At 42.7% G+C, this 61,136-nt stretch overlaps 3 protein-coding genes across 3 annotated transcripts; 2 read left to right on the top strand and 1 right to left on the bottom strand.

The window, feature by feature from the left end:
• The first annotated feature begins 3,035 nt into the window (after positions 1–3,035).
• LOC138358820 (flagellar attachment zone protein 1-like) lies at positions 3,036–9,864 on the top strand. The gene is made up of 3 exons (XM_069316997.1): positions 3,036–3,071; positions 4,539–5,207; positions 9,688–9,864. Exons 1-3 carry the CDS (start codon positions 3,036–3,038, stop codon positions 9,862–9,864), a joined length of 882 nt encoding a protein of 293 aa, XP_069173098.1.
• Positions 9,865–24,589: 14,725 nt separating this feature from the next.
• On the bottom strand, positions 24,590–34,282 carry LOC138358819 (autotransporter adhesin BpaC-like). Its single transcript, XM_069316996.1, has 2 exons — positions 34,254–34,282; positions 24,590–24,995 (listed from the first exon to the last, which is right to left on the bottom strand). Exons 1-2 carry the CDS (start codon positions 34,280–34,282, stop codon positions 24,590–24,592), a joined length of 435 nt encoding a protein of 144 aa, XP_069173097.1.
• Positions 34,283–50,055: 15,773 nt separating this feature from the next.
• Positions 50,056–51,030, top strand: LOC138358818 (uncharacterized). Its single transcript, XM_069316995.1, has one exon. The coding sequence runs from the start codon at positions 50,056–50,058 to the stop codon at positions 51,028–51,030; it is 975 nt and encodes a 324-aa protein (XP_069173096.1).
• Positions 51,031–61,136: the final 10,106 nt, after the last annotated feature.

Raw genomic sequence — 61,136 nt, 5'->3', positions numbered from 1 at the left:
CGCCGGCGAGAAACAATGGACAGAGTTTCTTTCACCCTGATGCCCATGTTACCTAGCAGTAAATAGGTACCTGGGAGTTAGTCAGCTGTCATGGGCTGCTTCCTGGGGGGTGGAGGCCTGGTCGAGGACCGGGCCGCGGGGACACTAAGCCCCGAAATCATCTCAAGAAGAAGAGAGTGATGGATTTAAGGCCTATCAATGACATGAGTTGTTATGGTCACCTCAAGAGCTTAATGATCAATCAGAAATTATACTTTAGTCCTGAACATAATTCAAGACTAAAGAAAAACTGTGATGTTCACCATCACAACTGTGTATAAGTATAGAAAGTGTATAAGTATACACTTTCGGTGTATACTGTTGCATTCTTTGATATTTTATTAATTTACAGTCACTGCTCAAAAATTAGTAACGTATTAAAAGCAAGAACGATCTGGTCATAAGTGGCAACGTCGCACCAGTGCGTATACGGCAGCGTTCCAGCATAGAATTAGGTCGTATACGGCAGCGTTCCAGCATAGAATTAGGTTGTATACGGCTACGTTCCAGCATAGAATTAGGTCGTATGCGGCTGCGTTCCAGCATAGAATTAGGTCGTATACGGCTACGTTCCAGCATAGAATTAGGTCGTATACGGCTACGTTCCAGCATAGAATTAGGTCGTATACGGCAGCGTTCCAGCATAGAATTAGGTCGTATACGGCTACGTTCCAGCATAGAATTAGGTCGTATACGGCTGCGTTCCAGCATAGAATTAGGTCGTATACGGCTACGTTCCAGCATAGAATTAGGTCGTATACGGCTGCGTTCCAGCATAGAATTAGGTCGTATACGGCTGCGTTCCAGCATAGAATTAGGTCGTATACGGCTACGTTCCAGCATAGAATTAGGTCGTATACGGCTACGTTCCAGCATAGAATTAGGTCGTATACGGCTGCGTTCCAGCATAGAATTAGGTCGTATACGGCTGCGTTCCAGCATAGAATTAGGGCGTATACGGCTACGTTCCAGCATAGAATGAGGGCGTAATTTTAGCACAAAATTAAACATACTTTTGTGAAGCAAATCATATTTTCCGCAACAGCAGCCCTCCTGGCCTGAGACGTCCTTGACTTCCAGTTGGCTGGTGCAGCCCTTCACAGCCAGCTGCTGACACTCCTGCGACAGTCCTCTCCTTCCCATATTTGGAGGACGACCTCGTGTGGAATGTTGTCCTCGAGTTGCTGGTCCACTCGCTCTCCTCCCAGTTATGGGTTGTGCAACTTTCGTCTATATTTTAGATCTTTTTGTTCGGATTTTTATCCACACACTAGAAAATGAAGGGACGAGACGTTTCGGTCCGTCCTGGATCATTCTCAAGTCTCAAGTCACACAATCGACTTGAGAATGGTTCAGGACGGACCGAAACGTCGTCGTCCCTTCATTTTCTAGTGTGTGGATTGGTCATCGCCTGCAAAATATTCCATGTTTTGTTGTCCATTCACCTGTTTCTCTCTCTCTCTCTCTCTCTCTCTCTCTCTCTCTCTCTCTCTCTCTCTCTCTCTCTCTCTCTCTCTCTTTCTCTCTCTCTCTCTCTCTCTCTCTCTCTCTCTCTCTCTCTCTCTCTCTCTCTCTCTCTCTCTCTCTCTCTCTTCAGCGGAAGCGGCATTCAGTGGAATGCAAATTACTTTCTTGAAGCAGCGAGCGAGTAATCTAAAAGGCAGATACATAGGGGAAAGTCACGTAAGCACTCCATCGGGATTCTCAAAAACATTTTGTATTGCAATAAAATTTTCTTTAGGTACAAGATTGTTTGATACACTGATATTTGAGTGTTGGTATTGGCCTTAAGTCCTATCTCCCTCGTGAGGGATTATAAAGGCCTACAACAAAAGCTGACTGACCAACCAGCGGATACCCGCCAAACACACACCGAAACTACGACGTTGGTACAACGTTCGAACAAGTTTTAACACTTCCTAACCAGTTATAACAAGCCAATATAGCAAGTTGTAACAACGTTCTAATACGTCATAAACACGTTAAGCCAAGATGTAACAAGCTTTATTACAAGTTGTAACAAGCGGAAAATAGAGACAGTTTTGGTTTGTGTTTCCAGGGTATATTTTAGCTCTGAACTCATTTCGGGAATACTGTAAGATCTCTGCGTATATACAACGAGAATCCGGGGTACACCTCTAGGTGTGTATATCCCTGTTGGATTATTTGGTTTCAGTAGGATTACCAATATTGTGTCTATATTAATACTACAAGCTAAAGGTTGTTATTCTATATTACGTCCTGTTGGCCAGGTAAGTCCACTGCGGGCTCACCATAGTCCGTGCTATTTGCCCCGCTCCTGTGCCAGGTAAGTTACGGGCTCACCATAGCCCGTGCTACTTGGAACTTGTTCCGTGTAGCTGAATCTATAACAACAACAACAACAACAAACGTCCTGTTTCAAATCTGGACCAAGAAATTTATATACTCTAAGAATTTGTTCTATACTTGTATATTTTATTCTATTGTTAGGTTACATTCACGTATATACAGTATGAGGCTGAGGCCTCTGTTGGCCAATATTTTCAAATGGTCAGTCGACCTAATTTTTCGAATATCTATTTAGATATGTTTTAAATGTGAATCACTATAGAATGAATGATCACTGATGGATTGATCTTCGTTGAAATGATGCAGCTAGGTTGACGTTATTGGTTGAGCTCAGGACCAAATGTGTTCTGCTGAGGCAGCCCGGCCTTCTAGGGTTTCCCAACGTCAAGAAAATGTCGTACTAAAGTGTCCTCTCCTAACCTACCAGAGGGCCCAAAACAGAAAACGGGACAGTATGTTATTTTCGCGAGCCGCTTCCATTTCCTAGTACGACAATGTTTGGTCTTAGAGTATATCAAAATTCGACGTTCTATTAGGAGAACAGGTTGGCCAGGACCAAGACCGTTAAAATAAATATTAAATTTTATCACCATTGCTGTCGAACAAATTCTAGATGAGCTTGAGCTCAGTAAGCTTCCTTCGTTGCAATGCTTGCAAGGATTAGCATGCGGTTCATTGTCATTAAAGAATCAGCTTTCACGGTTAGGATATTCACTTGACCACTGAGACCGTGTACTTGTTCCATTGGCTGATTCATGTTGTCTGGTAATTAACGTATAAATTGTCTCAGCAGGAAAGGTAACCTGGTATCGTCTGCCCGAGGCAGATATTGTTGTAAGGTGTGATTAATCAACTTCATGGCAGCACTATTTTGTCTCTAGCGCATGTTAAAATGTAGACATCAGTATAGTCTAGGTCTTCATAGCTGGTTAGCCAGTAAGTTATTGTGTTGTCTTAATAACCTAACAGAGGTCGGCAGGCGTTGAGACCACAACCAAATCAGTACTACAGTACACTTGTACTAAATGAATAGCTTTCAGACTAGTTCATTGAGTATTATGCTGCAAGTTTATTTCCGTAAGTAGCATACTGAGCTTTTGAAGCAAGGTGCTTTGCCAGAGGTCCACCTGACCAGAGAGCACTCCCATTGTTCACAACACACTTGGTCTTGGATACGTGGATACACTTTCGAATGAGGAGAGATAGAGGTGTGGTGGACATCATCACATTTTACAACGTCTGCTGACAATTTCGACACAAAACTTGAAACGAGTTGTGAAGGTTGTCTATCAGACTTTTATCTCCCCAGTCTTTTCTGATGGCTGATATAAATATTCTATCATGTTAGTTTGACTGACTTCAAATGAACATTCTTGTCCGTCTTTAACCAGGAGGCCTTGAGACTTTGCAGTTCCTTAGTAAAATAAAAAATAGTTTTACGGTTTGTCCAACCCAATAGTTCACATTTCTACTTTCTAAATTCGTTGTACGTCGGTATATATACTATGGTCCTCATTGTTAAGTTGACCAGACCACACACTAGAAGGTGAAGGGACGACGACGACGTTTCGGTCCGTCCTGGACCATTCTCAAGTCGATTGTGACGACTTGAGAATGGTCAAGACAATCGACTTGAGAATGGTCCAGGACGGACCGAAACGTCGTCGTCCCCTTCACCTTCTAGTGTTGTCTGGTCAACATACTTCAGCCCCGTTATTGTGAATCCTCGCCTCCTCATTGTCACTACAAGTACTACCACAACAGGACGATGGCTTGGTTAAATATGAAGAGAATTTATACTTGTTTATATTCTTGCTTCATTTTCAACATTTTTCCATGTGTATTTGTCCACATTCATACTCACATCAGCACCAGTATGTATACATGTCTGTATCAGAAAATACACACACTAGAACCGGCACGTACACACAGACAAGCATGTATACTATTCTCAGTCGCACACGCAAATAATCACACTTATTGTCCGTCTTAAATAAGAAGAGTTGTACATGAAAAGTTGTACATGTACTCTTTAATAAGAAGAGTTGTACATACAGACACATGTACGTATGTGCACATGTACATAGACACGTATGCGCATATGTGTACACGTGCGTGGCATGTGCACACATTCACCCTTATGTAAGCACGTACTAAATACCTATCAGTCTCAGAACGTTTCAGATGATTGTATTTGTCGCTTTCTTCTCAAGGCCGCAGTTAACGTCAAGGCCGCAGTTAACCTCAAGGCCGCAGTTCACCTCAAGGCCGCAGTTCACCTCAAGGCCGCAGTTCACCTCAAGGCCGCAGTTCACCTCAAGGCTGCAGTTCACCTCAAGGCCGCAGTTAACCTCAAGGCCGCAGTAAACCTCAAGGCCGCAGTAAACCTCAAGGCCGCAGTTAACGTCAAGGCCGCAGTTAACGTCAAGGCCGCAGTTAACCTCAAGGCCGCAGTTAACCTCAAGGCCGCAGTAAACCTCAAGGCCGCAGTAAACCTCAAGGCCGCAGTAAACCTCAAGGCCGCAGTTAACGTCAAGGCCGCAGTTAACCTCAAGGCCGCAGTTAACCTCAAGGCCGCAGTAAACCTCAAGGCCGCAGTTAACCTCAAGGCCGCAGTTAACCTCAAGGCCGCAGTTAACCTCAAGGCCGCAGTTAACGTCAAGGCCGCAGTTAACCTCAAGGCCGCAGTTAACCTCAAGGCCGCAGTTAACCTCAAGGCCGCAGTTAACCTCAAGGCCGCAGTTAACCTCAAGGCCGCAGTAAACCTCAAGGCCGCAGTTAACCTCAAGGCCGCAGTTAACGTCAAGGCCGCAGTTAACCTCAAGGCCGCAGTTAACGTCAGTTACCTTATTCGTACCTTAACACAGCTTTTAATGTGTGTTTATATTGTCACAAATACTCCATCAATCACTGCTCTCAGAGACGGACTGTAAACATGACTACTAGTAATCTGAGGTTATCTTGAGATGATTTCGGGGCTTAGTGTTCCCGCGGCCCGGTCCTCGACCAGGCCTCCACCCCCCATCCCCTTCCCCCCAAGAGCAGCCCGTAGCAGCTGTCTTACTCCCAGGTGCCTATTTATTACTAGGTAACAGGGGCATCAGGGTGAAAGAAAAATTTTGCCCATTTGTCTCCGCCTGCACCGGGGATCGAACCCGGAACGTCAGGACTATGAATCCGAAGCGCTGTTCACCCATATGTCAGGCGCCCCTAATGACTGTTGAAAATGCCAGTCAACTCATATTTACCGACATCTGTTATACGTGTTTGTTATTTCACCAGTTACCCCTGTTATCTGGCTGAATATGGACTCACCAGTTAAGGGAGACGATATCAACAGAATAGCTGCTTACGGACTTCCAACGTGAAAGCCAAATTTGATTTCAAGTCACATATGAACCATTCTTCTTCTTTTTTTCACCTCTGTCTTGGCCCGCATACAAATGCGTCCCGGCGTGATACAGAACGTACCGATGATGGTTAAATATATTTCGACTGAGGACTTGTCACTCGACTGGAAGTTGTGTTACAGACAACAAGGTGTGGAGTTTTTAAGACATAAATTGATCTCTGTAGTTCCAGACCTTGAAGTCTAGCACGCACACACACACACACACACACACACACACACACACACACACACACACACACACACACACACACACACACACACACACACACTCACTCACACACACACACGTTAAGCTCAAATATGCCATTGTCATAACAAATTTATTTTAATGTTTATTTGAAAACATGCTTGTGCTGTACTCAAATGTCTTTGGCAACAGTATTTGTTTAGAAATATTCTGATGGATTAACTCTTACATAAAGTCATCAACGATGACAAAATGAAGCAGTTTGCTTACTTGGTGCACTGTGGTCATTAATCTTTAAACAAAACTGCAAACAATGATAAATATAGAAGTTTACTCTATTCAGAGAGAGAGTTATCAACCTCGGGAGGGTTACTTTATGGCCGCTACAATAACTTAGTGACCAACCACCAAATATAATTTTGTTCCAAACATAATTAAGTACTAAAGTTAGCTCTCAGTGTGTATATATATATATGTATATATATATATATATATATATATATATATATATATATATATATATATATATATATATATATATATACGCGGAGAAGCAAAGACAGCCCGCTCTGAATCTCTCTCTCTCTCTCCCTCTCTCCCTCCCTCTCCCTCCCTCCCTCTCTCTCTCCCTCCCTCCCTCCCTCCCTCTCTGTCCCTTCCTCCCTCCCTCTCTGTCCCTCCCTCCCTCTCTGTCCCTCCCTCCCTCCCTCCCTCCTTCTATGTCCCTCCCTCTCTCTCCCTACCGCCCCTCCCTCTCTCCCCCTCCCAACCGCCCCTCCCTCCCTCTCCCCTTCTCTCTCTCTCTTTCTCCTTCCCTCCCTACCTCTCCTTCTCTACTTCCCTCCCTCCCTCTCCCTTCTCTCTCTATGTATTTTAACCCCACACCCCCTTAAGTATGCCATTCAGTATCAAAAGTATTCCCCTAGTTGTGCTTGCGGGGGTTGAGCTCTGCTCTTTCGGCCCGCCTTTCAACTGTCAATCAATCAACTGCTACTACTTTTTTTTTATTTAAAGTATATCTTATATGTTGATGATCACTAATCAAGAAGTGCTAAATAATATACCGGGTACTTTTCTGACACTCAGTTCTACTACAGCTTCTTGTGATATTCCTTTCTCCAAAGAATCACAATCGACTTGAGAATGGTCCAGGACGGACTGAAACGTCGTCGTCCCTTCACCTTCTAGTGTGTGGTCTGGTCAACAATCAACTTTCTCCGAAAACTGAATCAGAAACAGGTAAAGTTGTGGGTTGTTAGAGGGTGAAGAGAGAGAGGGGGGGGGAAGCATTTTGTGAGGAAGGCGGAGATAATGAGGGTAGGTCACTGCTGGTCCAGTTTCTCAAGGTACTGAATAACTTATTTTATTATGGAGACTGATGTCCTCCTCGATTTTTGGTTGTAATATATTCGACTTATTTTTACTTTAGTGATCCAGCCCGTCCTCTTAAAGGTTTCTCAACGTCAAAGATACGGCCAATTTAAAGTTTCCTCTTCTAACCTACCAGAGGACCCAAAACAGAAAACGGGACAGTACGTCACTTTCGCCAGCCGCTTCCATTTTCTAGTACGACAATGTTTGGCCTTATGTAACGCATACGATCGAAATGCGACGGTCTTTGTAAGAGGACAGGTGGAGTGATTTCCCTCGTGAAGTTTCGCTATGAACACCTCCATCAGAATGTTATCTCTGAGGACGGCAATCCTATCAACCTGCGGCTCTTGTTGTCATCAGAGTAAAAGTCGTGTTCTGTCCTTTATTTACATGTCCAGTAAGAATGCTCGTGAGATGGTGATGCTTCTGGCGTGACTTGGGGTCGCATCGGCTGTCCCTCACCTGCGCTTGCCCCATCCCTCACCATGTGAGGTGCTATGTCTCACTACCTATGAGTGGCGCTTTTCTGTCCAGTAGAGACAGGGATTAATCATTCTGGTTCTCTCAGGACCAGGAAGGAGAACAAGATCTCAGCCTCTCACGAGATAGACATTCTTATGCTTAAGCGTGAGCCTCACGCTTTATTATCATATTTAAGTACATCTGCATTTATGTACTTGCCCACGATTATCTTGAGGTTACCTTGAGATGATTTCGGGGCTTAGCGTCCTCGCGGCCCGGTCGTCGACCAGGCCTCCTGGTCGACGGGTCCTATATGATGGGTCACACATTGTGTCAAGAGCTATGAAATGCTAAGAATGTAGTGTGTAAGATCATGACCGAGTTCTTGTTCAGAGTTTACAAGTGGAATCTTCTGGGTTGGGAGATTCGTCCCTTGTAGCCACCTGCCACAGGTAAGTGTGTCGCACTGTCTGGTGGGCGTCTTGCGCTGCACATATACATAGAACAAATCCACAAATTCCGTGTTGAAGGTTCGAACCTACAAACGGAATGTTCATTTGATATATATCACGCTATTGTGATTTCTGTGTACATATACATAGATTTATGACCTAACGAATCATAACTTTTTACAGTAATGCATTCAGTCATTTGAGAATTTGTGATCTATTTCCTCTCAGTCCTTAATGTTTGGAGTTTGGAGCAATGTTTGCAGCAATATTGTCTTAATAACTGGGATAGGGGATACCTAGGTCTCACTCAACTTCATTCTTGTTATATGCTAATTTGGCTGCAATGTCCGTGTCTTTATGGTGGGATATATTTATGTGAAATGGTATCCATACAAAAAGAGATTTTAAACCCTTTATTCTGTGTATCGACCAAGTTATTTATAATTACTATTATGAGGGTTTTGTAGAAGTTTTCAAATGCGTGAAGAGCAGACTTTCAATCACAAAATATTATTCCTCCTTCTGTGTGTTTTAGCATACTAGTAGCTAACTGTAATGCAGCTAGTGCGGTAATTGTAGAGTTCAGACAGCTATTTAGCCAGACAAGATCTCATTACAAATATTATTTTATAAACGTACATGCTACTGCTCTTGACCAGACCACACACTAGAAAGTGAAGGGACGACGACGTTTTGGTCCGTCCTGGACAATTCTCAAGTCGATTGTGGCCACTATCACAATCGACTTGAAAATGGTCCAGGACGGACCGAAAAGTTGTCGTCCCTTCACTTTCTAGTGTGTGGTTTGGTCAACATATTTCAGCCACGTTATTGTGACTCCTCGTCTGCGTACATGCTGCTGCTGTTGAGAACTGGACGGAGCCATCGGTGTAGACACATTGCTCGTGAGACCTCAGGTTATCTCTTACTTAAGGCCACATATATTAGAACGGACTGAGAAGTGAAGGCCAAGTTAAGAGTATCAACCAGCAAGGATGTCACCTGCCGTCAGGATTACAACAGTAATGGTTCAGAAGATAAGCTGTGGAAGAGTGAGAATAGGTGTTAACATGAAGATTCGTGTTAAGACACACTAGGTGGGGATAGGAATAGGAGTGTTAAACTACATAATTTGTTGCAGTCGCAGTTGCAAGAGGGCAAGTGGCCAGACCATAGTGAAACCGGTCATCGCCTCCGCTAACCGTCTCACGGCACCCAATCGCAAGTATGTGCTTCTCGTCCCTTAAATGAAGTTCGTTTCCATGTAAAACTGATTAGTGTAAATAGATTGCTTAACGCAACAAGACTTTACTTAAACCGTGATTTATCTTTATTTGCTAACTTTTTATTATACTATTTGCTGCCACTTTCCACTGTAAGTACGAATAAATTAAATATCGAATCTGTTATCAATCGAATCCCTCTTCCAGGTCGATTCTGGAAACAAGACCAAGCGACAGCAGAACACTGATCACTGTGTACCGCCAGACAAGCCCTCAAGCCGAGTAGAGCATAAAGAGATTCAAGGCTTCATACTTAAAAGATTTTCCATGGCTCAGGCACAGTTAAGTTTGATATCACTAGCAGAAGTGATCCGACACGAGTAGTTCCCATACTGGATCTTAATAACATCATGAAAATGCCTTTCAACACAAAAGGCTCAACACATATATATATATATATATATATATATATATATATATATATATATATATATATATATATATATATATATATATATATCTTTCCATAGAAACCATCAATGTCCCTTCTATCAAGGCACTAACTCTTACCCATCTCTTCCCCCTCCCCCTTCACTGAGAAGGGTCGTAGATTAGAATGCAATACACATACAACTTAACATTCATTGAATGTACTATTATCTCCGAATTACCCTTACGACTGTTGGGTTAACAGTCAGAGATACAGTGAGTTATGTGTTGAGGCAGGAGCCTGGTGTTGGATGTGTTGAGGCAGGAGCCTGGTGCTGGATGTGTTGAGACAGGAGCCTGGTGTTGGATGTGTTGAGGCAGGAGCCTGGTGCTGGATGTGTTGAGACAGGAGCCTGGTGCTGGATGTGTTGAGACAGGAGCCTGGTGCTGGATGTGTTGAGGCAGGAGCCTGGTGCTGGATGTGTTGAGGCAGGAGCCTGGTGTTGGATGTGTTGAGGCAGGAGCCTGGTGCTGGATGTGTTGAGGCAGGAGCCTGGTGCTGGATGTGTTGAGGCAGGAGCCTGGTCCTGGATGTGTTGAGACAGGAGCCTGGTGCTGGATGTGTTGAGGCAGGAGCCTGGTCCTGGATGTGTTGAGACAGGAGCCTGGTGTTGGATGTGTTGAGGCAGGAGCCTGGTGTTGGATGTGTTGAGGCAGGAGCCTGGTGCTGGATGTGTTGAGGCAGGAGCCTGGTGCTGGATGTGTTGAGGCAGGAGCCTGGTGCTGGATGTGTTGAGGCAGGAGCCTGGTCCTGGATGTGTTGAGACAGGAGCCTGGTGTTGGATGTGTTGAGGCAGGAGCCTGGTCCTGGATGTGTTGAGACAGGAGCCTGGTGTTGGATGTGTTGAGGCAGGAGCCTGGTGTTGGATGTGTTGAGGCAGGAGCCTGGTCCTGGATGTGTTGAGGCAGGAGCCTGGTCCTGGATGTGTTGAGGCAGGAGCCTGGTGCTGGATGTGTTGAGGCAGGAGCCTGGTGTTGGATGTGTTGAGGCAGGAGCCTGGTCCTGGATGTGTTGAGGCAGGAGCCTGGTGCTGGATGTGTTGAGACAGGAGCCTGGTCCTGGATGTGTTGAGACAGGAGCCTGGTGCTGGATGTGTTGAGACAGGAGCCTGGTCCTGGATGTGTTGAGACAGGAGCCTGGTCCTGGATGTGTTGAGACAGGAGCCTGGTCCTGGATGTGTTGAGACAGGAGCCTGGTGCTGGATGTGTTGAGGCAGGAGCCTGGTGCTGGATGTGTTGAGGCAGGAGCCTGGTGTTGGATGTGTTGAGGCAGGAGCCTGGTGCTGGATGTGTTGAGGCAGGAGCCTGGTGCTGGATGTAACACTAGTCCCATGAACCTCGGCCCTGGATAAGTTGCAAGTTAGTTGAGTGAATATATAGTCGGATATGTAGAGGAATTATTTAAAGATACAAGAGCCCGGTGCCATAAAAAATTAATTATAATAATGATTCTGCTGCATAATCACGTCCATATTTTGAATGAATTTGCATTTATTTTGTTTCAGAGAGAGAGAGAGAGAGAGAGAGAGAGAGAGAGAGAGAGAGAGAGAGAGAGAGAGAGAGAGAGAGAGAGAGAGAGAGAGAGAGAGAGAGAGAAACAGAGTGTCCTTGCGTCAGTCATTTTGATATATATATATATATATATATATATATATATATATATATATATATATATATATATATATATATATATATATATATATAACAAGGGGTACCGGACGGTGCCAGGTCTGTCTATCTGTCTCTCCACCCTCCAAGGGAATCATTATAAGAAATGAACAAATAAAATTCATTGCAGATGAACAAATCAAATACATTGTAGATGTGCATATTGCAGTTAATTACAGGCAAAGTATGATAGAACTGTGTTGGCAATTTTGTAGACTGTAAAATTTTTAAAACATTACAAAAAAGAAACTGTAATAATTGTGGGTCCATTTAATATGATATTCCAGGATCCATCGTGTCACTGTGACATAGGATACTCTTCTTTTATGGTAATCCCAACCCACCCATGTTGGGCATGTACCCAATAGCAATTACTGGGAAAAACTGGGTAAAGCTACCCCCCCCCATCACCATACGCCTTGCCTCTAACTTCGGATAGACATTTCCATTTATATGGATATATTTTCATTAGAATCTTACTCTTTATCTGAAGATAAATGTATGTGAAACAAAAATTACTTTTTTTTTAATCATTTCTCATCTGCAGTTTAACAAAAGCTATTCTATATTACAGTATTCCCTCCACTATTCACAATGTTGCTGTTGTTGTAGATTCGCTACCTGGAACAAATAGTTCCAAGTAGCACGGGCTATGGTGAGCCCGTACACTATTCACAATGTTGTTAAAAATTCGCTACCTGGAACAAAAAGTTGCAAGCAGCACGGGCTATGGTGAGCCCATAGAGGACTTGTACTCTCTCACTATTCACAATATATCTCTCCTTTAATATTATTGTGAGCCCGTAGTGGACCTGTACTCTCTCACTATTCACAATATATCTCTCCTTTAATATTATTGTGAGCCCGTAGTGGACCTGTACTCTCTCACTATTCACAATATATCTCTCCATTAATATTATTGTGAGCCCGTAGTGGACCTGTACTCTCTCACTATTCACAATATATCTCTCCTTTAATATTATTGTGAGCCCGTAGTGGACCTGTACTCTCTCACTATTCACAATATATCTCTCCATTAATATTATTGTGAGCCCGTAGTGGACCTGTACTCTCTCACTATTCACAATATATCTCTCCTTTAATATTATTGTGAGCCCGTAGTGGACCTGTACTCTCTCACTATTCACAATATATCTCTCCTTTAATATTATTGTGAGCCCGTAGTGGACCTGTACTCTCTCACTATTCACAATATATCTCTCCTTTAATATTATTGTGAGCCCGTAGTGGACCTGTACTCTCTCACTATTCACAATATATCTCTCCTTTAATATTATTGTGAGCCCGTAGTGGACCTGTACTCTCTCACTATTCACAATATATCTCTCCATTAATATATCTCTCTACTGAACACTTCGGGGTAAATCACTTTCTCTCACTTAGAATGGACAACTCCATCGATTTGCACTTAGCTTTCGGCGCGAGTCAGCTCACGAGGGCTCGGGACGCCTGTAAAGGCTCCAATACCCACCTTCGCATTCTGCAAGAGCCGGACCATCTTGTACACACACACACGAGGCAGGACTCCCTCGCTGTCTTCCTCGTCATTCACCCGTTGGCCTTTGATAGTGCTGACTGAATTTCCACCGTTAATTTAAGTAATGTATTGGTTTAGTCTACCCTGGCAGACGTGCCAATGAAAGGATTATTTTTCAGACGCAAGACATAACGAATGGCCTTGCTTTCTTTATCTGCCGACTTGAGAAGAACATGGTTCATGGATCATCTATAATATATATATATATATATATATATATATATATATATATATATATATATATATATATATATATAGTTAAAGTGTTTTTTAAGGCTTCACTCTTTCAGAATACAGCAGTATGCGTATATCGGTGAGGATGCTGTGGAGGCATAAGGCAGTTAGAGACGCTATGCCCCCTCCCCCACCCCCTCCCTGTGGTCGCCATGGCAACATCTCGCGCACACCCATATTTAGCAGGGATGGGAGTGGCCTGGCTGCCTGTTCAGCGTGCCTGCTCGCTGCTGCCTTGCGAAGTTGTGGCCTTCATGCCCGATTGTGATCTGCGTCAGGATGTAAAGGTCAAAGAAGCTCCGCTTTAATTGGGAACCAAAAATAAATGCAATTTGCTGCCACTTTAACCTGCGCAGGCTGAGCGTGGCTGGTGGTTTCCCAGAGAACAAGTGTGAACCGAGAACCAGTGAGCGAGCTTCATCACTCTACATATAGAAATACCTACACGAGTGTGCACAAAAGGGCCCAAAAGGACACTTTGGGCCCACAATCGGCTTGAGAATGGTCCAAGGACGAACCGAAACGTCGTCGTCCCTTCACCTTCTAGTGTGTGGTCTGGTCAAACTACTTCAGCCACGTTATTTTGACTCATCACCTGCACTTTGGGCCCTTTTCTATCACCGCTAAATAGCCATTAGTTTATACGTGCCGACCTCCATGTCAACTCCTTCAGTTGCACAGTTAAAATTTTCACGCCAAGTGATAACCAGGTTGTGACTCATACGTCAGGCTGCGAGCAACCGCGTCCAACAGCCTGGTTGATCAGTCCGGCAACCAGGAGGCCTGGTCGACGACCGGGCCGCGGGGACGCTAAGCCCCGGAAGCACCTCAAGGTCAAGGTGGAGCGTGAAAATGATATGGAGACGGTGAACTTGTGAGGTCAAGTATAGTGTCGTATGGTGGGACGCGAGCCGCTCAGAAGCCAAGTTCAAGATCATCACTAAGCTGAGAGGATCCGGGTCATCACTTGGAGCTTCATAAATACTAATTATCCCTGAGAATTATTGACCGCTTGGACGCCAAACTGGACGTGATGAGATGTTCATTTAATATTTGTATTTTATTTCATTTTCAGTAAAGCAGTAAATAGGTAAATATTTGACAAGGATTAGAGGAGAAATGTATTTAAAAGAGAAATGCTATTTATTATAGTTCATCTCTACGTTATGGTATGTTCAGAATATTGCTTTTGTAACATATCTTCACATATGTTAATATTGATGAGAAAAACTGGTGCTAGAAGTCTTATTAATTCATCAGTAATTATAGTAATCTGACTATCGCCGCTCTCCTTCTCTCCCCTATTATATCCTCCCCCACTTCCCATATCCCCTCTCTACTCCCACTGTTTCCCCTCTTCATGCCCCATCGTCCATACCTCTCTCTCCACATATTTCTTTCTCTACCCTTTCCCTCTCCCACCTCTTCAGTGCTATATAGTCGTAATGGTTTGGCGCTTTCCCCTGATAATTCCATCTCCCACTCCTTTTTACATTATCATAATATCATTATAAAATTTCACACATAGTTAATCAACAAATAATCCATGACGTCTAGAGGGAAACACCACATCATCAAAGCTTTCGGAGGGTTTATGGGTAACTATTGTAATCAGATTACTTTTTAATTTTGGAGTGATCAGTGTGTAGTTTCCGATAGGGCCCAAAAAATAAGAGCTCTTAGATACATAGAGAAAAAATGTGAATAAATTGTGAAACAGTTAATTTTTTCCTCTATGTATCTAAGAGCTCTTTGGATTGGTAATCAAGAATTCTTGGATAAAGAGTTTAAGAATATTTATTCTATTGGTCTCAAGCTTTCTTATCATCTGAGTTTTTTTTAAGTTTGGACGTGACGGTACGGTACGTGACCGTAGCAAAGCACGTCGTACATATTATAATAATATATGCAGTGAAAAAATTCGCCCCAAAAATGTGTTTACCATATTTTTCAGGGTTCGAAAATATTTTTCTGGGTTCGAAAATATTGTCAAGGTCTTGAAACTTTTTGATATACATGCATTGTTTAATTACGAAAATATTGTTGAAAAACTATTAGTTAGAAACAGTCCTCATAGTGATAATTGTGTCATTTACAAAATACCTCGTAAAGACTGTAATAGGTTCTATGTTGGGCAAACTTCCAAAGATTTAAAATTTAGAATTTCGCAACATAAATACTCTGTAAGACACGACCAATTGTCTAATGATTTGTTTGTTCATTTGTCAGAAAGTTCTCACCAAATTGATTGGAAGATGGCTTCTTCAATAACTAATTGTAAAATATTTTCAATAGGAACATAATTGAATCTGTTTTAATACAGATTATTAAATCATGTAATTTGAACATTAGCAGTGGTTTGTATAATTTAGATCCATTTTTGATGGATTAGTTAAAGGGCGATTTATGTAGGATTATTGACACTAATACCTTATTAAAATCCCCTTTTCTCATTAAAGACATTGTACCTCACCTCATCTCTTTCCTGCTTATGTATCCATCCCACTAAATTGTAAATCCATCCTTCTGAAGATATAATATTAAATACGAAAGTACTTAAGGAAATTCCTGTCTTAATCCTTCCTTCGTGGTCTGACATTCATATCATCCTCCTGAAGATATATTATTAAATACGAAAGTACGTAAGAAAATTCTAGTTTCAGTCCTTCCTTCGTGATAGCCTACTCTGCTGGGGATGTGATAGCTTGCTCTACTGGGGATATGATAGCTTACTCTACTGGGGAAGTTATAACGTACTCTACTGGGGATGTGATAACCTACTCTACTTGGGATGTGATATCCTACTCTACTGGGGATATGATATCTACTCTACTGGAGATATGGTAACCTACTCTGCTGGGGATGTGATATCCTACTCTACTGGGGATGTGATATCCTACTCTACTGGAAATATGATATCCTGCTCTACTGTGGGATATGATAGCCTGCTCATCCTACCCTTTGTCTCCCATGAGGCCCGCCTCTGTTGCTCCTCCTCACTGTTCAACAGGGAGGGACAAACTGGGATATGTATATGTTAAAAATAGTTACCAGATATTGTTTGATATCTATGTGTACGAATTGTCTCCACAGGCAAGGTACTGGATGCATTCTTCCCAATTTCTAAACGGTTTAGCTAGGCACTTTCTCCTGTCATTTTCTTCCAGGCAATTAGTTCTTGCCAACGCTGTCTGCCGTGTGTCTGAGAGGGGCATTATCTGATCACAGGATCTGGCTACAACTTGTATTGACTTTCCTTGAGCATCAGGATGTATCATTAATTCGTTCTAAATGCTCGTATTGTCTAAGCATTTTGGAAAGGGTTTAATTAGACGCTCAGTCAGGCATGAAATTGGGATTTTCGAAAAAAAAAGGTCCACTTGGAAATTGCCTCATAGCTAAATGATTTTCGTTAAATATCACAATAGCTGTGCCGATATGAATGCATGCAAGATCAATTTTGAACTTTCATATGCGATCTGCGGGTTAGTGCAAGTTCCCGTGCAGAAGCTTTACACACTTAATGCACTTATGTAAATGCGCAGTAATGATCAATCATGCAAAATAGTTTTTTTTATTGTAGAGAAGTATTGTATACGCCTTAATGTGTGTCCAACGTTTCGCTGGACAGTTAACTCGCATTGAGATGACTTTAACTGCAGGAGAGTTAGAGACGTATTGCGTCTGTAACTATCCTGTAACACCGTCCACAGAGCCTCCTGCTCTTGCAACTGTTCCTGCCACCCCCCCCCCCCACTGATCTTGCAACGCAACCTCGAACATCAGCTCCTGCAACAACAACTATAGAATCCAAGTATCCTGCAACTTCAACTTGTGCACCACCAGTCACCCAAACATCTGCAGCTGCAGTACGTGATATTTCTGACAGTAACGACCTCTCCACATCGTCTAATGACGAAATACCATTAAATATCATTGCTGTGTCCACCACATCAACCGACTCGACAGTACAAGCTCAAACAACCACATCTCAAGGCCAAGGAACACACGCCCTTGGGGTCTAGGCCTTCAGGCGCAAATGCACCAAGGAATTCAAAGATCCGCAGAAAATACACGACTAATCAGCCGATGCTTTGAGATACCGGCGAGAGAAAGAACTTGCTCCATCTCGTGTGAAACGTTGACGGGTAAAGCAGAAGTGATCTGACCGGACTGTGATACTAACATTGGGACCTTGTAGACCCTCCACACATCCAACTTACCCAGACAGTGACAGTGATGCAGCAGCTGCAGAACCAGAAGGCAAGCAAAGAAGTCGAAGCGAGTAAGTAAAGTAAGTAAAGTAAATTATATTCAGGAAAGTACATATATAGTTGATTTACAAAACATAATGTTGGATTTATAGATAGAGCTAGTACATACACTACCTAAAGCCACTAGTACGCATAGCGTTTCGGGCAAGATAAAGTAATTATCAAAAGAAGGCATCAAGCAAGCTATGTAGCAAGAAGAAGTCAAAGAAAACGACAAGGAAAAGTAACAACTGAGAATGAAGACACCAAATGAAGAAAGAAGATTCGAACAAGAATGAAGAAAGATTTACGCACCACCGCACCCCCTACAAGAAAGACCGCGCCTCTTGGCTCAGCCTGTCATCAGCCCGGTAGATGAGTCAAGTCCTGCCAGGGGCCAGATTCACGAAGCAGTTACGCAAGTACTTACGAACGTGTATATCTTTCCTCGATCATTGACGGCTTTGGTTAAATTCATTAAACAATTTACAAGCATGAAAACTTGCCAATCAACTGTTATTATTGTTATAAACAGCCTCCTGGTGCTTCGGAGCTCATTAACTGTTTAATAATTGTAAACAAAGCCGCCAAAGACTGAGAAAAGATGTACAGGTTCGTAAATGCTTGCGTAACTAATTCGTGAATCTGGTACCTGATATCCTTATCACCATTGTGGCACGTTGGCATCCCTTTCTTCCCATCTATATGATACAGCCCGTAAAACTATGTAACTCCCAGGCGTTTCGCAAGGTGTTTCAAAGCCACCACATTAACATCTATAGACTGGTAGCACTAATATAATACATCAAAATCTTTAGAAAAGCTCTAAGCAAGAAGCTCACGCCTTCACTAAAGGCGTATCCCCAACTTAACAACAGACAGCTTTTAATATACATTATTTTAATACAAGTTATATAACACACAGAGATCACACTAACGTGATGCATCAAATGAACAAATCCACAAGGGTAGTGTCTGGGAAGCTCCCGGACGCAGGTTCGAATCCTCGTCACGGCCCTTGTGGATTTGTTCAGATATATATATACCCTGGAAACACAAACCGAAACTGTCTCTATTTTCCGCTTGTTACAACTTGTAATAAAGTTGTTACGTCTTGGCTTAACGTGTTTATGACGTATTAGAACGTTGTTACAACTTGCTATATTGGTTGTTATAACTGGTTAGGAGGTGTTAAAACTTGTTCGAACGTTGTACCAACGTCGTAGTTTCGGTGTGTGTTTGGCGGATAACCTTCTATACAAACAGCTGAACTGTTACACCACGATAGCTTCCTGACTTTTGGGTACATATTCACTACAAGGCGAACATAAATACCAGGAGAGAAAGGAAACGTGCCCAAACGTATCTGTCCTTCCGGGGGAATGAACCCCCCCCCCCAGACCTTTTGGTTACCAACCTACTATAGCTGCATATCCTCACACTCTAGCGACAGAAACTGATGAACGTAAAGTGGCATCAGGGTCTAAAATCAAGACCATAAAGTCATGAACTGAGAAAACTTGCTCCAAGCACCTAGTGCTTGCTGGCAAAAACTGGAAAGAGAGAAGAGGCATGGACCGGAGGTTTGGGAGTGTCCCGAGGGAGGGAGGGACGGTAGGAGGGAAGGTAGGAGAGAGGGACGGTAGGAGGGAAGGTAGGAGGAAGGGACGGTAGGAGGGAGGGAGGGGAATTCTGAGGTCGGGTCAGTAAAGAGCCAGGCGGCAAGGGCCGTGAGGAGCAACCATAAGCAGAGTGGGTATTAACCTCTCACCTCTCACCCCTCACCTCTCTACGGGGCACCTGAAGCCTTTGTTAGCTTTTTTTTTATATATTTAGTCAGTCCACTTGCTACCACACCTTATGGAAAGCTTTCCCGCCAACCCAATATATTGATTTACTTTGTATTTGTCAGTCTCAAGTGACTGTGGTGTTGCGTAACTGAGAATATCAAGTGGAAAGTTACCTGGTTGATACCTGGTTGATGCCTGGTTGATGGGGTTCTGGGAGTTCTTCTACTCCCCAAGCCCGGCCCGAGGCCAGGCTCGACTTGTGAGAGTTTGGTCCACCAGGCTGTTGCTTGGAGCGGCCCGCAGGCCCACATACCCACCACAGCCCGGTTGGTCCGGCACTCCTTGGAGGAATAAATCTAGTTTCCTCTTGAAAATGTCCACGGTTGTTCCGGCAAGTTTGTGTTGTGATAAGTTGCAAGTTTGTGTGTGATAAGTTGCAAGTTTGTGTTGTGATAATTAATTATCTTTCCACAGTAATTCTGTTTATTCAGACGTGTTGTGGGTGATCAATTGTTTTTTACGTACAAGATTCTTAATCGTTCTTATAAGTCTTGTCGATTTGCATGTGTGTCTTGTCGACTTATTTGTGCCTTGAGAACATGTGTCTTGTCAACTTCTATGTGTTTTGTATACTTTTATTTGTCATGTCTACTTTTATTTGTAGATTTCAGTTCGTTAAAATCATTGCCTTGACATAATTTTCACATACATATATCCCGTACCTATAATTGCCAGAACGCATTACTTGGCCTAGTATGCAAGGCCTGATCGATTTGCCTAACAGGCAGAGTGGTTTTCGTTATTTTAAAATATTTCTTTTCAAGTTGGTTTATTTGATTTCATTTGCAGATCTTTAAGACTATAAGATTTAAGATTTTAAGACTTGTACACCTCTTTAACTTCCGGCTGCGCTGGATCATTCAGGTCACCGGCTTCTTATAACTACGAAAGCTTTTAGAGGATTCAACATATGTTGGGACAATCGACTTGAGAATGGTCCAGGACGGACCGGAACGTCGTCGTCCCTTCAATTTCTAGTGTGTGGTCTGGTCAACATACTTCAGCCACGTTATTGTGACTCATCGCCTGCTGTTGGGATCCAAATATCATCTCATCCAGCACTCATGCCAGTTTGTTTATACAGCACTCGTAATATATTTTGAGAGAAATCTAACAAACAACCCTTCCTCCGAATAGACAGTACATTCGTTTTAATACTAAATGTAATAAGTACATTCCTGACTATCAGGCATAGTACATAAATACACTTAATCGCCAGCATCGCACCAAAATATTGTGAATATTAGAATTTACCTGAAAAGCAGTATAGAAAACCACGACCTAACCTAACCTTGGGAGTGTACTCACCTAATTGTGCTTGCGGGGGTTGAGCTTAGTCTCTTTGGTCCCGCCTCTCAACTGTCAATCAACTGGTGTACAGATTCCTGAGCCTACTGGGCTCTATCATATCTATATTTGAAACTGTGTATGGAGTCAGCCTCCACCACATCACTGCCTAGTGCATTCCATTTATTAACTACCCTGACACTGAAAAATTCTTTCTAACGTCTCTGTGGCTCATCTGGGTACTAAGTTTCCACCTGTGTCCCCTTGTTCGTGTCCCACCCGTGCTGAAGTTTGTCTTTGTCCACCCTGTCAATTCCCCTGAGAATTTTGTAGGTGGTTATCATGTCTCCGCTTACTCTTCTGTTTTCCAGGGACGTGAGGTTCAGCTCCTTTAGCCTTTCCTCGTAGCTCATACCTCTCAGTTCCGGGACGAGCCCGGTATAGGAGAACAAGCAAGTAAATAGCATTTATTGCTTCTTAATTACAATTATTACTTAACCTATGTCTATATTGATATTACAATTTTATAAAACTAATAAAACAAAACTAAAGTCTTTCAATAAATCATAAAGTAACTCAGGATATTTTCAAATTTTGTATAAAATCTCTGGGTGTGTGCATGGCTGAGTGTGTGGGTAGCTGGGTGTGTGAAGTGGAGACTGGTACCAATTTGTGCATTTGTGTGTGTGTGTAAACCTGTACCAACATGTTAGTGTTGATACCGGTAACAATATATGGGTGTGGGGTGCAAATTAGGACCAATATGTGGTTGTGGAGTGCAAACTGGCACCAATGTGTGGGTGTTGAATGCAAACTGACGCCAATATTGCAGTATAAAAACTGGCTCGCTATCGCAAAATTCTCTCTCCGTCGCAAAAGAAAACGAGTTTCTTCTTCTAAAAATAGAAATAATACACCATTCGCAAAACTATATATACAGAGTCCATTCAATTACTATCTCAGCAGCGGAATAATCAACCATATCTCTGATGTCTTAAAAGTTACATTTGGTAACTTCTATAACTCGCTGGTATGTTATGGAGTGTCGGTTCGTCTGTCGGCAGATAATATTATTAGTGTTGTTGTCGGTGTACTTCAGTTTGTCGTAGTCCCCCCGAGAGACGGGCTACCACGAGATGTAGCCCGTCCTTTGGGGGGGACTGTCCCTAATTTATTACTAGGTGAATGGAGGTATCAGGTGAGAGAGAAGTGCTCAACCGTTTCTGTTCTGCCTGAGTCCCTCGGTTGTGAGTGGAGGTTGTAGGCCGCTGCGTCAGTTAATGGTAAAAATTGTTGTAGTCACTCAGTTGAAGATTAAGGCGAAGAATTCATGCTTGATGTGAAGCTTTTAACACCCTGCTTCAGCTTCAAACTGCTTCAAACAGTGAAGCAAACAGCTTCACTGTTTGACGTCTATTACGTTAGAGTTTTGCTTTCTCAGTCACCGAAACCACCCACCTGTCACTGTTAACACCACCACTCACCGTCACTGTTAACACCACCACCCACTGTCATTGTTAACACCACCTGGTCACTGTTAAACACCAACTAACACCCACTGCACTGTTAACACCACCACCCACCGTCACTGTTAACACCACCACTCACCGTCACTGTTAACACCACCACCACCCACTGTCACTGTTAACACCACCACTCACCGTCACTGTTAACACCACCCACCGTCACTGTTAACACCACCCACCGTCACTGTTAACACCACCCACCGTCACTGTTAACACCACCCACCGTCACTGTTAACACCGCCACCCACCGTCACTGTTAACACCACCACCCACCGTCACTGTTAACACCACCACCACCGTCACTGTTAACACCACCACCCACCGTCACTGTTAACACCACCCACCGTCACTGTTAACACCGCCACCCACCGTCACTGTTAACACCACCACCCACCGTCACTGTTAACACCACCACCCACCGTCACTGTTAACACCACCACCCACCGTCACTGTTAACATCACCACCCACCTGTCACTGTTAACACCACCACCCACCGTCACTGTTAACACCACCACCCACCGTCACTGTTAACACCACCACTCACGTCCCTCAAACATTATTTAGAGTAAAGACTGACTTTTCCGCTCCTCCTTTGTTACTGAACCCAGACTGAATCCCGCCCCCTCTTTCACACCAACAGGCTAGTGAGAAACTTCTCTGCCGAATACCACATTAGGGGGTGATAAGACCTATCTCCTCTCCCCCCTCCCCCCCCGCTCCCCCCATCACCCAAACACCACTGAGGCAAGACTGGTCCTCTGCCTCACCCCCTTCAACAACTCTGGGAAGTTTTGAGTTGATTCAGTTATGAACTCCGTCCTGTAGGGGACATAAAGGTTTCAGTCTGACAATGGCTTCAGGCGCTGGACTCAATTTACCTTTGAGGTGAACAAGTTGGTTAAGAAATGTAATCTGCCTGCCATGCAGCCTGTAGCCATCCAGTGGAGGGGAGAAGTAGTGAGCTTTGACTACAGGCAATCGTGGAAACAGTTAAGTGATAGCATAATGGCATTTCTTGGGCATATGTAATAACGCCATCTCGAAATTTCTGTTCACACTGCATCATATACTGATGCTGGGTGTGAGGGAATAGCTTTGCAGACATACTTTACAGACAGCCGGTGGCTGAGCGGACAGAACACTGGACGCGTGATCCTGTGGTCCCGGGTTCGGTCCCGAGTTTGATCCCGGGCACCGGAGAAATAATGGGCAGTTTCTTTCACGCTGATGCTCCTGTTACCTCGCAGTAATTAGGTACCTGGGAGTTAGTCAGCTATCACGGGCTGCTTCCTGGGGGTGGAGACCTGGTCGAGGACCGGGCCGCGGGAACACTAAGCCCCGAAATCATCTCAAGATAGGTCTAGATCGACAGGTAATGCAGATTCCACAGCCACGAAGCAGTTACGCAAGCACTTACGAACCTCAACATCATTTCTCTATCTTTGGCGGCTTTGTTTACAATTATTAAACAGTTAATGAGCTCCGAAACACCAGGAGGCTGTTTATAACAATAACAACAGTTGATTGGCAAGTTTTCATGCTTGTAAAAAGCTTATTAAATATAACCAAAGCCGTCAAATATTGAGGAAAGATGTACACGTTCGTAAGTACTTGCGTAACTACTTCGTGAATCTGGCCACTGCAGGAGATACTTAAAGCCGATCTAAAGCCGAAAAGAAGTATCATATAGGAGCCAAGAGCGAGAGCTCTTGGCTCATATATGATATCCTATAGATATATGATATCCTATATGATATACGATATCTCTCCAAAAAATTAGAGAACCAAGATATGTCTTGTCACTCTCTGCCTTAAAAAAAAATTGAAAGTTACACCATTTGTACCAAGGAAAAAAAATGAAAAAACACAGTTCTCAATATCTAGCTGTTATGGCCGCTAGGCAAGTTGATTTGACTGTTATAACAAAATATAATTTACACCATAGGTATATAATTTAATAATAATTAATCTGACATGTGTGTTTACCGCATCAAAAGTAATGCACAAGAAACCACTACAAGTCACAGTAGCAAGTTAGTTTCAGAGCAGTTCACGGGTTGATTATAAACAGCAAAACGCAGGGCTACCAGAGCCAGATGCAGGGCTACCCGAGCAGGATTATGAGAGCCAGATACAGATGAAGGGCTACCTGAGCAGGATTAGGAGAGCCAGATAGAGGATTACCAGAGCCAGATGCAGGGCTACCAGAGCCAGATGCAGGGCTACCAGAGCCAGATGAAGAGCTACCAGAGCAGGATTAGGAGAGCCAGATAGAGGATTACCAGAGCCAGATGCAGGGCTACCTGAGCAAGATTACGAGAGCCAGATAGAGGATTACCAGAGTCAGATGCAGGGCTACCAGAGCCAGATACAGGAGTATCCGAGCCAGATGCAGGGCTACCAGAGCCAGATGCAGGGCTACCAGAGCCAGATGCAGGGCTACCAGAGCCAGATGAAGGGCTACCAGAGCCAGATGAAGGGCTACCAGAGCTAGATGCAGGGCTACCAGAGCCAGATGCAGGGCTACCAGAGCCAGATGAAGGGCTACCATAGCCAGATGCAGGGCTACCAGAGCCAGATGAAGGGCTACCAGAGCCAGATGCAGGGCTACCAGAGCCAGATGCAGGGCTACCAGAGCCAGATGAAGGGCTACCAGAGCAGGATTAGGAGAGCCAGATAGAGGATTACCAGAGCCAGATGCAGGGCTACCAGAGCCAGATGCAGGGCTACCAGAGCCAGATGAAGGGCTACCAGAGCAGGATTAGGAGAGCCAGATAGAGGATTACCAGAGCCAGATGCAGGGCTACCAGAGCCAGATGAAGGGCTACCAGAGCCAGATGCAGGGCTACCAGAGCCAGATGCAGGGCTACCAGAGCCAGATACAGGAGTATGCGAGCCAGATGCAGGTCTACCAAACAAGACTTCTAGAGAAAAACTCAAAAGAAAGGAAAACGCGTAATATCAAAACTTAAACTCATTATTTGACCAAAATTACAACTTATGTATTGAAATATTCTCTCTTAAACACAAATAAAAAAAATCCATATATTATTTAAAGCTGCCAAGTGGAGGGATATTATAGAAGGCAACGAGTATCATTAGAGTTGGGTTAGACGTTAATACAGCACTGTGAGTGAGGGCTGAGGCTACGTTATTAGTAGTTAGCTCGGCGTTCCACTCTACTTAAACTGTCATGATTTTCTATTATCACAACGATACGTTACTGAATAAGTTTTTTAAAAATGTATATTGTGTATTATTCAAGGGGGCTACTTTAACTTGACTTTTGATATATCTGGGTTTTTATATTTCGTTTTGGAGGATAAGAAAACGGGAGGTAATTTATTAGTAAGTGATTTGTTCAGAACTTTATTGTTGGTGTGATGTTGGTCCTATCCACTACGAGAGGGCAATTAAGGCCTTATAACAATAGCTTACCGACCAATAAGCAAGAACACTTTTGTTTTAAATTTAGGATTAAAGTTAACTCTGAGTGGATATACACCAATGAAGCTGGGGGAGTAGAGGGAGTGGGTGCTCACTTCTCGGTGCGTAAAGCGTCCCGACTATTATTAGGGATCATGTATATATATGCAAATGCACAGGTGCACTATTTTATTCTAATGTATGCCAGACGGGTTTTAAAAACATGTACTGCACACGCCCCGGCCGCTGGCTTTAAGTTGGTAATCTTGAATTACTGAGAAATGAATAATATTTCCAGAATACAAGTAACATTATACACAAAGCCGGTGGAGGACCTGGTGGCTGAGTGAGCAGAGCTCAGGATTCGTAGTCCTATGACCCGAGGATCGATCTCCGGCGATGGCGGAAACAAATGGGCAGAGTTTCTTTCACCCTGATGCCCGTGTTACCTAACAGTAAATAGGTACCTGGGAGTTAGACAGCTGTTACGGGCTGCTTCCTCGAAGGTGTGTGTGAAAAAAAAAAAGTTCATTAACAGTTGAGAGGCGGGCCGAAAGAGCCAGAGCTCAACCCCGCAAGCACAACTAGGTCAATACAAAACTATTCGCCACAGATATTAAAACCTAACAAATCTTATCCAACCTAATGTAACCCAAACTAACTGAACTAACCGCACGACTAACTTAAACTAATACATCGTAGCCTAACAAAACTTAACCTAATACATCGTAGCCAAACAAAACTTAAACTAACACATCATAGCCTAACAAAACTTAAACTAACACATCATAGCCTAACAAAACTTAAACTAACACATCATAGCCTAACAAAACTTAAACTAATACATCGTAGCCTAACAAAACTTAACCTAATACATCGTAGCCTAACAAAACTTAAACTAACACATCATAGCCTAACAAAACTTAAACTAACACATCATAGCCTAACAAAACTTAAACTAACACATCATAGCCTAACAAAACTTAAACTAATACATCGTAGCCTAACAAAACTTAAACTAACACATCGTAGCCTAACAAAACTTAAACTAACACATCGTAGCCTAACAAAACTTAAACTAACACATCATAGCCTAACAAAACTTAAACTAATACATCGTAGCCTAACAAAACTTAAACTAATACATCGTAGCCTAACAATATTTACGGCTTTAATAACCTGAAAACAAACTTCCTCGTAAGGTGCACGGTTTAACTACGCCCTTACTTTATGGCAAGGAAGCTGTGTACAGCGCTGGCATACTTTAATAAGCTCGTTTCTGTGTTACCTGATTTGTTAATAACATATTTTTATATGAAAGTATTGGAAGTGTATGTGTGGGTGTGGGGGGGGGGGAGGTTGTCATGAAGAGGACGCTATATTAAGAGACAAATTTAAAAACACCATAACAAAAAATTCGTCCGTTGAAGGAGTTGATCTTCAATTAATTACAATTAATGTAGCGTGATTTTCAACGTAGTGACGTCGAAATTACAGTGGATCGGTGAAATTAAAAACACGTCAATACTGACGTTTCGTCGTGTTACTGAGCATCTCTATTTATAGATTAAGAGGTTGCCTAGGTTAATACGCTTCTTGGTAAAAGTTAAAAGTACTTCGAACTTGGAAGTATTAGCTCGAAGCAAGGGGAAGCTCCTACCCCTTTGGTTTACCCTTTATTTAGGAATACCGAGGCAGCAGCCGTTGCTAGCGCCATAGTTATCTTGAGGTTATCTTGAGATGATTTCGGGGCTTTATAGTGTCCCCGCGGCCCGGTCCTCGACCTCCACCCCCAGGAAGCAGCCCGTGACAGCTGACTAACACCTAGGTACCTATTTTACTGCTAGGTAACAGGAGCATAGGGCGAAAGAAACGCTGCCCATTGTTTCTCGCCGGGGTCTGGGATCGAACCCAGGACCACAGGATCGCAAGTCCAGCGTGCTGTCCGCTCGGCCGACCGGTTCAACACACGGACGAGTGTAAACTCCTCTTAATCACAAAATGGCTCTTCCAAGAGTCATTTTATAGGAGCTAATAGTCTCATCGGAGACGTAGAAGAAAATTGAGAATGTAAACTCCTTTCAATAGGAACATAATTGAATCTGCTTTAATACAGATTACAAAATCATGTAATTTGAACATTAGCAGTGGTTTATATAATTTAGATACATTTTTGATAGATCAGTTAGAGGGCGATCTGAGTAGGATCACTGACACACATTTGTCTCACTAATTCATTGTTAATATTCTCTATCTTATGCTATAATTATCCATGTATGGGCCTATTGGCACATAGGATGCTGCTCCTATTCATACCCACCTAATCCCAGTCATAAATTTTTATCAGTGTACCTCACTTCACTTCACCTCTCTCCTGCCTATTTATGTTCAAATCTTTTTACTAGTTACTCGCCCTTTTGAAGATGTATTATTAAATACGAAAGTACTTAAGGAAATTCCTGTTTCAATTCTTCCTCCGTGGTCTGACACTCACATTTTTTATCACGTTAATTTTCGTGATTTACACACACACACATTATATATATATATATATATATATATATATATATATATATATATATATATATATATATATATATATATATATATATATATATTATATAAACTACATTTATGAATAGTACCTAGAAACATTCTCCTAGTCATAAGCCCTTCTCAATATTATAATAAAGTAAAAACCTAGTATTATCACCCAATGTTTTTAAATCAATTAAATATGATTCACATTAACTTTTAAACCCGAAAATATATATTATTAAAGAAAAATTTAACAGCTGCTTATAACAGTGTTTTACCAATTTTCACCAGTAATTAATTTTTCAATAACTGACTCTCTAATTCTCTTCAAGGATCACTAATAAATAAATACCAAGACAATAACCGAGCATGTAATCAAAGCCACAACGAGATTACAATCAATATTACTGGCAATGAATGTCTCTTCATTGTGATAGGACTCGCTTACAAAAAGCTCAGATCACTTGCATCAAAGCACTCTCTCTTCCCTGGAACAAAAGGGCTCCTTTGACTGACGACAGAAGGAAGCATTACTTGCTTCTAATTGTAGAACTCTTTGGCCCACCCAAGTCACCTGTCTCAAGGGGGGTTGGATAGCGATGGGAGAGGTTAAGGAGGGATAAGGAGGGGGTTAGTGATAATGGGGGTTAGTGTTTAGCTAGCGGAGGTCGTTATTCTTACAGGTGTTCAGTAACTTCATGTTTACTGAAAAGAGGGGATAATGTCTCATAGGAAAGTGGTTATCTGAGTGAAGGGAGGAAAGGAAGGTTAAGAGAGTGGGACGTGGATGGCTATCTTGAGGTTATCTTGAAATGATTTCGGGGCTTTTTTTTTTTTAGTGTTCCCGCGGCCCGGTCCTCGACCAGGCCTCCACCCCCAGGAAGCAGCCCGTGACAGCTGACTAACTCCCAGGTACCTATTTTACTGCTAGGAGAGCTAGAACAGAGAGGCTCTATTATATGGGTATAATATAGTATAAAACGAACACCTTACCAGAAAACATCGTGGTGAAGAGCCCTATATAGAGAGTTCAGTGATACACAACAAAATCCATTCATACATAAATTAGTAAAGACGGATAGAGATAATGGTTGCTATTGTTGATTATGTAGCGACGACGATCGAGGGATCGGATGAGCCCAGAGATAATGGTAATTAGAGATGAAAAAGGTGTAATAACCAGACTGAATGGCGTTGTGGAACGGTATTTAGGAGAGCAAAGTCAAAAGGTCTCGTTTGAAAAGGGGGTATAGACACGTTTTCTACGCTGCAAGTTCTTTTTGTTTAAGAATATATATATATATATATATATATATATATATATATATATATATATATATATATATATATATATATATATATATATATATATATATATATATATATATGATTGCTTCTTAGATGATTTACAGAACAACAAAGCCATGTCACTAATTAACTGAAGCATATATGATCCTAAGTATATCATGCCAGGGTAGCTAGTGGTATATATATAGGCTGCCAGCTACTCCATGGCAGGCAAATATATACCGGCAGCTCTTGCTCCACCCCTGGCATGTACCGGCAGCTTTACCTCTACCTTTGGCAGTCAGTTATATACTAACAGCACTCCTACATCCTCGTGGTAGTCAGGTATATACCGGAAGAACTTCCCTACCCCCCGTGGGAGCCAGGTATATATATATACCTACAGCTCTTCCTCTTACAATCTGAACTTACCAACTGATGTCGAGTCTTCTACCTGATCCCACCAGAGTAGAACACATACAGTAGATGAATTGTGATAGGAACATCTACCTCCTCTATCAATTAAGCCGTCACTCCATTACAATAACTACTAGTGGTCAGATAATGCGCCGAGGATGGTGGTTGGGTCGTTAGAGAGCTTAACGATACCTCTTGTCTGGTCATCATACAGGTAGATTTACGTTACGACAAATCTTAAATGACACTTGATATTTGGCTATTGAGTCGAGTAAGTTTTTTATCTCGTAACATGTGATTTAGTCGAGGGTTTGAGGGTGGCGGGAACCACAATTATATCCGGCTGTGACATGGAGGGCGGCCAACTGGTTATATACCTGGGAGGACTGGTGCTCCCAGGGTGGGCTTGGGGGGGTGGCAGGGTGGGCTTGGGGGGTGGCAGGGTGGTCTAGGGTGGCAGGGAGGTCTAGGAGGGCAGGGAGAGAGAGAGGGCAGAGAAGTGAAGGGTTGGCAGGGGCCCCTGATATTTTTATAATTTCACTAAAAGGAGAACCTGACGATGTCCGGGTCTCTGTCTGCCTCTGAAAATGTAATACTACGAAAAGATGAAAAACTGGGGGGGTCACTGTCAGAACCGATATTTCTTAAAAGGGAGGCAATGGGCCGACCCCGACGTCATAAGCGTGTCACATACCCATCCCAGCCTCCTAAAATTATAGTATCTATAGCAACTATTTGGTCACAAGTACCAGTGTACGGTGATAGACCACCCAAAAAAAATTACGCATTGTAATATTGAATTTGGGCAAATGGGAAACCTTTTTAGTGTGTACAACTAACTGTATATGTCGGGATCGAGCTCTAGCTCCTACGGACCAGCCTCTAACCATTATGTCACGACTATTAACCGTGTGTACTCAGCTGTTTAAAAGAGGTTAGCACCTGCCCCATAGCTAGTCTTCATAAACAATAGCTAAGTCTCCTTATATAATTTATATATACTCTTTAATCCAGAATAAATTTCACCTCCTCTATATTTCCTTCAATCCTGTTCCATCTGTTTACAACTCTCTGAGAAACTGTTCTTCAAGACGCCTCTGTGTCTCGCTTGCTTTTCCAGTTTCTTCCTCTGTTCCCTCGTTTTAATATTTCTCTGTTTGGCGTCACTTCATTGTCCGTTTGTCGCTGAAACATCCTTCCTGCCGCCTTAGCCTGTGTCTTCAACTTGTGAACTGGTCTCTAGTTTGTGCTCAAGGCTTTCTGGCGGACAAATTGCATGAGCACTTTTATCCCATCTCTGTCCAGTCTGATTTTCATCGTCCTGGAAATTAATTCCCTTAGCTTCAGTGAGGAAGAATTTTCTCACTGAAAATTCGTTATGTAACGCGGATGTTCGTTACAAAGGTTTTTCTCTGTAGGTGTTCTGTTGTTCTGGTGTATGTTATACATATGTTGGAGGACACTAGCCATACATACGTGGGGGGGGGGGACACCAGTCATACATATATGGGGTGACACCAAGTATACATATGTGGGACTACACCAGCGTGCAGTGTCGTATCTTTCGATTGATTGATGAAGATTAAGCCACCCAAGAGGTGGCACGGGCATGAATAGCCCGTAAGTGGTGGCCCTTTTGAGTCCATTACCAGTATCAATAGCTGATACTGGAGATCTATGGAGGTGCGACTGCACCCTGCGTGACGGGAGATGTCTCCCGTGTGTATCTTTCGTCTGTGTTTCCATTTTATATGCCAACGCTGGCTGTGTGCTAGCTATGTAGCAGTTGTACGGTTGTAGGGAGCCGGTCGGCCGAGCGGACAGCACACTGGACTTGTGATCCTGTGGTCCTGGGTTCCATCCCAGGCGCCGGCGAGAAACCATGGGCAGAGTTTCTTTCACCCTATGCCCCTGTTACCTAGCAGTAAAATAGGTACCTGGGTGTTAGTCAGCTGTCACGGGCTGCTTCCTGGGGGTGGATGCCTGGTCGAGGACCGGGCCGCGGGACACTAAAAGCCCCGAAATCATCTCAAGATAACCTCAAGATTCCCAGTGCAATGTGTACACTCGCAAGTGGTCAGTACAGAGCTTCAGTTCCTTCTTTTGGTATCAACATTAAGATTTAACCATTTTTATGACCTTTTTTGCGACTAATTCCTTGGTAAATTCAGTATACTTCAGTGTCGCTTGATACGGATCTGTGGGTTGTTTCAAGCGACGGATAGACACGTGTAAATGAGTTTGGATGAATATAAATACGTGCCTCAGGTAGGCCAAGTTTCCCTTATTCTTAAGCTCTTGTGTCTCGTACACTACATCATGAAGAAATGGGTTACGATTTTCATGGCAAAGTGTATTTCCAGTTGTATTTTTCAGGATGTATTGCCAATCAACAAAACAGCTAGACACAAGATGCTAAAATTGTATTTTGTATATGTTGTAGGGTTCTGCCAACTTTACTTCTCAACTAGTGAGCGTGGCTACCACTCGCAGGAAGCGCTGGGTAATGCTTGGTAACGAGCCTCTTAACTAGTGAGCGTGGCTACCACTCGCAGGAAGCGCTGGGTAATGCTTGGTAACGAGCCTCTTAACTAGTGAGCGTGGCTACCACTCGCAGGAAGCGCTGGGTAATGCTTGGTAACGAGCCTCTTAACTAGTGAGCGTGGCTACCACTCGCAGGAAGCGCTGGGTAATGCTTCGTAACGAGCCTCTTAACTAGTGAGCGTGGCTACCACTCGCAGGAAGCGCTGGGTAATGCTTGGTAACGAGCCTCTTAACTAGTGAGCGTGGCTACCACTCGCAGGAAGCGCTGGGTAATGCTTCGTAACGAGCCTCTTAACTAGTGAGCGTGGCTACCACACGCAGGAAGCGCTGGGTAATGCTTGGTAACGAGCCTCTTAACTAGTGAGCGTGGCTACCACTCGCAGGAAGCGCTGGGTAATGCTTGGTAATGAGCCTCTCAACTAGTGAGCGTGGCTACCACACGCAGGAAGCGCTGGGTAATGCTTGGTAACGAGCATATCTTATGAGGGTAGGAATAGCCTAAGCTACTAAATCCTTTTAGCAACCCGTTCTCACACTTTCGTATAGTCAATGTTCACTTATTAAATACGTGCATAGGTGACATACTAAACATACTAGTTTACCTTGAAAAGCTTCATAGAAAACACCGACCTTTCCTAACCTTCTAAGTATTTTATGAAGTTTATGACTGTTTTCTATGAAGCTTTTCAAGGTAAACTAGTATGTTTAGTATGTCACATATGCACGTATTTAATAAGTCAATATTGACTGTAAGAAAGTGCGAGAACGGGTTGCTTTTAGAGATGTACTTCCTTTTCTCAATAAACTTACTGGAACTTGAACGAGCATCTTAACTAGTGAGCGTGGCTACCACACGCAGGAAGCGCTGGGTAATGCTTGGTAACGAGCCTCTTAACTAGTGAGCGTGGCTACCACACGCAGGAAGCGCTGGGTAATGCTTGGTAATGAGCCTCTCAACTAGTGAGCGTGGCTACCACACGCAGGAAGCGCTGGGTAATGCTTGGTAACGAGCCTCTTAACTAGTGAGCGTGGCTACCACACAAAGGAAATACAAGGCAATACCTCAGAAAGAATAAAATATTCTTGCAGAATAACGTTTTCCTTTTAGGATCAGCGTCTCTTGACCCAACAACTAAGTCATCCATTGAGAATTATGCTGGGGCAACTAATGTATTAATGGGTACCTATGTGAGTAATGGCAACAATTAGTCAGGCAAGAAGTAATAATAAGACCAACTTACGGTGTATAATGGAGCATAATTTACAAAGCATCAACTGCTCTTGTTCTCTCGCCAGAGCTCATTAACGGTTCCTCGTAAATTAGGCTGCACAAATAATTACCCTTCGAACCTACGCAGCTAAGTTGGTCTCAGCTTCCACTGGAGGTTAATTTCTCCTCCGTCACCTTTGTTAACAAGAACAAATTTTTTGTACCTCGAAAGCATTTTTTAAATTTAAGGTTTCACCAAAAAATTGCTGTCCATTAAACACGTTGTCTATGACATTAGGCTTTTGTGGACGCCGAGTTCCGGTTGGATTTTTATTATAATTTTTGGGGAATCGAAAATCCTGTTTCAGCTGAATTTTTTTCTTCAGCTTCAAGCCGACAAACACCTTTGACCTGCCGCACCCCTGATTTACATCCCTTCACCTTCGCGCCTTTTCAGCTCAACTTCCTCCACCTTCTCAGCTCACCTTCCACCTTCAAAGCTCATCTTCACCATCTCAACTCACCTTCCACTTCCCATACAAGCTCGCTACACCCCACAATCGCCCCACTGTTCTCCGACATTTTTACACCGAAGGAAGAAGCAAAGCAAAAACCGCTCGACTATTGTGTAACGATAATAGAGATCGTGTCAGATTTTCACACGTCAACGCCATAATCACTCACTGTGTCGGCTCCTAAAGCCACCGGATCGGACAACTCTATTGACATGGTAATTTTTGGGTTGTTGAGCAGCTCTGCGTACAGGAGCTGCTAACAGGGTAATCACAAAAAATTATAATGGATGTCTATTATATGGTGCTTTTGGCACTAATGACGAAGGGTCAGCGTATAAATGAACTCTGGTTGCCCCTATTTAGATAGTTGCTGAGCCAGCTTGTTTTAAAGTGGAAATTAAGTCAAATTGCCTAAAGATGAGGATGGATACCGACGTGCTCATCCATAAAGAATATCCTGTTTTGGGGGAGTTAAGACATTCTCTCGTGTCAGCATATGCAATTTTTATTTAAGCAGCACTGAGAGAGGTGGTCCGGATAACCCACGTGTAAACTTTTTTTCTGGAAAGATGAGTACAGGAGTAGACGACTTCTGATTCTTGTTAATGTAGATAAGAATCAGAAGTCGTCTACTCCTGTACTCATCTTTGCAGAAAAAACATTTACTAAACAAAAAATCTACCACTTACGGGCTATTCATGCCCGTGCCACCTCTTGGGTGGCTTAATCTTCATTAATCAATCAATCGATTCTTGTTAGTAGGCTTGAAGCGTTCAGTCGATTCTTGTTAGTAGGCTTGAAGCGTTCAGTCGATTCTTGTTAGCAGGCTTGAAGCGTTCAGTCGATTCTTGTTAGTAGGCTTGAAGCGTTCAATCGATTCTTGTTAGTAGGCTTGAAGCGTTCAATCGATTCTTGTTAGCAGGCTTGAAGCGTTCAGTCGATTCTTGTTAGTAGGCTTGAAGCGTTCAGTCGATTCTTGTTAGTAGGCTTAAAGCTTTCAGTCGATTCTTGTTAGCAGGCTTGAAGCGTTCAGTCGATTCTTGTTAGTAGGCTTAAAGCTTTCAGTCGATTCTTGTTAGTAGGCTTGAAGCGTTCAGTCGATTCTTGTTAGCAGGCTTGAAGCGTTCAGTCGATTCTTGTTAGCAGGCTTGAAGCGTTCCTTCCCAAAGCTTGTTTAAGCTTTACCTTACTCGATTTCCCTGGAACACGAACCGCCAATCGATTTACAACTAGGTCATTAATTACATGATACCCAGTCAATTATCCTGTTGTGGCATGGGAACTGTTGATGGTGATTACCTGCTGACGATTTCGCGAGTTTTAATCCCGCAGTCTGGCCTGTGGTCAGCCTTCAGTGGTGACCGCCTGTCTGTTAGAATGTTGTATCTTCGTAACCTATGGCCAACACAACCATCACAGCCAGGCTGATCTGGTAACTCCAGCAGAATCTTGTCGGTGTTTTATCTTAAAATCTTCCACTGTTGTTTCAGCAACACTTCTTATATTTGCTAGCAGGAGGCTGAAGTGTCGTGGGAGTCTTGTGTTTACACTGTGTTTTCTGATACTGCTCATCGCACCCAGAGTTATCATTGGATATTTTTTCCAGTATTTTCCATGTGTATATTATGAGAGATTTCTCGTACCGTCGTTCCAAGAAGTACAAACGACGAAGAAGTACGACTCAAAACAAACTTGTTTTGGGTCGGTTCCAGCCATTAAAATGTTTCAGTGATTCTAATCATGCAGATAAGGATCTTTACACACTTTCAAGCTCTGCTATGGCATGGGATGTGAGGACAATATTATATTCCATGCGAAATAACACCATTACTTTGATGAGTACCAGCCTTGATAAGGCATCACTTGTTTTGAAGGTTCTCATTATCCACCCAGTCAGTTTCCTGGATGTTGTAATGTTATATTTATTGTGATCTCTAAGCATTAGGTCTTCTGACATTCCAAAGTCTTTGACTCGATCACTCCTTTCTATGACTAACAATCTGTCCATGTAAACTGTACTCCTTTTAAGGTTCTCAGTTTTTTCTGTACCGAAGCAATGAGAATTTGACACCGTCGAATGACATTGTTTTCCGCTGCGTATTACAAGACAATGTTATAATCAGTTTGTAATAGTGTATGCATATTTTTATGTAGTTATTTTTTTAATTATTTTGTCAGAAAAGGATGACACGAAACTGGATTGCATTACTATGTGTTCTACTAGGATGAGGAAGAGCAACAATGCGACTGACCTACCTTGTGGAACTGAGCTTTGCCCTGTACTGAGGCTTTTGTTTGGTCTGGTGCCTCTCTTGGCAAGCTATTCCTTAGAAAATCTAAAAGCCACATTCTTACTTTACCTGTATTTCCTTAGCTTTCATTTTACAGGTTATTATTCCATGATCAAATTTGTCAAATGATTTTGTTAAATCTGTATATAGAATATCTGCATTTTGGTTTGTTATAAAGTGTCGGTAATTTTGTCATAATGATCAAAATATTCCTGTTCTGAAAAACAATGTTGTCCTGGATTTTGTAACTCATTCTTCTCCATATAAATGTACATTGATTTTTTTATTGTTGTCCGTCGGAGGCGGCTAGATTATTGTGCACCCAATACTAATCCTGTGAGCGGTAGCGCAAAAAGGATTACAGAGGGCACAAAAGGTCTTTATCAGACCTCAACGGAGATTATTACATAATACATTGGCTTCTTATCCCCCTATCCAAAACATTAATGATAAGTGATTCACTGCCATCGGTCTGGAGTTTTCTGAACATTCAGAACGTTTATCTCACTGTGTTGAAATGTATCACAACAAAGATGTTCAATTTTTAACATGATAAATGTGACCAATTGCTCAAAACATTCTACCAATAGACTACTCCCAAGATTATATTTCAAACTAACAATACCTGAAAATTTTTATGCTCAACGATTCTATTTCGAATTGTCTAAATGTAACATAGTAATTACTAATAAATTCAATCTTTCAATCTCGTTACTCTTGATATAACAACCAGACAAAAATGATTACAAAAGATTCCAACAGGAAAAGTTTAAACTTACGGTGGAACAAAGAAAGCGAGGATATGATGACAAGTATTTTCCCTAAATGTTTTTAATGAATATTTGGTGTTACCGGGAATTATATCACTTGAAAAATGGTTTCATATGGTTATTTTTTTCCACTAGAGAACACATATTTCATGTCATTACTGAGATCATCTGAGATTCGAACCCAGGTCATAAAATTTCCCACCTGTTGTTTTACCAACCAGACCAGGGTGCTTACGTTTAGCTAAATCTTAGACGTACCTAACTATTCCCAATTGAAATGTTATTATAAATTACATATTAGAAGAAAATTTGCTTCGTAGAAATAGTTTGTCTATAATTTTCAAGTAATTATTTCCTATTATGTCTGTGAAAATATTAAAGTATTTTTTTTTAAATCAAGAGTGTCATGCCTTTTGATAAATCTTAAACGATTATATAAAATCTCCTCTTGTTCTTCTATCAAGAATGAATAAATTAAAACACTTAAACGGGTTTCGAAATCAAGTCTTGGTATAATTTTTATTGATCACCTAAATGGCCCTAAACAGTTCTTAAATATAATAACAGAACCTCAAAGAAATAAAAAAAACTACTAGATTAAACTAGAAAAAACTAAACTAAAAAAAACTATTAAAAAAAAAAAATTTTGGGGGTTCTAAAAAACAACGCAGTAATGAAACAAACAAAGTGAAATATCATTCTTGAATGGAAAATTTAAAGATTGAGTGAAGCCTAATAACATAACTGTGAAAATTCGCCTTGAAATGATAGAGTTGCTATACTTTTCTACGTTCGAAAATACTCAAGGCCTCGAAACTCGTTGATTTACATACAGTGTTTAATATGAAAATACCATTGGAAAATTAATGGTTAGAAACAGCCCTCATAGTGATATGTGTGTCATTTGCAAAATGCTTTGCAAAGGTTGTGATGCATGCTATGTAGGCCAAACATAAAAAAAATGTGAATTTTTGATTCACATGTATTGGAAAGTCACATGTACTGGCAAATGCGACTTCTGTAGTTTCCTCTTTTCTTGTGCTCGTTGACCAATATTATAAAGTAGTGTTTTTCACCTCATGTTATCTTCCAATCATGTACTGCATTGCATAATTTGTACTTTTGAATTACGTGTTGATTTACACGAAAGCGCCAAGGTAGTTTATTGATTCACAAGGCTCATTCGGATGCTACATATCATCTTCTTCGAGGCTGAGGGTCCCTACAAACACAACCAGAGGTGGTACCCCCTATATATATATATATATATATATATATATATATATATATATGTCGTACCTAGTAGCCAGAACTCACTTTTTGGCCTACTATTCAAGGCCCGATTTGCCTAATAAGCCAAGTTTTCCTGAATTAATATATTTTTTCTAATTTTTTTCTTATGAAATGATAAAGCTACCCATTTCATTATGTATGAGGTCAATTTTTTTTTATTGGAGTTAAAATTAACGTAGATATATGACCGAACCTAACCAACCCTACCTAACCTAACCTAACCTATCTTTATAGGTTAGGTTTGGTTAGGTAGCCGAAAAAGTTAGGTTAGGTTAGGTTAGGTAGGTTAGGTAGTCGAAAAACAATTAATTCATGAAAACTTGGCTTATTAGGCAAATCGGGCCTTGCATAGTAGGCTGAGAAGTGCGTTCTGGCTACTAGGTACGACATATATATATATATATATATATATATATATATATATATATATATTATATATATATATATATATATATATATATATATATATATATATATATATTATATATATATATATATTATATATATATATATATATATTTTCTGAAGGATATACATACATATATATCCTTCAGATTCTAAATTACTTGATTATTATAAACCATTTACGAAGTCCCCACGAACATATGCCATGTATTCCAGAGAGATCAATGATTACAACACAAAAATATATGAAGGTCGCATAAAAATACTCTGGCCTAGTAAGATACTGTACGAAGCATAAGATCACGGTGCAATTAGTCTGTCTGCAAGAGTACTCTCTCCCTCGTTTATAGAGGCACTAATTCCACAGGCGCCAGAGACCGAGGGCAGAGGCTGCTACATTTTGCTAAGGTTTGAAATTGAAATTGAAATAAGTTTATTGATGTAAAATACACACAAAGGGATGAGGTAGCTCAAGCTATTCTCACCCCGTTCAGTACATCGTGTTAATACATACATATACACACATCACAAACAATAAACATATGATAAGAGAATGAGACGAGGAGGGTTCGCGGCAAGTACTCAAATTCCAGACACTAAACCCGCGAGCCTATCGTTAACGCTCTAGAGTCCTCCTACTCAATGATAAATTACAAGATTGTCAAATTAGTCTGACCGGTCATGTGCTCTCGTTAGTATAGATTATGAGCCTGTCGTGGTAGAAAAAGTTAGAGAGAGAGCAAGAGGCAGCTGGATCCAACAAGAAGCGGAAAGGTAATATTGATAGCCTAGCGGTCGCCGGCGATGAGAGGGCGCCGGTGCATATTATTCACTAACAAGACGAGTTTTTCCCCCATCGTTCTCAATGTCTAACGAGACTGTGGTTGTCTTGTGTTAGGGATCTCTCCTAAGGCAACGATCTCCTGCTCTTATGACTTACTGATAATATAGGTTATTAAATCAAAATGTTAAGACGATTAAGGGGATTGTATACTTGGACAAAACAATTAGGCAACATCGTGTCTATTTTTTAATTTGTGTAAGGAGGTCTGCCTCTACTGCTGCATCTTTTTGTTAAATATAGTTCTTCACATAAGTTTGCCTCCTGTACCCTCTCCTTGTTCCTCAAATGTTAAATAATATGAGTGGTTTGATGATTCTTTGTATTTTGTAATGTGGGATCATGTCTCTCTTGTCTCACATTTATACGTTTTTAATTTCTCCCGTTATACGTCTTCTTTTTCTTCGTTCCTACACTGACGTGAGGTTTAATCCTTTAAGTCTTTTCTCGTTCCTTGATTTTTCTTATCTCTGGGACCAACCAGGTTACATTCCTCCGAACTTTCTCCAGCTTTGTTATGTGCTTGGCAAGATGGGGGCTCAAAGCTGGTGCTGCATATTCTAGAATAGCTTACAGCATGAATGACTCCTTATACAGATCGCTGAAGGCCGTCGCAACGTTTACCTGCCTTGCATATGCAGTTACTCGACCAATTAGTGCCCCGGGTGATAGGATTCTTAGGGTGTACACCACCCAGGTCTCCTTTTGTGTGATTCCGGGAGTCTTTCACTTCTCAAATATTGCCGTGTGTCAGTCTTTTTCCATAGATTCATTATCTTGCATTTGCTGAAAGTCAATTCAAACACTTGAGACAATTATTGTAGTTTGTCATTCTGGTTATGTTCATTATTTTTGTTTATCTTCGATAGATATATTTTATCTACCCCCATCTGGTAAATCGTCGTTCATCTATGTTTACCTGAAGGCCACTATCTCAAGTGGTATTGATGAGGACAGGTAAGCCGGCGCGGGACCATTGTTAATGATCCCTCTATAACCCCTCTGCTTCGCGAGATACTTTTTACTGGTAAGTTGCTTAGTTTCTTCATTTTTACCACCAACGTTACGTGTCATAGCGAGCTTCATCACCCTATACAAGAAGAGCGGTTCGTAAGATAATATTTAACATTGGTGAACACGTGCCTGAATTTCGTTACTAACGCTCTTTCTATTCAGTTGTTCTTCTCTTTCCAATTACCTGTTCCCGCGCCTTACATGGTATGTATGCGATGCACACCAGACCTGTAGCTTACTGCCTCTTGGCTCAAGTGTTTTGTTTATTGACACTACGTTGGCTGACTTCCAGTTATCTAATGGCTCTCCTATTTCCAGGGTCTTGTTAATATGCACAAGTTACCAAAACTGGGTTTTGCCACCACTTAACACTAAATAGTGAGATGTAACTGGTTCCACTGTGTTGCGTTACACTTTATCAGGTTCTTCATTACTTCAATGGTGATTTCAGTGTTCAAGTTCAGATTGATTTCCCAAGTCCAAGTCATCATTGTCCAGGTAGTTCTTATGCTTGTGTATACTTTCCTAATACTGCCTCGCAGGTTGAACTTCGACACTCTAGTTCCGCCTTTCAACTGCGTGCACGTGTGTATATACAATCACGTTATATATATATAAACAAAGGAAGGGAGTACCACCTCTGGCTGTAAGAAGGGGGACCCAAAGCCTCGGAGGAAACCACACATAACGCATTAGAGGGAATGTTTAGATCCCCTCCAATACAGTTTGTGTGCTTTTCTCCTACCACCCCCTTCCTTTTTTTGTGCTTTATTATGTATTGATGGTTACAAGATATACATGGGTTGATACAAAAATAATATAAAAAGTGCTTAAAGGTTATGGATCTTTAGAAAAACACAACAATGGGAAACATTGATGAATGTCACAGACGGGTTCGATCATTGTTGCAAGTCAAACACTTATTCGAATTCCTCTGAAGTTGGACTAGTGCCCAAGACGCAACAGGCATTCCCCCTCTGAATCGCAACACTGAGGCGCTGGAACAAGAAACTTTTTGCTCTCTGATCTTTTGTAGCGCTGATCAATTTGTCCCCCAATTCCTTCAGGAACTTCAATGCACATTTTCCCCACGAACCGAAGGTCTCCGAGCCGATCGGAACAAAGCTGTAGCAGTGTGCTAGACCTCTGTATTTAATTATTTTCAGTGAGTTCCTGAAAGAAGCAGCACCACCGCTTTCACGTGTGCTGTAGTGGAGGTAGGTACTGGCCAGTGTGGCAGCGCACGTATAGTCCCACACCACTTGCTTACCATCCTTCCAAGGAAGCAAGGTGACCCCATCTGGGCGCTTCTGAGGGTCGTTAGGTCTGAATAAGTGTGGTTCTCTTTGTGCTGGGCAGCGGGCTGTGGCGAGGCTCCTCCTTCAACTGCGGGAAGGTTATTAGCGGCGACGCTAATAGCCTTCCCGCAATTGACATGTCTTTTTGAAGCCTAATACAAAACCAACATCCCGTTAAGCTAAAGGGATGACGATAGCCAGTTGTTTTAGATTTAGCTTCTCAGAACGAAGTATCCATGTAGCACGGGCTATGGTGAGCCCGATAACCAGAACCACTGACCTATATATAGGTCAATGGTACCTGGTGGTCAATTGAGTAAGGCGATACACTCTATGGAGAGGGCCAAAGGGCAGCGGAGCCCCTTAAGGGTTGAGAGTGCAAGAGTGAATGCTGAAACTGAGCTGCCGTATGATGGAATCGTCTCGGAAGCTCTCTGAATCGTATAGCATGAGTGGCGTAGATAACATGAACTGTCTCGTCGGTAAGATGGTCAGCCATCGTGAATTGAGATGCGGAACTTACTCACTCATTTGTTACGCACGTGAGGGATTTATAAGCGAAAAAGGGAAGTTGGGTACGATGGCTTGCCCATCGTATATTTGTATAAAGCGTATGCATTATACAACAAAGCATTTCAGTTTTTCAGGCTAGGATGCCGCTATATAGGTGGGTACACACACACACACACACACACACACACACACACACACACACACACACACACACACACACACACACACACACACTAATCTATCTCCTGAAGCACATATAAAGAGGATAACGACAACAGCGTACTCTACACTGGCTAAAGTTAGAACATTCATAGGTAAGGAGGCTTACTTACTAATCTAAGTAAGGAGGCATTAAGGGCGCTTTACACTGTCTACGTGAGGCCAGTCTTAGAGTATGCCGCCTCATCATGGAGTCCCCATCTGAAGAAGCATATAAGGAAACTGGAAAAGGTTCAGAGGTTTGCAACGAGACTCGTCCCAGAATTACGAGGGATGGGGTATGAGGAGCGCCTGAAGGAACTGTGCCTTACGACACTAGAAACAAGAAGGGAGAGGGGGGGACATGATAGGAACGTATAAAATACTCAGGGGGATTGACAGAGTGGACATAGATGAAGTGTTCACAAGGAATAGTAACAGAACGAGGGGACATGGGTGGAAGCTGAAAACTCAGATGAGTCACAGAGGAGTTAGGAAGTTTTCTTTTAGCTTGAGAGTAATGGAAAAATGGAGTGCACTTCAGGAACAGGTTGTGGAAGCAAATACTATTCATAATCTTAAAACGAGGTATGATAGGGAAATGGGACAGGAGTCATTGCTGTAAACAACCGATGCTCGAAAGGCGGGATCCAAGAATCAATGTTCGATAGGTGAGTACACATATATACATACACATATATACATACATATACATACACACACACACACACACACAGGGCGCTGGTGGCTGAGTGGCCAGCACGCTGGATATGCAGTCCTATGGTCCGGGGTTCGATTCCCGGCGCCGGCGGAAACAGATAGGAAGAGATTCTTTCACCCTGATGCTTCTGTTACCTAGCAGTAAATAGGTACCTGGGAGTTAGACAGCTGTTACGGGCTGCTTCCTGTGCGTGTGTGTACTCACCCAGGAAGCAGCCCGTAGCAGCTGTCTAACTCTCAGGTACCTATTTACTGCTAGGTAATCAGGGTGAAAGAAACTTTACCCATTTGTTTCCGCCTCCGCCGGAGATCGAACCCCCGGAACCTCAGGACTACGAATCCGAAACGCTGTCCACTCAGCTCTAAGCCCCCCCCCCCCTGACTCCCTTGTGACTGACAATGAGTTATTCTGCAGTAATAGATATATGATTTCGTAATGCTCTCATGCAACCTGTTGGTACGAGAGACAGCATAAACAGCTATCTCTAACATAATATATGAACAGCATAAGGGCTATCCCTAACAATATATGGGCAGTATAAGGGTATATATATATATATCCCTGACCATACATGAAGCACAATGAATGTGTGTATTTAACGTCCACAAGTGACCTCGCTGAAATAGCAAATACCTTCAGTGACAGATAAACAGTGGGTACCAACTGACGAAAGCTTTCGACGAGTTAGCCGTTTTCTTTACGCTCTAGCAGCAAAAAATGGCACGTTAACCATAATATCATGTTTAGCATGAGGCGTATAAGGCCGTGACTACGCAAAACGTGGGTCGGTAATGATACAGTAACACATGTCCAACCTGTCTTAGGCAGCCAGAGAAAATGGGACATATTTCCCGATCAGACAAACCCAAGCAGCGCATCCTAAGGCCAGGTTTTCCCGGTAATTGCTTGCTCATACAGGCAATTGTTGCCTGCAGCCTGTATACAAACATAACCACTTCATCGTAGCTGATCAGGTTCGGGTGGCGAGCTATCTTTTAAAGAAACCTGTTGGTCTGTGATCTAGTTTTTGTGGCCAGTCGAAGTCGTCATTGTCGAAGCGTTATGTCGGAGCGTAGTCCCCCCTCGCAGCCTAATGCAGAGTCACTTAGGGGTGACTCGTCCATATGCAAATGTTAATGCTCTGTCACTCGTTTTCTCTCATAATAGAATATTCAACACCGCTTTGAAACGCCACATCACTCCTCATTGCGAATTTCCAAAGCCCACGTTTCTTTCCGCATAATAAATTAACAGAATAAAAAGAACTACATCAGCATGCTTGGGATGATAGGGTAATGTTATATCCTTAAAGTGGGTATTGTTTATATGTTCAAAGACATCATGGGTTGGTTAAATGGGTGCGGAGTGTAGCGAGTGGATTTGTGTAGCTGGATAACAGAGGATTGGACCAGAGTTTGATTCCTGGGCAGGGTAGTGGTACTGGGTGGAGGTACCGCTAGTGGTACTGGGTGGAGGTACCGTCAGTGGTACTGGGTGGAGGTACCGCTAGTGGTACTGGGTGGAGGTACCACCAGTGGTACTGGGTGGAGGTACCGCCAGTGGTACTGGGTGGAGGTACCACCAGTGGTACTGGGTGGAGGTACCGCTAGTGGTACATGGGGAGGTACCGCCAGTGGTACTGAATGGAGGTATCGCCAGTGGTAACTGGGTGGAGGTACCGCCAGTGGTACTGGATGGAGGTACCGCCAGTGGTACTGGGTGGAGGTACCGCCAGTGGTACATGGGGAGGTACCGCCAGTGGTACTGAATGGAGGTATCGCCAGTGGTACTGGGATGGAAGGTACCGCCAGTGGTACTGGATGGAAGGTACCGCCAGTGGTACTGGATGAAGGTACCGCCAGTGGTACTGAATGAAGGTACCACCAGTGGTACTGGAGGAAAGTACCGCCAGTGGTACTGGATGAAGGTACCGCCAGTGGTACTGGATGAAGGTACCGCCAGTGGTACTGGGTGGAGGTACCGCCAGTGGTACTGGGTGGAGGTACCGCCAGTGGTACTGGATGAAGGTACCGCCAGTGGTACTGGATGAAGGTACCGCCAGTGGTACTGAATGAAGGTACCGCCAGTGGTACTGGATGAAGGTACCGCCAGTGGTACTGGATGAAGGTACCGCCAGTGGTACTGAATGGAGGTATTAGTTCATGTGGAGTCTCCGGGTCGCCGCTCTGGGCTCTAAAGAGCAGTACGTGAGCCTTTCTACTCTTCCTTATTAGAGCATGTGTCATGTTGATACTCACGCATGCGCACCGTGCTCCTCTTATCACAGATGAAAGTCTCAACCCGGCCCAAGTGTATGTACATGCACACACAAACTCTTGGGACCAAAGAGCCAGAGCTCAACCCCCGCAAGCACAACTAGGTGAATACACATGCACACACACTCAAAGCGATACAGTAGGTCGAGAGGACTTAAGTGGAAGCTGGAAACACAAATAAATCGAAGAAATATAAGGAAATACTCGTACTCTGTACGGGTGGCCAGCAAGCGGAATGCAATGAAAGAAAAAGTTGTAGCAGCCACTTCCATCCACAACTAAGACCATATTCGACAAAGAATTCGATAAAGCATCACAGTAGTGAAATTAAAAAGCAACGGATACCGCAAAGTTAGTAGGCGACCTCATTTCCTCGTAGTCACTAATAGGTATATACGAGTTTACCTTAAAGTTGACCTCAAATTTATCAAATTTGACTGCGGACCCACCGCTGCAGCGGCCTCCAAATGGGGTGGGGCAAGACCAGGCACACTGCTAACACAGGGGGTCCGCTGTCTCTCAATACAACACCTGACCATTAGTTGGGATCTTTCTCTCTAATTACTGTATACCGAGACCTGCACTTCTCTGTAGCTGGGGGGGGGGGAAAAACGGCGATTATCCATTAAAGAAAACAGGATTTACCATTAAAGGATCACTCACGTGGTCACAAATGAAACTAGGCGGAAAAAATACCGAAAAGAATTACCTATAGATACGATATAACTTTCGACTGGCTAATGGTCATGTTGTACTCTAAATCTTGTGAAAAAGTTAATTATCTAATTCTTTTTGCGTTGCGTGTATTTAAATCTAGAAATTAATATATTTATATTTATCCAGATCTTTTAGGAAAAATCTGGGTAAATACTGGTTCGGTAACAGGGCTGTTGATTTGTGTAACCAATTACCGCGTAACATAACAGAAGCAGGATCCCTTGATTGAACAAATCCACAAGGGCCGTGATGAGGGTTCGAACCTCATCACGGCTCTTGTGGACTAGTTCATTTGATGTATCACGCTATTGTGATTTCTGTGTGTATCTCTTGATTGTTTCAAGCGTAGGTTAGACTGAATGAGATTGGGTGGATATAAATAGGAGCTGCCTCGTATGGGCCAATAGGCCTTCTGCAGTTACCTTCATTCTTATTCCCTTATGTTCTTATTATCAGAACGAGGAATAAGTATTTTAACGATTTATATATCAACTTGTGCAACAATTTCTCGAAGGAGATGATTTATGGGTTTAAATATTAGAGTTTAGATCACCTAAAGACATTTTAAACAATAACCGCTGCTACAACCTGACCGAAATCTAGAATCGATAATAAACACATTCGAAAAACAGAACCTCTACATATGGGTTCTTATATGTGTGAAAGCTGTTGTCTCAAGTAAGGGCCAGGAGCTAGAGACTACTATCATCGGGAGAGAAATAGAAATCATGAACAGTAACAATATAAAATTAATCCGTTACGAAGTAATGTTTAAGCAAAAGATGTCAGGTCCAAGAGACAAAGAAAGGAACAGAGATAAATACAATTTACTGCCCGGGAAAAGGGGTTGTTGTTGTTATAGATTCAGCTACTCGGAACAGGTTCCAAGTAGCACGGGCTATGGTGAGCCCGTAACTTACCTGGCACAGGAGCGGGGCGCGGGAAAAGGGGTTGTGAATGCATAGCGCGCTCTGCTGACCTTGAGGGTAGGTAAGTGTGGCTTGTGAAGCCCCTCTTCCATCCACAGGATAGCAGACAGACTAAAAATGTTTCTTACTCAGATCCATATAACCCAATTTGTTGGAGAACTCAGCAGAGATTTGAAAATTTAAACCACAGGCAAGCGATGAGTCACAATAACGTGACTAAAGTAAGTTGACCAGACCACACACTAGAAGGTGAAGGGACGACGACGTTTCGGTCCGTCCTGGACCATTCTCAAGTCACAATCGACTTGAGAATGGTCCAAGACGGACCGAAACGTCGTCGTCCCTTCACCTTCTAGTGTGTGGTCTGGTCAACTTAAACCACAGGTAAAATGAACATCATATTTAACGCCGATGGCCTCATTGTCACACCAGATAAATTAGTTTGCGAATCAACAGTTTCTCTCTTTGTGAAGGACGCGTATCACATTAAATTCTAATGTTTATAATACTGGGTGGAATTTCACCTGCTGTGTATCCTCACAGAACACGTTATTATATACCTCAAGGGATTTGTTGACATTTAAGCTTGGCTCTGTGTACGCGTTCGAGGCCCTAATATTTGTTTATTTTCAGGGAACGCGCGCAAATGCTGTGACATCAGTTATGTCTCTTTACGAAAATAAGTCTACATCAGCGCTTCTGAAGTGTAATATTACATTCGTATCATGCTTAGAAAAGGAAATGTATATGTTTATCTCTCAGAATGTTCGGTAATATGTTTATTGTTTGTGATGTGTGTCTATGTCTGTATTAACACGATGTACTGAACGGGGTGAGAATAGCTTGAGTTACCTCATCCCTTTGTGTGTATTTTACCTCAATAAGCTTATTTCAATTTCAATGCTTAGAAAACATGCGTTAAAATAACATGAAATATAAAATATGTTATATTTAATATAATACAAAATATATTTCAATATTTCGAACACAATATTTTTTGTATGAACAGGTGAACTGTATGCAAATTTTATTTCTATTGTTCACCTGTTGAAAAGGATTCAGTGCGGGGGTGAAGATAGTTTTCTATCTACACCACTACACTATCTACACTATTTTGTCTTGTTTACTATCGTAAGTCTATGTACAAAAATACGTCTAACACGTTAGTTTGAATTATAATTATGAATACATTAACATCACAGATATTTACTGCCTGGCAGCAAAGTTTTAAAGTCACTCAGGTTATCTTGAGATGATTTCGGGGCTTAGCGTCCCCGCGGCCCGGTCCTCGACCAGGCCTCCACCCCCAGGATGCAGCCCGTGACAGCTGACTAACACCCAGGTACCTATTTTACTGCTAGGTAACAGGGGCATAGGGTGAAAGAAACTCTTGCCCATTGTTTCTCGCCGGCGCCTGGGATCGAAGCCAGGACCACAGGATCACAAGTCCAGCGTGCTGTCCGCTCGGCCGACCGGCTCCCTCCAGGAATCCATTTCCAGCCCTTGAGGCTACACTTGATTGTCTACATAGTGTTACCGATTGAACAAGATTAACCATTACTCAACGCAACTGTTGCGGCTTATCAGATCCATCAAGGGACGGCCATTTCAGTACTCACATAGTTATGCTTGCGGGGGTTGAGCTTCGGCTCGTTGGTCCCGCCTCTCAACTATTAATCTACTGGTGTACACGTTCCAGTGATGCCCAAAGAAACACAGCAGAATGAATGAGACTGAGAAACATAAACTCAATGCCGACGAGGAGTCACAATAACATGGCTGAAATATGTTGACCAGACCACACACTAGAAAGTGAAGGGACGACGACGTTTCGGTCCGTCCTGGATCATTCTCAAGTCGATTGTCGACTTGAGAATGGTCCAGGACGGACCGAAACGTCGTCGTCGCTTCACCTTCTAGCGTGGTTTGGTCAACACATAAAACCCAATATTAGGGAGAAGCAAAATAGTAGCAAGGCAGGACAGATATGATCAATGTTAATCATTCATCTCACATGGTCAGCCTAGAGAGATAATCCCATCAGATGAGCTTCACAAGACGCGCTCTGAGTGATCCATCTGAGATAAGACGGTTTAGCAATCTCTTTCGGCGTGTCTATCAGCACCCCGGGTCCAGATTTCTCAGAGGAGAAATATGCAATATGCAAAATAATATGCAAAATATGTCTTGAGAGGGTTTCATTACGGGGCTCACCATAGCCCGTGCTACATGGACACTTCGTTCTGAGTACCTAAATCTTAAGGAACAACTTGTCTTGAGAGTCAGTAGGCAACCTGTGTGGTCTCTTAAAAAATATATATATATAAATATATTGTTACCTAATAAGTGCTGAAAGATTGATTAATAATATTATAATACTGAACATTTACTGGGCGCAAAACATCATACCGACCAGAAGATGGTTCAAGAATTATCATATTTAGATACAATATAAAAAATTAAGAATAGCGGCTTGTTCGACGAGGCGTGACGACCTAGTCAGGGCATGGGTGGGCCGCTGTGTGATGCTGAGCTCCTGCAGCTGTGTGATGCTGAGCTCCTGCAGCTGTGTGACGCTGTGTTCCTGCAGCTGTGTGACGCTGTGTTCCTGCAGCTGTGTGGTGCTGTGCTCCTGCAGCTGTGTGACGCTGTGTTCCTGCAGCTGTGTGACGCTGTGTTCCTGCAGCTGTGTGACGCTGTGTTCCTGCAGCTGTGTGACGCTGTGTTCCTGCAGCTGTGTGACGCTGTGTTCATGCAGCTGTGCGGTGCTGTGTTCCTGCAGCTGTGTAATGCTGAGTTCCTGCAGCTGTGTGGTGCTGTGCTCCTGCGGCTGTGTGGTGCTGTGCTCCTACAGCTGTGTGGTGCTGTGCTCCTGCAGCTGTGTGGTGCTGTGCTCCTACAGCTGTGTGATGCTGAGCTCCTACAGCTGTGTGGTGCTGTGCTCCTACAGCTGTGTGATGCTGAGCTCCTACAGCTGTGTGGTGCTGTGCTCCTACAGCTGTGTGATGCTGAGCTCCTACAGCTGTGTGGTGCTGAGCTCCTGCAGCTGTGTGGTGCTGTGCTCCTGCGGCTGTGTGATGCTGAGCTCCTGCAGCTGTGTGGTGCTGTGCTCCTGCAGCTGTGTGATGCTGAGCTCCTGCAGCTGTGTGGTGCTGTGCTCCTGCAGCTGTGTGATGCTGAGCTCCTACAGCTGTGTGGTGCTGTGCTCCTGCAGCTGTGTGATGCTGAGCTGCAGCTGTGTGATGCTGAGCTGCAGCTGTGTGATGCTGAGCTGCAGCTGTGTGGTGCTGTGCTCCTGCAGCTGTGTGGTGCTGTGCTCCTGCAGCTGTGTGATGCTGAGCTGCAGCTGTGTGATGCCTTGAGAGAAGCAGCGACTAGCTGTTGTTGTTATAGATTCAGCTGCTCGGAACAAGTTCCAACAAGTAGCACGGACTATGGTGAGCCCGTAACTTACCTGGCGCAGGAGCGGTGCTGTGTGTGAGCGACTATCTCTCCCTGCTCTGTCATGTGCTGGAGAGGTATGGTAGCCGCCTCACCTCCCCCCCCCCCCCCCAGGCCAACCACTTGGGCTGGACGGTAGAGCGACAGGTCTCGCTTCATGCAGGTCGGCGTTCAATCCCCGACAGTCTAAGTGGTTGGGCATCATTCCTGTACCCCGTTACATCCCAAATCCTTATCCTGACCCCTTCTAAGTGCTATATAGTCGTAATGGCTTGGCGTTTTCCCCTGATTAATTCCCTCCCTTCCCTCTCCCCCCCCCCAATGCTACCCATCAGGGGGGGGGAGCAAGAAGGCCTAGCAGTGTCTGTAAGGCTTAAGGTCACCACAATAGCAGACTGATCAACCAGTTAAAAACGAAAGGAATGGGAATTATTAGGAGGGAAAGCGCCAAGCCATTACGACTATATAGCACTTGGAAGGGGACAGGATAAGGATATGTAATGGAACGGAGGGAAGGAATGGTGCCCAGCCACTTGGATGGTCGGGGGATTGAACGCCGACCAGCATGAAGCGAGACCGTCGCTCTACCGTCCAGCCCAGTTAAAGAACGAAAGTAAACTCGAAAATGCACCGACAAGTATCTTATTTGGCGGTGCATATTTCTATTATATTATTTATAAAATATTTCTCGGTGTATCGTTTCTAGTGGACTGGGATCTTTGGTATATGGTATAATAAATTTACCAAGTATAACTATAGTATATAAGTATACCAAGGCATACACACTTTCGCAATCTTGACGCTAGTTATCAGCGTCATGATTGATATGCCCTGGATGATTCTATGCAATGCAGTTACATAGCTATAAAAGTATACACATGTTTTCAAATAGTGCTAACAAAAAAATCACGTATGTATGCCTGTTCGCGCTCACATACACACAAACACACATATGTGTTTGTGTGTATGTGTGCCACAAAGTGCCACAGAGACGTTAGAAAGAAGTTTTTCAGTGTCAGGGTAGTTAACAAATGGAATGCATTAAGTAGTGTTGTGATGGAGGCAGACTCCATGCACAGTTTCATATGTAGATGTGACAGAGCCCAGTAGGCTCAGGAATCTGTACACCAGTTGATTGACAGTTGAGAGGCGGGACCAAAGAGCCAGAGCTCAACCCCCGCAAACACAACTAGGTGAGTACATATACACTCATGCAGTAACGCACACACGCATGGACACGAACGCACAAACTCTCAACTACTTTGTACACACATTGAAACGACCCTACAGGTAAATTATGCCATCATTAGGCTCCTTTCAGAATCTTATTAAAATACGAATTATGTTATTAGGCAATAACATTCACGCCTTTAATGCGGTCATTAATGCCGACAAATAAGCATGTAACAAGCTAATTATGCAGCAAAGTGCCTTGCTAATTAAGGTAAATTATATTAGCGTGTCTTACAGACAGGTTGCTTGTCACAACAGCGGGCCACCCACAATATCATTATTATGTCTCTTGATTTATTATATAAATATGTTCTGTGTGTTTGAGTTTCTCAGGACTAAGATGCATCAGGCTTCTGATGCAACACTACTTAATTGTATTTTTTGTTTAATAATTTAGACATATGTTCACTCTTTTTTTTTGTGCATTTATTTAGGACTTTTTGTTAAACATTTACAATCACGCCGAATAATATATTTACCGGAGTTTGAAGAAAAGTTTCGTGTCTTAAATCCACCCATTAAGGATTTAAATTAGTAGGCAACTCTGTGGCAAATAAACAATGTCGAGCATTACCAACATTATCGTTAAACAAAAAAAAATAAGGACAAAATCCGCATTTGGCGTTTCTTGATCTGTGTTCTTTGTGTCCATTAAACTTACAAAAACACTGGAATATAAACACAGCTTTATTGGGCTCGCCGTCTCATTCATCCTTTAAGGAAGATTAAGATGTCTTCATTATCCGCTAAGTCGACCCCCCAAGCTGGACCAGAACAGACAGGAAGACCCGTCTTCTACGAAGAGAAAACGTAAGATTTTAACAGAAATTGAAATAAGTTTATTGAGGTAAAATACACACAAAGGGATGAGGTAGCTCAAGCTATTCTCACCCTGTTCAGTACATCGTGTTAATACATACATAGACACACATCACAAACAATAAACATATTACCGAACATTCTGAGAGATAAACATATACATTTCTCCTTTACACAAGTACTTTTAACAGAAAATGAACAAATCCACAAGGGCTCCCGGACGCAGGTTCGAATCCTCGTCACGGCCCTTGTGGATTTGTTCATTTGATGCATCACGTTAGTGTGATCTCTGTGTGTGGTACTTTTAACAGAGTTTTGTCATGTTTGTTGGTCTGGTTTAAGAATAAAAGTAAAGAACCAAAATTGTGTGTGTGGCGGCATTAACCGCAGCGAAGACAAATATAAATTGCCGAAACAACAGGAAAATTAACAAAATAACAACAAAGAAAGAGATATTAAGAATATACAACTAATGAAATATATTATTTTATATCTTCCATACTTGTCTCTAATTATTATATTATTTGTCTACGTGGTTATGAACCATGGAAATATATCCTCAAATACATACCCAAATCCTCTTCCAATAATTTCATCGCCCCATCCTTCTTCCTCCCACATCCTTTCCAAGCTCTTTGGAAATCAAAGCAAAGCTAAATATCCTCAAATAAAATAGTTTTAATATATAAAAAACTGGCCAAGTTAAAGCACCACCGAGCAGAGTATTACGAGACATAACTGAGAATGGGAAGGAAGTGAGACAATGCTGACCGAGCCAGAAGAGAAACTATCCTTGTGTTTGAACTAAAGACAGTCCAGGAAAAACAAGGTTATTTGTCTTGGAAAGTGGAGGTCGTATTGGTGGTGGTGGAGGATGGTAGTGGTAATTGTGATGGGGGTGGTAGTAGTACTTGTTTATGGTAGTGGTATGATGGTGGTAGTGGAATTTGTGAGGGGTGGTAGTGGAATTTGTGAGGGGTGGTAGTGGAATTTGTGAGGGGTGGTAGTGGAATTTGTGAGGGGTGGTAGTGGAATTTGTGATTGTAGTGGTGGTATCTGCGATGGTGATGGTGGGGTGGTAGTGGTATTTGCGAAGAAGGTGGTATTTGTGATGGTGGTGGGAGGTATTAGTGGTTTGTGATCGTGGTAGTTATGACGAAACAAGACAAGACCTACTGTTGGTGTGAAGTGTTTAGCAGTGGTGGTAGTGATTGTGCTTATTAAACAAGTCGTGGTGCTGACGGTAATGTGTTGATGATTATGGTATTGAAGGTGAGAAAGATGGTGATAATGGCGGCGCAGGTAGGAAGGAATCATGATGTAGATTGTGATAATCCTGGTGATGGTACGCATCACCAGAGAGCCGGTCGGCCGAGCGGACAGCACGCTGGACTTGTGATCCTGTGGTCCTGGGTTCGATCCCAGGCGCCGGCGAGAAACAATGGGCAGAGTTTCTTTCACCCTATGCCCCTGTTACCTAGCAGTAAAATAGGTACCTGGGTGTTAGCCAGTTGTCACGGGCTGCTTCCTGGGGGTGGAGGCCTGGTCGAGGACCGGACCGCGGGGACACTAAAGCCCCGAAATCATCTCAAGATAACCTCAAGATAGTCTTACGGCCTAGTCAACCTCTGGAGTCTTATTAATGCAACAAAAGATCTTACTGGCCAACCAGCAACTATACCAAACCCAGAATAGGTTACAAGCTTAATGTAAACCTCAGTGTTTAGACACGGTGAAAAGAATATACCTCTCGCCTTATGAATGTTGTTGTTGTTGTTAAAGATTCGCTACTTGGAACACAACGTCCCAAGTAGCACGGGCTATGGTGAGCCCGTAATTGATAGTTAATGTATATATTTGCATGTTCAACTCTCTGAATTCACAAACGAGATTGGCTATCAGTCATTATGAGGGGATATTTGAATATTAAAAATGCAAACAACAATCAGTTAATTACAGAAAAAGAAGCAAAATATAAAAATAATGTTAAACTAATAAATATGACAAACATTCAAATTTAAAAAAAAAATTACACAAAAAATTAGGAGGAAAATATGCGCGGTATTTTAAGCATGATAACGAGAGCGCAGTAAGTGCACTAGTTTTTATGGAACAGAAAATGGAAAGATAAAATACGAGGAGAGACTCAGATAAGATGTTATCAAACTTTGGAGGATGCAGTCAAGAAATATTTATGTAACCAGCATTCCAACATTATTGAGGACCTTGAGAAACTTCAGGCTTCAAACTATCAAGTTTGAAGCTTAATACTTCAAACTTGAGTATCGTCAGAGGAAGATGAACTTGTGTATTGAGTAAGGTGTGGTAATGTAGGCGAAATTAGCGTACTGAAGATAAATTAGTTTACTGAAAAATGACTGGCGTACTGAAGAGGGTTAACTAGTGTACTAAGGTAAACTCACAGCCAGTGTAATAAAGTGACAGATGATAGAAATGCTATACATAATACTGTACCTCACACCGAGCACCAACTTATACACCTTCCCTGTATACATCCTCAGCACCGATGTATACCGTGAAGGACTTCTTGCCTTTTACATCTCTATCTTAATCTCTCTTTCTTCTCTATATTTAACTTCCAGCTATTATACAAATTGATGCAAAACTCACGAAGTATACCTGAAAACCTGAATCCTGGCTATGGACTCATATATTCGTGTTGTGACAATTCAGAGCATATCTGATTGAGTTTTGCCTTGTGTGTCGCTGCGGTAGGGGGGGGGGGTAAGTTAGTGGGGTGTGGGGGTGCAGAAGGTAGAGGGATGTGGGATCGTGGCTCCCTCCCACATCCCCTCCCGCGGGGGGAAGTGGGAGGGAGAGAGGAAAGGAGAAGCGAGGTTTATTTGCATATGATGTCACTTTTTTGGGGGGTAGGAAAATGTCTTCGTGCTTGTATATGTTCTTGTTAAGCACGTCTTAATCTTTGTCTCTGTCACTGGCCCTGTTCCTACGAGCTTTTCTTCTCTCTTTCTGTTTTTCCTGCCTTGTTTACTACCGTTTTTTCTGAATGTCTGTGTCTAATAATCTGTCTGTATAGCTTTCTGACTATTTTTTTCAGCAAGAGAATACAGGAGTAAATGATTTCTACCTTAACGAAGCCTTCTGTCTCCGGCGTCTGTCTCTCCTATTACCTATTTCTGCATCATTTCGTCTCCTGCCCTCTCCCCCTCTCCCAACATTCTTAATCACAGTACGGGTTTAGAGGATAATCTTTACTATTCCTACTCACAGCGAGGCACGAGCGTGTAAGCATAGTAAAGATTATCCTGTTAACTATCCATTTCACACTATGTCTTGGATACAAATGTTGTACCCAAATTAATCTTCGGGATAAGACTGTCCCAGTTCTCAAAGGTCCCAGTTCTGAAGGGTCCCAGTTCTGAAGGGTCCCAGTTCTGAAGGGGTCCCAGTTCTGAAGGGGTCCCAGTTCTCAAGGGGTCCCAGTTCTCAAGGGGTCCCAGTTCTCAAGGGGTCCCAGTTCTCAAGGGGTCCCAGTTCTCAAGGGGTCCCAGTTCTCAAGGGTCCCAGTTCTCAAGGGTCCCATGCAGGTCGACGTTCAATCCTACGACCGTCCAAGTGGTTGGCTACCATTCCATCCCTCCGTCCTATCCCAAATCCTTATCCTGACCAATTCCAAGTGCTATATAGTCGTAATGGCTTGGCGTTTCCCCCTGAAAATTACCTTATTCGCGGACCTTGTAAGCGAGGTCGTTGCTCTTCCGGCCAGTCTAAATCGATCGGCGGTCAAGAAATACTAGTTTACTTTGAAAAAGAACTGTGTTAATTGTTTACCTTCTCAGGAATCCAAGAATCCAGTGGGTCTTTTCCTTGTGTTCTGCCCTCAGCTCGTTTTAAAGCGAGTCCAAAGCATTTGCTGCATTATAAACTGAATTTACGTACAATAATTTTAAGCAACCTTCATTTCGGGTAAAAAGATGTTGGAGAAATCTGTGAACCCGATCTTTGGTTTGTTTAGCTGACTCAAGCTCTCGAATATCTATTTGCTGTGAGAGCAAGTGCGACAGAGGAGTCTTGTGAATGATCACTGACGGAGTGTTGCCTCTGAGCGGGACTTGAGAGTGAAACTGTCGAGAGCTGGATATCGTGAAGTGTAGTATCCGTCTCTAGTCTGTCCAAAATGTTTCGGGCCCTGAGGAGAAACCCGAGAGTATAGCAGACACTCGACAGCTGCTAAGACCGGGCTCAGGAGCTACCGTTCAACCGTACAAAACATTAATGTGAGTGCAAGGGAGCGCACACGAGCCGCGGTCAACTCCTATAATGCGTTTCGTAAACACAGCAATTTAATTTCTATAACGTTATATCTCGTTAAGTTAGGCTGGCTTTGCACATGATAGAAAGCCTCGGACCAATCTACACTTTCTCTCGGGAAAGTGTAGAATGTCGTACTAGAAGAAGGGAGGTGCGGCCGTCTTCGGAATTTGACGCATTTAAATAACTTTATAATTGAAGCCCAGGAACTTAGCATATCATAAATCCAATAATAATAACACAAAATTCTTATTCGTGGTAGTAAAGAACCTTACAGACACGCTATGTCGCCATCTCTGGTGTACTGCTGCAATAACAGCGTAAATTTTATTTCAATATCAGAAAAAATTCAATAACGTGGCAGCTTGTGCTGGCTGGTGTTATTGCCCAAGAAGTAACCATTATATTCGGCACCACGAGACCACATACTACCAAACCCTTATATAGCATCAGTCATCAAACATTTCGGTATTTTAAATGTTAGAAAAACATAACTGTGTGCCTCATTCCGCGCAGCCTCGTCCAAGACTAGGAGTGGAGATAGAATTTCACTCATCACATCAGACGTTGCTACGAGTGTTTGTAGTTTCCAAGCAACCTGAGGCACAACACTCAAGGTACTCGAGATATGTCTTGTTTGGTCTGCAGCCACTGCAGTGCGGACATTAGCCCGCCTGATGTCGTGGCGTATTTGGAGAGAGAGAACGAGATTTAGAAAAAATCAGAGACTGGGATTAGACGAATTTGGTTAATGTGGAAGAACCTGATATCGTTTGATAAATAACATGAACGGAAAACATTATAGAGAATAAAGAAAATACATTAGTGGAGCAAAACAAGGTAGGAATATACTTAAACGCCATGAACATGTTTATTGGTAACCATAATCCCATTCTCACTACACAACCTTTCAGAGAGATTGACTAGGCTGTTATTAATGAGCAAGACTTTCTCTTGGCATTACATTCTCCGGTATATTTTAACGGCAACGGAAAGCTGATGCTTCCTTTCTCGGCATTTTATTAAACATATTACAATGTAAGAAAGGCATATGTGCTCAAAGCCAGGGGGGTACTTTTCCATTTCCCTCCACGTACAACTACGAGGGTGCGGCCAATAAAGGATAAATGAATCCATAAACAGTATTGACATTAACATTCTGGGCTGTGCTTCAAAACAGAATGTTTCGAGACTCAGAAGTAGGCTTACAGTCAGATTCATCAACACAAAGTGTGTCTCAATATCAAAGGATTATTTAGAAAGGAAATCAATGAGCAACAGATAGATTCAAAATAGGTTATGATGATTGTAGTACAAAGGGAAAGGGTTGCAAAAGCACATCTGATTCTATACAGGGTATTATAATAACAAATCCATCTAGGAACTTAGATATTTTATGATTAAATGCAGAAGAACTGGACATATTAAAAACCAGTTTCCCCGATAACTTGTTAACTCAGTATGAAGTGAGGTAAGTATGAGTCAGTATGAAGACCCAACCTTGCTAAACGGCACGACACTCCCACATTTATACAATCCACGTCCGTATAATCTGCAGTGCTTGCATTCCCTGCATCGTGCCACAGCGCTTGCATATAGATCCTAGTGCGATACAGCCTCCCTCTCACCCACACGCCCTATTTGCATACAAACCATTACTAAATGTATGCCTCGACTCTGAGTATAACTCTACGTTCGTTCCCATCTCTTTACACCCTCGCCATGTGGGCAGTCTCGCACTCTCCCTCTCACCCACACCGTGCAAGTATCCTCCTTTCTACTGCCTCTTAAACACAGAGCCAGCAAAGGTAAAGCCTGCTTGACCAACATTCAAACAGGAGAGTATTGGGAAGATTGTCTTGTACTAGAATCCAATAAAAGCTTATGTCACAATGAACAAATCCACAAGGGCCGTGACAAGGATTCAAACCTACGTCCGAGAGCATCCCAGACGCTGCCTTAATCGACTGAGCTACGACATGGAAAAAAGAGTTGAAACCAGAAGTTCTACTTCTTGAAATTGTCTTATGTCACAATTCCTCACAAACATCTATGCAAACTAGACGCAGGCTGTTGTAGCAAGAAGAGTGCTAAGTTAGGTGAAATATTACCATTCAGGAAAGAGACAACATAACAGTAAGAGAAGAGACATTTGAATGGACAGAGGTAATTATTTATTTATTATTATTTTCTACCACAGTCGTGGCCACACATAAACAATGCTAACCAGCATATATACATTTTCTTCTATCCTCCATGGACAGAATGAGAGATCTGTTAAACATATTGTTCAGGGATTTATTGGACAGAGGTAATGAGTGGAGTTCCTCAGGGCCGGTACTACGGTTCAATCTGTTTCTAATACACATAAATAACCGAACAGGAAGTAAGCTTATTCTTAACAATGTTAGGCGAGACGGATCAAAACTGAGGAGGACTTCAGTACATGCAAGATGAACTCCGGTCTCCTGAGATGGTCTGGGAAATGGCCACTGAACTTTATCCCAGACAAATATACAGTTATGATAACACGAATATAATTAAGACCTTAAATACAATACAGAATGAAGGGAAATAAACTTTCCACTTTGAAAAAGAGAGTTGGGAACACACAATCACATATATATTGTGTGTGTGTGGTATACAATGTTAGGGGGCTGGCTGGCCGAACCCGACCCCCTAGGGACCGGGGTTCGATCCCAGCAGCCGGCGGAAAAATAAATGAGCAGTTTCCTTCACCCTAATACCCCTGTTACCTAGCAGTAAATAGGTACCTGGGAGTTAGACAGTTGCTACGGGCTGCTTCCTCTGTGTGAGTGCGGAAAAAAGTTAGTAGTTAGAAACAGTTGATTGATTGGCAGTTGAGAGGCGGGCCGAAAGAGCAGAGCTCAACCCCCGCAAGTACAACTAGGTGAATACAACTAGGTGAATACACACACACATTGTATGTGGGTTACATGTTTATGATTGCTACTGGAGAGGTGAGGAAACATCTGCTAGAGTTGGATGTGACAAAAGCTATAGGCCCGGATGGAATCTCACCGTGGATACTGTGTCTGCCACTCGGCATGGTGCATAACAAATCACTGGTAACAGGTGAACTACCAAAAGTTTGGAAGACGGCTAACGTAGTTCCGATATTCAAGAAGGGTGACAGCCAGGAGGCACTGAACTACAGGCCAGTGTCTTCATCACTGAAGACAAAAAAACAACGAGAAGACGTCATTTTCATCACCTTGCTTACCATGCAAGGTGATGGAGAAAATTGTGCGAAAAAAGCTAGTGGAACATTTCGTGCAGGAAAACTTTGTAACACAACATCAGCATGGGTTCAGGGATGGCAGATCATGCCTCACAGGATTGACTGAATTCTATGACCAGGCAACAAAAATCAGGCAAGAAAGTGAGGGGTGGGCAGACTGCATATTTTTGGATTGCCAGAAAGCCTTTGACACATTACCACATAAGAGACTAGTGCACAAACTGGAGATGCAGGCAGGAGTGAAGGAGAAGATACTCCACTGGATAAGGGAATACCTAAGCAACAGAAGACAGAGTCACTTTGAGGGGTGAGGTCTCGGAGTGGCGAGGCGTCACCAGTGAAGTCCCTCAGGGATCAGTTCTTGGACCTGATATATGTAAATGATCTCCTAGAGGAAATAGACTCATTCCTCTCAATGTTTGCTGATGACGCAAAAAATATGAGGAGGATTAAGACAGAGGAAGATAGTATGAGGCTACAAGATGACCAAAACAAACTGAAGGAATGGTCAAACAAATGGCTACTAAAGTTTAACCCTA

This window comes from Procambarus clarkii, chromosome 86, assembly GCF_040958095.1.
Source record: "Procambarus clarkii isolate CNS0578487 chromosome 86, FALCON_Pclarkii_2.0, whole genome shotgun sequence".
Classification (NCBI taxonomy): Eukaryota; Metazoa; Arthropoda; class Malacostraca; order Decapoda; family Cambaridae; genus Procambarus; species Procambarus clarkii.
Note: the sequence above shows the minus strand (reverse complement) of the source record. Positions and strands in the feature narration are given on the sequence as shown.

Bases quoted from the DNA above. Each gene is read 5' to 3' on its own strand.
- LOC138358820 (XM_069316997.1), top strand. From the start codon at position 3,036: ATGCGGTTCATTGTCATTAAAGAATCAGCTTTCACG. The intron at 3,072-4,538 runs GTTAGGATATTC...AATACCTATCAG, and splicing joins TTAAAGAATCAGCTTTCACG to TCTCAGAACGTTTCAGATGA. The intron at 5,208-9,687 runs GTCAGTTACCTT...TCCCTCTTCCAG, and splicing joins ACCTCAAGGCCGCAGTTAAC to GTCGATTCTGGAAACAAGAC.
- LOC138358819 (XM_069316996.1), bottom strand. From the start codon at position 34,282: ATGGTGAAGATGAGCTTTGAAGGTGGAAG. The intron at 24,996-34,253 runs GTGAGCTGAGAA...CTGCTCTGGTAG, and splicing joins ATGAGCTTTGAAGGTGGAAG to CCCTTCATCTGGCTCTGGTA.
- LOC138358818 (XM_069316995.1), top strand. From the start codon at position 50,056: ATGGGTGGGCCGCTGTGTGATGCTGAGCTCCTGCAGCTGTGTGATGCT.